Here is a 66,163-nt window from a genome sequence, read left to right on the forward strand (position 1 = left end):
AGAAGGCACAGTCAGTCAACTCAGTGTCTCTGCCTGACCTCGGGTGTGCACACAGTACCCACCTCCAGCTGTGCCACCAGCAAGCACCAGCCAAAAGCACACAGCTGCTGAAGGAAAGCAGCTTCTACTGCAGTCCTGTGCTAATTCTGCTGGGAACAGCAAATTTATCCTTCTGTCCAAATTTATCCTCCTGCCCATAAACAGAGGGAGACAACAAACTTTTCAGTTTTGGCAGCTGGAACTTGGAGGGCTGTCTGACTTCCTACCAATGATCATGAAATCTTTGGAACTGCCAGTGAAGAAATCCCTGCCCTCCCCTCTAAGCAGAGCTATTGGAACCAAGAGGCAAGACTAGAAACACTCCTTACATAGCAGGATGACAGAGTCATCTTTTTGGTTTTTGGTTCTGTGGTGTTGCATAACACTTTTACTGCCCAGTTGTGCATCAGCACAAACACCCATAGGACTTAAACAATGAAGTGGGAAGGACTATGAAACCTCGTCCTTTTGCTAGTGCCACCATCCCTCCACAGTGAACAATCAGGGCATGATGAAACTGAGTTTGAACTCTAAAATCCCTATGGACTATCCTCAAAAGACTGGGGATCCAGGCTGGCCCACCAAAGTAAAAAATATTTTTAACTAAGATACTTAGCACCAGCAATCATCTAATTCAGACCAAAAACAGTGATCACTTGCAATTTTAGAAGACTTTGCCATGAACATCACTCCTGTGAGCAACAGCTCAACCTAATTAAGAGTCTTCTATTTCCAAGTGCAGACTCATCAGCTCCCCATATCACTTTATAACAGGTTATTTCTGGGGTGCAGTTTCACTACCAATTAACACTGTGAGCCACTGATGAAGAAAGAGTCCGGCTCTCCTCCTCTCTTGTCCAGGCTATGTGTCCTCTCTCAGCTTCCTGGTACCCAGCTGCTGCATGGCCAGGCTGAGCCACCTCTGCTGGCTGCTCTGGCTGAAAGCTGGCAGTGAAGAGAAAAAGCAATTGATGGATGAAGTATCCTTCTGGGGGAGAGCCAGCATCTAGACTGGGCTCAGCATATCATGGAGCCATCTATTTGTGATGTACATGACCTGTCTGAAGACACCCAGTAGTTCACATAGTGGCTCAATTAGAAGAATTGTTAATTTTAGGTGAGATCTTCTGGCTCAATCTGCCAGTCAGACTGTATTTGTCTTTTAGCACTTTTGCCATCAAGCTTCCTTAGACACAGCTTTTGATATGGAGATCATATTGCTTATGAAAAGGAGCAGACCTGTATTGCACACTGTCTCCCTTGGTGATCCTTCCAGAAAGAATTCTCCACTAAGCAAATGGGTAGCAGGTACTGGGCAAAGGGAGACTCATCCACATAACTGCAGCCATTGGGTCTGAGCTGGATGCAGACATCTGTGAATCTCTGAGGTGCTTGTGCCAAGTAAAGCATCAGGGTATTCAATTTTTCCATACAGAGCACTCATTTTCTTTTTGTTTCTCTGATGAAATAAATCAGATTCCCAGGTTCAAGTATGCTTTCTTACATGACTCCGATTTTATTTCACATGTTTCTTTGCTTTTCCTTGTGATTGTATTTCATATTTTGCTATCTATTTTGCAGAACAGGTTTCACAAAACCTTGCATATTCTAAGGCAAAGAAAAAGGAATTGCCAAAGTTTGGATTCTTGAGCACTCTTCTACAGGAGAGGGCTAAAGTTAATGCAAGATTTTATTCTCTCATTTCCATTTTCCACAAGGGAAATATGAATGCTAGTGACTGTGTTGGGGAAAGCCCACAGCTGAACAGAAGGGAAGATATAGGTGCCAGTGAAATTTAAAAGTAGAGTAAAAAGATCACTCCAAAGCTTCTGTGTTTGGATCTGAACAAGGTCTGAACAGAGGTTCTGAAGGCCACTGATGCTTGAACTGTGACTTGCTGTAGACTGAAATATGTCTTCCAGTTTATTCAGGGGCAGGGCTATATTTCATGGCTTTGGATACAGCTCACAAGCTTCCATCACCATCACCCTCAGCTCCTGCCAGATTTACAACTGAGGCCAGCTTCCTGTTATTTCAGGTCACTGTCATTTCATCTGCCTTTAGACACTATTTTTTCATAACTTTGAGGAATGAATGCTACATTCACTATCTCAACAGCTAAGTTTTCACCCTGACTGCTCATTTTGGAAGTCATCATATGTGTCATAAAAGTGTATCAAACAAAAAGTGTATCAAAGACTGGTCTTTAAATGATCTGCAGGAGTTAAGAATACCTTGTTCTGCATCAAGTTCATCCAGGTGGTTTGTGATATTGCAGTATATAAACCAACCTTTTCTGTGCCTGTCCTCATACTATTGCATTAGAACTGCAAAAGTTCAATGACTCAAAAATGAGAAAAGTATTTTGAAGTTACATGTGCCTAGGGAACTAAACTTTGAAAGAATGAGTTGGAGATAATAATAAACCAATTTCTGGGACTTGTGTTCAGGGAAACAAGTCACAGTGAGATCAATGAGATCCAATTCTTGGCTACTTGTCCCTGTAGAGACAGCCCCTGGTAGGGCAGAGTGGTGATTTTTGTCCAAAAATTTGACTTGGTAGCTAACTGCAGCTGTGTGTTGGTTTCCTTGATGCCCACTGACACAGGGAAACCCTTGTATGAAACTATCTCATTGCTCTGTGAGTCAAACTATCCTAGGCCTTCTGCTTGTTCTCACTGTTGAGGTAAACAAAGTGAAGCTGTAGAAAGAAAACAACTTGTGACCCACAGAAAAAAGGTGACAGAACAATAAGTGGGGCACACTTGACTGCTGTTTTCACCAAATGTCTTTCCTTTACATACTTCTGCTACAAGCTCTCTCTCTGTCTTTTTTGCTAGTTCTCCATTCTCCATCTTGCAGAATTTCTGATGTTATTTTCTCTGGCAGGTTGCTAGAGCCTTGAAGTAACAAAAAAGAAATTAATACAGGGGAAAGACTAGACTGGAAAAAATAATCTGTATGGAAAAGAGCATCTGTTAGTCTCTGGAACAGTCTTCACAAGCAGACTCTGCAAAGGGTGTATTTCAAACAGAACCAGTCACTGGTCAAGAACAGAAATGGTTGGAAGGAGATAAATCATTTTAAGACATTTTGTTTTCATCTTGTCTAGCCCTGCTTATAGGTAATGCCACCTGAGACAGTTGCAATGTCAGTCACCATTACACTGCTGCCACTTGGATCTCAGAGTTAGTTTCCCGTAAGACTAGTCACTTGGAACTTGTATTATTGGCTTGCTGGCTGTCTTTTAAACAAATCAGCACTGATATGTGCTTAGAAAAATGTTTTCTGAAGCCATAAATCTAGATTTTTTTTTCATGTATAAATGGCTTAATATGACAAAATCTCCAAAAGAGTATTGGGATTATCTTCTCTGTATTATTTAAATGCCCTTCCATAAAATGCTGAAGGCATTAGTTTAAATTATCAATCATTACTAGTTAAAACATGCATAACATCCTTGTTTTAGTTTTAAATTTTGTGTGTCGTAATATTATTGAACAGTCTGATCAATGACAGATCTTTGGGTAGCGACTGCTGCAAGATGAGACCTGGCTACAGTAACAAATGCTAAAAAAATATTTGGGATTAAAAAGTTAAACAATAATTTATCATTGGTACATTTAAAGTCACAGCAGGTACGATACTGCTTTTCCAATGAGACAAGCCACACTTGCATGCTTGTTTCACTTTGCAAAGAGTGAAGCTGTTGCAGGCCAGAAGAAGTTGGGATACCATCTAACTATGTCAACATGCTGTTGGGCATGGTCTAATAAGTTCTGTTGAGAGGTAGCATCTGTTGACTCAGTCTCAGCTTGGCACTAAGAGGAATATGTCTGCTGTCTTTTATCTGGCTGGCTTGGTCCCTGAGATGAATTATTCTCAATGTCTGACTGTTTACACCTTGAAGGAGAATTTTTTCTAGCACAAAACAACATTATTAATTCTCTTCTAAGGTATGAGGTTGTCTCTCATTTTTAGGAAAATAAAAAGTAATTTAGAAAACACTTATAATGGGAAAAAGCTTTCCATTCCATCTGATGCTCTGCAGAACCTGTAGACCTCTTCATTTATCCCATGATACTCTCTATAAGGATGGAAAGTGTTCAGGCCTCAAACCTAGCAGCTTCACCCATATACATTAACAGGGACCACTCACTACCTTCTGAAGGCTAAACATTTACAAAGGATTGCTGTAAGCCAATGTCATCTACTCCAAGGCAAGATGAAAGCTTGAACAATTGCCAAAGATGAGCCAAGCCAAGGGACATGACTTGGCTCTCTCTGCCAGAGTCTTGACAGGGCCAAGGGAACTTGCTGCACACATATGGCAAAGCATATAAATTAAATGGTTTTTGACAGTGGCCACCAGAAAACAGTGTCAGCATCCTGTCACTGGGCTCTGCTCTAGCCCAGCTGCAGCGAGCAGCTCAGGGTCAAGGACACGGAGAGCCAGGTTACACCTGAATCCACCCGTGCATGCTGCTGGTCATGAGTCCCCTTTGCTATGGCAAGGAGTAGGAATGGAAAAAGCCTTCAGTTCTCAGTCCAGGCTTTTATTTTGCCAACTACTGGCATCCAACCATGGAAGAAAACACCGCAGATTTTTTCACTTGTTTTGTTTCCAGTGCAATTTTTTTGCAGTTTCCAGTGCAATGGACAGTGTGTGAGGGCAAGAAAAATGAGGTACCAGCATTGGCCTTTGTGAAAAAGTAGTCACCAACAACACTGTTTAGCATTTCACATAACAAATCTGTTTGAATCAGATACAAACATAAATCCCATGGTACAGGAGGCATGACCTTCCTGGGATTAGTGAGCACACTCTGTTAATATATATCCTAACTTTTGGAATATGTAGCTTTAATGATATTTATATGAAAAAAAAAAAAAAAAAGAGAAAAGAAAAATATAAATGGCACTGCTAATTCAAAATTAATGGCAACTGAATGTACCATAATTTATCTCTAAGTTATGGCTAAGCATAAGATTTACAGTGCCAAAAATGCAGAGAGATTTTCCAGATATTTCCCACCAATGAAAGAAATGCCTGTAATGCCTGATGGTGGAATTGGCTTACACCACTCCAGGACCCACAGCACTGCTCAGGTTGGGAGGCATGTGCTGGAGACAAGGGTTTATGATACAGCAGCTGACATATAGATCACAACACACTTTCTCTGCTGAATCACCTGGTACTTCTGCACAGGTTTTAGCTCATATTGCTTGGTGAATAGATTAGGTAAAGGATGAGCATGTGAAATAAAGCAATGCTATTTGCTTCTGTGTGTAAAAGATAATTTAGTGAAATGGCAAAACATTGCATAAACATTTTAATGCTAACAGACAATGTTGATAACCCTGTGTAATGCAAAACCAACACATACTGTAACACAGAAATATGAAGAACAGGCCTGTTATACATGCAAAGAATGAAACTGACAGTAAAAAAAGTCTGCAACTGTGAACTTCCAGGCTAACTGAAAGGATAGGATCCATGCTCGTATTGACACATGGGCAGCTGAGTCATGCACAGTTTGAGAGGGGTATCCTAAAAAGGACAGTCAGTCTGCTGCAGGCTGAGCTAAACCTTGGGGACAAGTCTGTTGGCTGAAAGGACAGAGCATTTTTCACTGAAGAAGAAAGCTATGGCAAGTGATCCAGGTTTGAAAAATGATGGCAAGAACTAGTATTCAGAAGACATCTCTGCACAATTTCATCAGCTCTCTTGTTAAAGCCTGATATCTACTTTACACCCACTTACCTTTTAAATTAACCTAATAACTTTATAGGTTGCCTTAAACTCTCACTAATTTTCAGAAGATTTTGTTTCTTTAGACAAGGAATTTGGAATTTTATTTTTTTTTAAATTGATCATCCTAGATCATGTTAGTGTTTGATCTGAAGTTGAGGGTTCAGCCATTTCACATGAAATACAACTGTCTAAATCAAGAGACACATCTCACACCGAGTGGTTGTCTAAAATAGGTTGGATGAATCACCCTCTGGAGAAAGGAGTACAGAATGCCTACAGAGGTTACATAATGAGGGCTTATCACTTTTGAAGTTAATGAGATTAATCCTGTGCTGGAGAAGTGTAATTTTGCAGTGTACAATGAAAAAGGCCATGCATTGAAGGCCATGTACAAGACTGAGTATTTTAAATGCCCCTTCATCATCCCATCAGAATCACACCCTGGGGTGGGGTTGAAGCAGCACGTGGGGATGTACTCCAAGGCTATGCCACAGTGTGTATGCCAAATAAAGCAGAGTTAATATTGTTCAGGCAATTTTGTTTTAATTGATAACACAAAGTAATTGGCTTACCTTGGATTTCCCCCAGTATTGCTTAGACTGCAGAAGAACTTAAATTATCTTTTAATGAACTCCATCTTAGCTGGTAACCCATAAAATGGTTTGCAGGGTACAAACTGGTGTTATTAACATGCTCAGCAAAGCTGCTATTTTCACCAATATTTCATGAAGGCACTGTAAAAGAAAAGATCACCTCAGAGGAACAATTCACTTACAAAACACTTCCTCAATTAATCTACAAAATACTTTTTTCTTCAAGATTTTGTTCACTGAATATATAGTCAAAAAAAACCTCTCTCTGGTTTCTCTTCTTCTACCCTTTAGTTCCAGGTAGAAACCTTTCCCTAAATTTTCCCTAAATTGCTGATGAAGTTGTTCCCAGATGTCCCATTTCCTTCACAGGTGATAATGTTCTTCTGGAAGTGACAGCTAGCCCCAGTTGTTGAAACACTGCAAGGACTGAATGTACAGATGAAGAGTTGCTTCAAGTGATGAAACTCTAACCAGTAGTCCAATTACAGGATTACTTCTTGCCCCTTTGTTTTGAGAACCGGTTCACTTATTACCTCATCACTTTATGCTTTAGTGGGATTTTCTCCTGGGGGTGTCAGTTTGGTAGATCATTTGAGGAGGGATAGTTTTGTAAGCTGAAAGCAGTGGTGAAGCCTGATAGCTGTTGCTGCATGATGAAGATCCACAAACATTAAGGCATTGCACAGAAAAAACAGTCTGTAATAAAGTCTTCATTGCCAGATAAAAGGGAAAGGAGACCCCAAAATCTGATATTTCCCTCTTGGGTTCCTTGTGTGAGCCTCTGATTTCTCTGCCTTTTCTGACTTGCAGCACAGAGAGAAAATTATTTTTGGGGAACCTGAAAATCCTTTATACAAGTAAAATGTTTAGAAACATTTACAAATACTGTATATGTCTAGTCATCCTGGGTTTTGGGTTTTTTTTTTTTTGTATGAAACACTGTGGTTATTCACCACATTTGGAATAAAATAATATTGGAGGATAGTGTGTCTAGAAAATTAGTGTAAAGGTGGACTGTGTAGCACATAAAGCAGATAATATATTTTTTCCTATATCATCCCAATCCTTAACAAGACCTTAACGCTCTATGGTTAAGGAAAATAGTGACCCGAGAGCATATAAAGATTTATTTTAACTCTTTTTTTCTTGGACAAAAATAAAAGGAAATGCATCCACTGAGGTCTCAGTCCTGGGAGCTTGTTGCTTCCCAGAACTGAGCCTTTGTAATTGCAAATAGATTTTCAATAAATTACAATTGTATAGCACCAAAGTTTTGACACAAGGAAACATTTTTTTAGGGAAAACAGTGCTTTGATAAGAATTTATGTGTGAAAGAAGAGTGTGCAAATATCACAGTTGCACAGAATAAAAAGCTGAATTATCAGGCCTTAGCCAGCATGCCCTGAGAGCAGCTACCTGCTGCTATCCCTGGGTTGTCCTCACAGGGAGCAGCGAATCCTTTGCAATCCAGAAGGTCTTGAGGGCAAATGGGAATCTCGGCGGGCTGAAGGACACAAGGATGGAAAAGGAGGCCCTGCTGCTGCACGGGGATGCTCAGTGCCAAGGGCCATGTGGGATGTTTGTTGGAGGACAAGAGGAGTGTCCTTCTGCAGGGAGGGATGGAGCGAGCAGGGCAGCTGGGAGGAGGAAGGGCTCCGAGTGGGGGGAGATGAAAGGAGGAGAAACTGAACACAAGTATGCACGCCTCCAGGTCTCCAAAGGCTAAAGCTGTTAAACTTTGGAACCACACTAGCTCCAGGAAATAGCTGAAGTTCACATCCTATCCTCACAGTCTGCATTTAGCTGCACATTTACTCTTAAGTTTATTTTTAATTTTATGGCCCATCCACATGCCACTCGTTGGCCTATGCTCCTGGCCCCACCATATTACTTGAGAGTTTCAAAGAATACTTTTCTTTTTCTTTCTGGTAGTACAATGCTAAATGACATTCATAAACTTGTACATTCTCCAACTTTCCTTAACTGTTTATGGCAATTTTTTTCACATTTCTATAGTAAATTTTATTTCAGGCATACACAAGAAGACAATATATAGAAGGTGGTTAAGAAGTTAATTAAGTTATTGAATTATAATAACTCAGAAATTTGTTGCTTTATTAACAAAATTAAGAGTTTAAAATCATAATGACTCTAGGAACAGAGGAAATAAACCCTTGACTAAGTCTCAGCACTTCCTAAAACTGGAACCTCAGCTGGCACATCTGAATCCTGCACAGAGTGGAATCTGGTCTGAGGAAGCCAACACTAAGTCTTTACCATCTCCCTCTGTAGGAGCAGATGGAGGAAATGGATGGGCAAGAATGTGTCCAAGATCTCCAGCCTCTTGGAATTGCACTTCAGCAGGAGGATGAGGAGCAAAGAGAATCCCATCAGGGGATGTTCCCTTAGGTTTTCCTGACCCATTACGGAACTAGAGGAGAAAATCCATCATCCAAAGGAAGATCTTTAGCAGATGAATTTTCCCCACAAACACCGGAAGAATCTGAAAACCCACAGTAGCTGCAATGATGGCAGCTTTGACAATAATATTCATCTTGGCTGAGGTCAGGAACACACTTCTCTGAATGTGGAACATTCACAGGGAGTTAGTCATATAAACCCAGACAGCAAAGCCAGCCACAGCACGGAAGATTTTACTGTGTATCAGGGTTGGAACTACAGTGAACTCATAACACATTGAAAAGAAAATGTGCTTAGAGCATCTCAGTACTCACATACTGCTCAAAGCCTTCACACAGTTGTCAGACACTTTTTAAAAAAAAAAAAAACAAAACACAGTGCTTTGTTTGCAGGAACACGTTTAAATTGATGTCACATTTCCATTGGGCAGAAAATTTTATGATAGTTGGATGGGGTTTCAGAGGCAATTTTCAAATAAATGTCCTAGTTCAACTCCTTAAAGAATCCCATATTAAAGCATAGGAAATGCACCTCTGCTGTTAGGGCTAACAGCTCTCACCAAATTCCTGCAAACAGTGCCCTTGTTCATGCCAAATCAGCAGTGACAATTTCTGCTGGATTTTGTTAAGTTCACAAGTACGTGGTAGAAACCTGGCAGACACTGGGAAAAAATGAAGGTTTAACTGGCACCACAATGGTGTTAAAATGGGGATTAGTATTAGCATGTGCTTTGAATTCAGAGTAATAGAAATAAAACCAGACGCGTTTTGCTTGGCATGTATTTCATGTCCCAGTGAAACTGGCATACCACCATTTGATCAGGCACAAAGCCATCCCAACAGATGGTCCCCAGCAGCAGCAGCCAAAAGACCATGTATGAACATCAAATGTGTTTGAGAAGGGCAGGACTCCAGGCTGCCAATGTCAAAATTGTTTTCCATTCCCAGCTTCCGTGCCGATGGCTAGTGGGGCTACGCAGCCCCTCCGCTGTACTGGGGGATAATCCAGCATTGTGGGAAGGATTTATGGTCAGGAGCATTGTCAGACCTTTTGTGCCCACCTTCATCTGGCCTCTTGCAGCAGGCCTTCATCATATCAGTTTAAATATGCTCCTGGACCCATAATTTGTGTTTAAATAAAAAGAAGGAGAAAGAGCAGGCTTCTGCTGCAAGATATTCTCATGGTCTTGGTGCATCACAGAATGGGTGCACCAGAGAGGCAGACACATTTCTTTTAGGGCCAAATGAAATGAGCACAGACAAACGCTTTCTATGCCAGTGCCAGCCACTACACATTGTAAGGAGAGATATTTTTCAGCCTGCAATTAGACGGCTGCTGAGCAAATGTGCCTATCATGTTCCTGGGCTGTAGCCTGCATGAGTTGTGAGTTTGGTTTGCACAGGTTTAGTTAATCCACTGTGGATCTGAATAAGCCCCAGCTCTTCCCTGTCCCAGTCATCACATCTTTATGTACAGCAGTGCCATTCAGGCCCTATTGAGCCCCCTGCTTTCCTGTGTTACACTTGTGCAGGGATGTGCCTTCATTCCCAAGGACCACTGAGATTACAGCCAAAATCTCTGCTCTTCCCTCCCATTTCTAGTCTTACTCCAAAACAGAAGATGTTTATACTGCCAGGCCAAACACTCCCCCTTATCACATGGCAGGAGAAAGGAGGAGGCAAGTGAGTCTAAAACCTCAGAACGCCTATGAACAGCAGCTGGGCATGGTGCCGCCTGTGCCCAGCAGGGACACGGGGCAAGAGTGGTGACAGGAGCTGCCTGCAGCCGGCTCCTCATGCTCACATCTCTTGCTGGTGCTCTGTGCAAAGACAGGAGCACCCTGAGGCCACTAAAGCTTGATCCCCACACCACATGACACACAGGGATCACTGGCTATCAAGAGGGGTTTTCACCTTTTCCGCTTCATCTTCTGCATGGTTTTCCAGTCTATAGGACATTGTAGCCTTTTGAACTACCAAAGTATCCTACAGTTCCTTTGGAGCTCAGAGAGCTGAGGATCAGCCTTTTTACTCAGGTTCATGACTTGATTGCCTTACACTGTATATCATGGTGTTGTCCATCAGTGAGCTTCCTGGAGCTTAGCGAGCCAGACATGTAAGCTTCACAAGCATGCAAACATAGACATATGTATTCCAAATAACTTCTCTCATTGCTGAAGCGCAGCCATCCCGCCATGAATTGTGGCAATTTTTCAACAATGTGCAGCTGCATTACCAAAACGTGCAGGATAGGAAGCAAAGGATACCTTATTTCAAGGAAACTCAGGAGGAACCCGAGGTTGACGCCATAGAATTAATCCCATGTGAATTTGTCTCCTGATCAGGTTAAATAGCTGGCAAGTGGGAGGGAAAGGAGAACATTTTTCATTAATACTGGGGCTTTAATTTGCTTATATTTCAACCCTTTTTTGTGTATGAAGCTTGAAAATAGCTTGTGATTCAACATCAAATGCTTTTGTGCAATTGTCCTGCCAAGTGAAACTTGTTTGAGCTTCACTGATGTTCCAATACCAACAGTTGATACAATCTGGCTAAACCTTAAATTTCCATTTGTTACGTTCCTTGAATGTTTCCAATACTTAATAAAGTGTCAAAAATTGTATGGATCCATGACTATGTTGGATTGCAGAAAGAGGGGTTACATGCACTGATTTGTATATTCAGTGAATACCAGAAGGTCTTGAATCTGGCAAGGGTGGAAGAGATATTGCCAAACTAACTCCAAACCTCTTTTTCAATAGCATCTCCCCTCGTAAGGCCTCAGGTAGAGCAGCTCTAGAAAATGCTGACACAGTCAACATGATGGCACTTCCAGCAAAGACTTTCAGCACCACCTAATGAATTACAAATCTTTTTCCTGGCAACACCTGCAGGTCTGTGGGAATTCCTCAATCACAGATTGAGCAAGCCTAGAATCTGGGGCAAGAGAGAGGCAGAATAATGGTTTGATATTATTACCTCTGCCTGCACCTTCTGAATGAAAGCTTATCTAGGAATAAGTCAGAAACAGTTCACTTGCAGTGATTTTAGTTTTGCTCATGCTTATTTGATTTTACAGCTACTCCATGTTTTCTACAGGTTTGGTTCTGAGTTTGCATCAAGTAGCAGATTCTTTGTGGGTCTGACATAAAGCCCTGCTTATCATGCTAACAAATTTTTAAACCATCTTTTTTACCCATTTAAGGCTTTATGCTGGAAAACAGGACAGAGGCATTTCAGACGTGTGGTGTTGGTGACACGTGGACACTTCCATACAAACTATTAAAAGAGCTGAAACAATTAAGTCTCCAGTGGTATCTTTGCCACTTCATCTCGAGGGATGGTTTGTTGCTTTTTTTTTCTCTTATGAAAGATTGCAACATTTTGGAGTGAGATGTGTGCCTCATCATGCTCAAGTACTCTGATGCACATCATCAGCCTAGGTTTAGATCTTTAACTGGGTTCTGAGCATTTCAGTTCAAATACTTAATGAACTTATACATGGGGTTCTCTTTTAAATTCTTCTTCCAGGGAGCAGAAGGGTTCTTCGCTTCCCTGAGTCCTGAGGTTTTGCTAGCAGGAAGAGTTGGTGGGGAAGCTTTCGAGCTTTCAAGAGCTGTGCTGCCATCTCTCGATCAAACGTGAGACTTCCCCTAATGAAAGCCTACTGGGACAAAGACTAGCAACATTTTCCCTTCTCTTTCCGGAAAGGACAGTAGAATAAGAGAATCATTTAGGTTGGAAAAACTTCTGAGATCATTGAGTCCAACTCTGAACACAGCACCACCGGATTCACCTCTAAACCACTAAACTTGTGCTATTTCTTGTTACTTGGGAGAAGACACCCACACCTACCTCACTGCAACCTCATTTTAGGAAGTTGTAAAGAGACATAAGGTCGCCTCAAGCCTTCTTTTCTCCAGGATAAATAACTCCAGCTCCCTCGGCCACTCTGTGTAGGGCTTGTGCTCTGCAAGGACCCTCATCCCCTTCCTCACAGCTGCTCTGTTTGCCGTGAGCGCTTGTGCAGAGGACACCCCCGGGCAGTGGCACTGAGGCTGGGTTCAAGAGGAGGACCAGAGCTGCCGGGAGCTGCTCTTGAGAAGGGTTCTCCCCAGTCTGCCGAGCAGGCAGGCGAGTGGCTGCACCGGCCTCCTTCCTTCCTACCACTCGTGCCCCTCTTTTCCTCCTGTGGGGTGGCTGCCTTGCTGTGTCCCCTCTAACCATGAGACCAAGGGAACTTTTGGGGTTTCCCTTGCCGCACAAACGCTGGGTGGTCCCCTCGGGCAGACGATAGCCGGCATCCGGGGGCAGCTGACGCTTCCCGGCAAGCGGGGCACGCTTCTCACCTGGGTTTAGAAACAGTGCCCCCGGCCTTGAACCGCGCTCCGACCCTCCTCAAGAATTACGGCCTTGCGAGCTCCGCGCTCCTCCCGCACCGCTGCCACTCTCACTGCACACCGCATCCCCCATCCCAACCATCTCTCACTGCACACCGCATCCCGCATCTTCCATCCCGCCCACTCTCACTGCACACCGCATCCCGTACCTTGTCCACTTTCACTGCACACCGCATCCCGCATCCCACCCATCTCTCACTGCACACCTCATCCCGCATCCTGCAACCCACCCATCTCTCACTGCACACCGCACACCGCATCCCGCATCCCGCCCATCTCTCACTGCACACCGCATCCCGCATCCCGCCCACCTCTCACTGCACACCGCATCCCGCATCCCGCCCATCTCTCACTGCACACCGCATCCCGCATCCCGCCCATCTCTCACTCCTCACGACGTCCAGCACCACACCCCACACTCTGCTCCGCACCACATCCCGCCCCAAGCAGGCACGATGCCTGCTCCGCACTCAGGACCCCGCTCCACACCGTGCGCTCACTGCACTCGCTCCGCACTCTGCTCAGCGCCCGCACTGCCCCCAGGCCGGCTCGGCAGCGCTCCGCACATCCCCCTGCCCATCCCACACTCCGCACATCCCCCTGCCCATCCCACGCTCCGCACATCCCCCTGCCCATCCCACNGCACATCCCCCTGCTCATCCCACGCTCCGCACATCCCCCTGCCCATCCCACGCTCCGCACATCCCCCTGCCCATCCCACGCTCCGCACATCCCCCTGCCCATCCCACGCTCCGCACATCACCCCTCCCGCCCCACCCTCCGCGCCCTGCGGGGGCCGGCAGCGCCGCCTGTGCCCGCCAGGGGGCACCACAAGGCTGAGGCAGGGTTGTCTGCGATGTCAGTGCTCATTTACCTTCTCTTTATTTCATTCATTTCACTTTATCGTAATTTTATTTTATTATTTGGGCTTTTTATTTTCTTTCTTTTTTTTTTTTTTTGAGTGTGTTTCTTTGGGTTTTTTAAATAGTGTCCTTTTTTTGTTCTACCCGAAGGCAAGAAGCCGTACATGTGGTGGGTCCAAGAGCACCCTTAGCAGTGATGCTCTAAGGGTCACACTTGCTGGCTTGAAAGGAACAAGTAAATTAATTGCCCCGCTGAACATTTGTAATGGTAAAGAGTTTCTCTCTCAGATATTCAGAGACTCTTTTGCATCCAAACTCGAAGTGGTATTTATTCTTTAGTCCCTGCTCTACTCATTATTTGGGTTTATTTATAAATAAAAGTATATGGCTCAATAAGTGAACTGTTATTGAAAATGCTTTTTAGCGATAAGGTATGAATTTGCTGCTATGTTCCTTCTGACACAAGAGTAAAGATTTAATGGTAGCACACCTCCTCTCTTACAGTATGATTTCTGTAACTAAAGTAATGGCAAGTGGAATAAGAGACAGGTGGTGGTATCTATAAACTCTGTTAATGGCCCCATCAACATATGTTTAATGTATTTTAAACTATACTTCACATCCTACTGTTGCCAGTACATTTCCTCTGGCACCTCTTCTCAACAAAGAAATTTGGAGAGGAAAGGAAACATTAATAAATCCAAAGTGTTTAATTTGAAAGCAGATATAAAGCTTAACACTCCCATAAGAAGGCTTATTTGACAAGTGATCAGCTCATTACAGACCTCAATAATTTTGTTGCTAGCATTAGTGAAAGGCTTTGACAAAGCAAAGGCTTTTTAGATATAGTTATGGCCTTTCTGCTGTGTTTGGTGTTTGATCATGTCACACAACAGCATCACCTTCTAATGGATTACAAAAGTTGACCAGTCATGAGACAACCCTGGGTAAATGTTTGTTGGGAGGAAAAAAGGTCAGTCTACAACAACAGGATTCCTCCTGCTCAGTTTTTTAAAGCGTGTCTTCCTCTATGTACTGCACAGATGATTTCAGGCTTCAGGCACTGCCATTTCACCTCCAGACTTTCAGAGGGCAAGCTTTGGGTGGTGACAACTTGTCTTTCTCCTCCTCCTCCTCCTCCTGGTCCCTGTGCCCCAGGCACTGCCAGAACAGCAGGGCTGTAACCTGCAGCATCGCCAAGCGCTTTGAGAGCATCGATAGCAGTGATGACAGCACTGATAGCTCTTGTGCCAGCACTTTGTATCCAAAGTCTTGCCAACAAATCTGGAGTAAAATCAGCTGTCTTTGGAGTGCAGAGATCCCATAAACAATGGAAATCTGCAGGTTTAGTCTCCTGTGAATGTGTGGAGTCAAGACTCTGGACATTAGGACTGAATTCTACCATATTTACTCATGAAATTCCTACTGAAACCAACATTTAATGTGACATATCCTGCATGTGCATTGTGTGAAACAGCTACCATTGGACAGCCTGGTTTAGTAGCACTGTTATAATCTATCACCAGACACACTTTCTCCCAAAGAGTTGTGTTTCTTGAAACACATCATAACTGTGATGATGTTGGCATGCTTTTCCTGGGGCTGTGCTTGTCTAGCAATGATGACAGCCAAAATTCCCAGCAGAACTGCAGAATTCACAGCATTGCCTCTGATTAACAGAACCTATGCTGAAATCACTCAAAATTACCTATTTTCTTATGCCCTCCTCAGGATACAAAGCCCTTTCCAAAAAGTGGATATTTGGTGTGATACTGGGCCAAAGAAACAGTGCCAGTTGTAAAATGTCACTGCAGGAGAGATGAGGAGCCCTTAGGTACCAAACCCCAGCTGGACTTTTGGTATCCCAGCTCCTATGTATTTTTATCTGTGGAGTCTACATAATGTACACCTGTAGGAATCAGCTCCTCACAGAAGACAGCCTCCATCCCTTGCTCCTGTTGGGGTTCAGGAGGAGACAGAGGAGATGCTTTCACTTCACAGCTTTTCCCTCAAGGAATCTTGAGGGAATCTTGTTCAGGAAAGGGTGTCCAAGATGTACTTTATCTCCTTACAGAGAAGAGTCCTGTTCCCAGAACTGGGCACTGAGCATCAGTCCCTGTGGTTCTGGGTGAGAGCAATCATGAAAGAGCTACTGGCTTAAACACAGAATTATCTTGAGAGCAGTCATAGCAACTGCATCAAGACTCACTATGGGGAGAGGCTGAGATCAGATACAAACTCATGGGTTCTGCTCCAAGCTAAGATTTTTTTAAAAATCTCTAAAATAAGGCTGTGACCATGCCTCAATTATTTGGATTGATTTCCTCATTGCAAGTACCTCCTTAGGGTAAAAAAAGGAGGCAAGCCTGAGAATTAAAGAAATTACTAGACTTTCTCAAGTCCTCTACAATATACTTTAAAGTACTATTTGCTTTTATAGCAAATTACAAAACCATTTGTTATCCTATTCTAGCAAAAAATACAAGTATTTTCTATTCACATATAAAAATAATTCAAGCTGTCTTTGTGTTGACAGTGCTATGCCATTCATGCTGTGATTTCCTCCAGAACATTAGTTTATGGGGCTTTTTTCTGTTATTAAAGAGGATTGTTTCCACTCTAATGAAATGAAGCACTTCAACATGCACTTAGTCTTAATTGAAAGTCAATGAATCTACTCATATATGTAAAGTTAACTTACTAAAAGCTGGACTGGAATATACAGCAACCTGAAGGATCAGGTCCTAGGAATGTTTCCTCTTTCCTCTTAATCATTAAAGAGGATCTTCCATTGGATACAGCAGTGTGTCCTTTCCCCTCACTGTAGCCAGTGCAGCTCTCTAACCCAAATGCTGTTACTTATGAAGAACCCCAGAGAAACAAATCAGCCACTAGAAACTCCTACTTGGCTTTGCAGTTATGACCCCAAACACCCAAAGCTAGACATTATCTCTCAAACCCTGCAATAAAAATTATAAAGGGGGATCACAGTTATGAAATCTTGTGTTGTAGCGTCACTTTTGGAGTCCATTTTCCCTCTTGCTTTACTTTTTGATTTTGCTCAGGGGCCAGTGGTAAGAAAAAGTGTTGAAGATGATTTCCCACTTGTCTGTTTTGGCTTTTTCTTTCAGGGCTGTGTATCTCTTGTCACCAGCTTGCCCAGTCCCTGATTTACCCACCCCGACAGGAGGGTGAGTGGTGCCTCACAGCACTTCATGCCCAGCGGGGGTGGTGGACACCTCGTGCTGTGTCATGACAGAGGCAGATGGGACTGGATTTAAGCATATTGGTGGCAAAGTAGAGCCAGACTTCCTCTGACTCTCCCAGCTCTGTGTTTGACTGGGTGTTTATAAGGGACACAGGCCAGTGGAGGGAGGGTTTGTCACTGTTAAAGAATATGCAGCATATGCACACACGGGGCTAGGACCAGCACCAAGGCTCTCAGCTGCAGGAGCACAGCTTAGTGAGATTTCCCTACAGCTTGCTCTATAGAACTGCTGCTTTCCCTGCATGTGAAAGATAAAGTCTGCGCTATTTGAGATCATCCCCAGCTTTTTCTTTCCCTGTGTCTTCCCATGCCTTGTTATTTATTTTTTTTCTATAAAATCCAGCGCATAAAATACTTATTTCACTGAATTTTATTTTCATTTTATGTATAAACACCTCTACCTGCTCATCTTTTTTACTTCTGTATTCATTCCTGACAAGGTGCTAATAATTCTCTCAGGTACCCTTGAAACACTGGGCTTTACATACAACCCCGCTGTGCCTGTGTGTGCAGTATAGTATTGCAGTTTATTTCCTTCGGGTTGTTTGTGGCTCTCTCAGAGCTGCCCATTGATACTGAGGCAGAGATGGTTAACAAATACAGGCTGGGAAAATCAGTTGATCTTCCGTTTGCTGAAGGCCTGATGGAGAGCTGTACTGCAGTAGCTAATGCAAAGTTCTGGTTAAATATTGTCCTACCGTTTGCACTATACCGTCTGTTGTTTTTACACTAGGGGCTTAGCAGAGGTTGGAGGCAGTATTGACTTTGTAATTAAACTATTTTAACTTCAGGATTTTGTAATCACCGCACTTAAACCATCTGTTATGGTACATGGGCAATTTCCCCACCCCCCAGTCCACCCTCCTCTCTGGGTACAAAACGCCATCATGCTTTTAATTGCAAAGCCCCCCTTAGGATGGGGATAGAAATGAGGATGATTCCCTTTTTCTAAGACAACTTGCAAAAGGGCATGGAATTTACTCTCCTTGAAAGAGGAGGTGCATGTAGGACTTCCACTCCTGGCTCCTCCTGTCCCAGGAGCAAAGCAGAGGACTTTGGAGTGGGCACCTCCCTTTTCTGACTGCTCAGCCCCCACCAGGAGTTTCCACTGGGAGAAGTAAGAAAAGAGGATGGAGCCCCAGGTCAGCCAGGGCAGAGCCTAGTAAGAGAGGTTGCTCCTGTGGAGAACAACTGAGCTCTTTGTGCTTAGGGAAAGAAAAAAGAAGAAAAGGTTAATGCAAAAGAGGGAGAAGCAGGTTTAGAGAAGCCATTTGTGTCTGTTGGCCTACCTGAGCATGTCCCTTGCTGATGAGGAAATCCAACTTGTAGCTGAAGTTCTCAATGCTGCTCAAACAGTAACACAGTATAATTTTTTAACAAATCCCCCAAGATTTTCCCACTCCTGCAAGTTGCATTAGTCAGCATGAAGTAAGCTATAGCAAATTGCTCCAGGGGTAAAATTATCTGGTAGTCCCATCAAAATGGGTATCAGCACTTGGCAACCTTGAATGCCGGGCCTTCACCAGTCTAATGAAGTCATTGAAAAGAAGATGATCTTAGTTGAAATAGTTATAACAGTAATAATGACAGATATTAAAACCTGGGCTGTCTTTCTCTGCCTTGATAAAACAATTTCCTTTCTCCCAGCTGTGTGGGATTCTTTTGTTTCCATGAGTTATTTTGGTCTGCAGTTTCAGCAGATCTAAATGCATGCTGAATATGTACTGAGATTCTGCAGGATTCTTGCTTCTTGTTTTGTTGCTCTCAATTTAAAAATCACTAGGTCAGTCATTTCTGTGCACCCCTTGGTTAAATATGTCTTTTAATTTTGTTTAATCTTGCCCTAGTTTTGTGTATTCAGTCACATTCTGTTACTGGCAGTCAGCATGGCAGAGATCTTTCGACCAACATGTGAGAGAGACAAACTCACTCTCACATCTTGTTGCATAAACCTGAGTTATTGAAAAGAGGAAAAGAGAGGGAATTGGAAAGGAATCTTCCCAGTTGCATTCATCAAAATTCACTGCTTTTTTTCTATTGTACTAGTTTGCCGAAGAATCATTTTCTTTTAGGGCAGATCAAAGTGCTAAATCAGACATCAAATGTTCAATATACCTAATATACCAAATCTCTGATCCAAATGTTCTCCCATGTATCATGTCCATCACACAAGTTGCATAGACCTTTGTGCTTTGATCTCAGCCTAATTTTGTTTGGCACTATAGCTTTTGAAGCTCTTCCTGAGGGACAGTAGATAAAACAGAGCTTGAGAGAGGTAGATTGTTGCTGTTTAAGGAGTGTCAGCACTCCAGGACTCCTGAAGCTGATAGAGGGCTGGCCATCCTTTGGTGTGTCTCAAACTGCCTGTCCCACTGACTCACTTCATGAACCTCTCACAGGGAAATTACTAATTCACCAAAATTCCTGAAGGCTGATAGAAAACTGGTCAATGCAGTGTGATTGTAGGTAGCTGACAAATTCCATATAATTCAACCCCAACTGACAGCAGTAACAATTGTTATCAATTACACTGGATTTCACTAATTGCAACTCCACTGTGACAATTTGTTTTCCTAAACCAGGACCCATGTGCCATGCTGTAGCTGAGGAAAAGTGTAGCTTTTGATCCCCTGTTGTCATAGGCCAGTGACACGAAGTGAGAGCAGTGCCCACCCCCACCCATCCCCACTCGGTGAGTTATGTTTTTACCTCTGTGGCTCTCCAGCATGCACTTTCCTGGTAAAGCCATGTCATTAAAGCCAGGAACTGCTGAGTGTGCAATGCTTTAGAAGAACTGTTTGCTTATTTGAGAAACTGAATGCAGGCATGGAAGCCTCGCCTTACCTTTAGAACTGTCGAGAAGATGAAAGAACAGAGGATAGCATTTTCAAATGTGAGACCAGCAGTCTCAGGGGGCCTTTACATATTTTCAAATTTTACTTATTTTCATGTGTTTTTCTGCTTAGTACTGTAAGATCAGTATCTTTAAAGATAGATAAGTTTTGCTATAAAAGCAAATCTATAAATTAAATAAATTTATATAAATATATATAAATTATATATATTATATACATTATATATAAATTAGATATAAAATACATTAAAATTATATATTTATAATATTATAATATAATCTTATAATATATCTATTTATAATTTTATATATATTATATATAAAATTATATTTATATATTAAATGTCTGGATATTTTTAAAGCTATTTTCTATTACAAACAGGATTAAGGACTGGATTCCTCATATGTATCAAAAGCTATCTGTACCCATCAGTGTTAACAAAGCTGAACTCCAAATTCTACTCAAAAATGCCCAAACACTTGTTAGCTTTTCTCTCTGCTCGCCTCTCAGCTTACCCACATGGACATACAGCACATAGCCAGATATTGATTAAACACATATTTTCCACTGCACACTCTCTGAAACATCTGGTTTCATCCTACAGGCTGTGTGATGTCCAGTTCAGTCTTCTCTGCCATGTGACCAGCATTTCTTGGAGGTCAGAGTTAGCTCTTACATTTGCAGGGCTGCAGCCAGCCTGGGCTGGGGCTCACCAAGCAGATGGACAAACATCTCAGCCTGAGATTGCAGACTCCAGCGAGACTTTCCAGGGTCACAGAAAGCCAGCCAAGAAGGGGATTAAAACTTGTTGTGTACTGACTGCATAACAATTACATGACCTGTTGCCAACCAGACATCTCAGCCTCAGCTGAAGCACCCAAGGTTCCCACAGGATACAAATAGAGGCTCATGGAAATCACCTGAGCCACATTTCTAAGAATCTCTAAGTGCAGCAAGAGCTAAAGAAAGGGATATGCTGAGCTGAAACATTCCTTAGGGACAGCCACTTGCTAAACACTATTTTGCCTGGAGATAGATGAGAAAGGGACAAAGTTCTACGCCTAAATAGTACAGTTTTGTTTGCATCTCAGGGACATATCAGATCATGTCTTGACTGCTGGCAGTAGTAGTAGTCAAATAGTGTGAACCTCATTCCCAGCATTTTGGATGGAGCAGGAGGGCTGAGAGGCTCCTCTTGAAAGACTGCAAAGGGATGGAGATAACACTGTTGATCTAAGGTAGATGTAGACCCTGCAGTGGACAAAATATTGCTTTTTTCACTATTTTTATTGCAAAGGGAACAGCTTGGCTAAAGGCTGGAGCCTGAACATACTGTAGAGGATTGACTGTACAGTCAGGAGATAAAGACCACTCTGCAAATGGAGGAGAAAACCAAGCTGGCTATATAGATATGTTTTTACTTTCTTCTGATAGCACCATTCCACTACATGCAAACTTTGGAGCAGGATCAGACATCTGATTTTCTTCCAATGAGCAAACACCATGATCAGCTGGAAAAGCTCAATATTAAACTTAATCTATGGCTTAGTTAGTATTTATTTATATAGGTGAAGTCTTATCTCCCGGGTAAAATGGGCTGAATCCATTTCAATTTCATCCTCAATATTTCGCTCTCTTAAAAATTAATTTCCCAGGAATTATCCACATACCTTTTACTTACTTTTCAATTCTAGAAGGAACTTAGTAGTAGGAAAATTTTTATATTCTCTTCAAGAATTCCTTAGACATTGCCCATACTATCAATCATACAATGACAAGGATTTTGGTAGTTTCAGAAGTGGAACTGAAAGAGAACTGTTGCATCCAGGGCACTGAAAGTGTTTCATCAGATCTTTCTCAGGAGCCAGAAGTTGGGTAACTGCTATCTGAAGCATGCCTGGAGGTTGGCCACGTGAGCTCTAAAATGCAAGTGCTCACCAAGAATGGAAGGTTGGGGACAGTCAGAAAATCACATCTGCTGTGGATTGGGTGTGGAGGAGCACAGATCCAGCAGGTCAGTCATTGGATGGCACACCTACATGGGAAAAGACGTTTAGAGACAAGGGACTGATGCTTTTAGAAGATTACATACACCTGGCCAAGTGTTTGAAGGTGATCATACTTTGAAGATGAAGCTTGGTAAAAAACATAACAGAAAGAGAGGAAGGCCCATTACTGTATTGCACACAGTTGGTATTTTTACTGTAATGGAGATTTTCAAAAACATGAGATTTTTGTTGAACTTAGAGGGATCTTTATGTATTTTGATGCAAAATGTGTGACTAATCAATAAAATCTGAACAAAACTGAATTATATGGGAAAATTAAACTTGACAGAAATCAAAAAAGCATATAGTACTCTAAATGTACAATTTCACTGTGTGTCTCTTTTTTACTGTAGCAACCAGGGCACAAGGGCAGTACGAACATGTGGTCCTTTATTTGATGAGGGATAATAATCAACTAAGCCAAAAGGAAGGGAAGTAAATTTTCCTAGTTCAGCTGCTAATATAATCTTTTATGTGTTCCCAGTTGTGTAACCATTGCTCCATGCAACCATTGTAACATGCAACCATTGTTAAATGGTAAAAAAACTGTGCAAATATCAGAGAAACCAAATGTAGAGAAATGGCATTTGATGTCACTCTCATTATGCAATGGGCACAATATTTCAGATCCCAGCCCTGCTTTCCTCCTTTGCTGCCTGCTTATGCCTTCATTGGCATAAGGCCTCATGTCCTTGTAAGAAGGGATTCTGCTGAGACTTGTAGTTGCTGCAAATGTCTGGTGACCATGGAAGCAACATAGCTTGTGGTAGGATCTCCTGCATTGCTGATCTTTCACCATCCCAGTAGTGTTGGACACTTGAGGTCTAACCATTAGGAATGTTGCAGCATCTCTCTTGAGACTACAGGTGCTACAGTCCTTCCACTGAGGAGATCATTCTCATTTTAGGCTGTGAAAGGTGAATCTCCTTTCCATCAAAGAAGTTTCAGCTAATGACTACTTAGACATGAATTGATCCTGCATTACACAATTACTGACCTACTTCAACTCTTATTTAGAATTAATGACTCTTATTAATGTCAATAATAACCATAAATCCATGAAGGTCTTAAATCCATAATTAGTTCAGATTCATTGCTTCATGTTGGCCTGAGCCCCAACCATAACTTTAGATTTCACAAAGCCAGCCTCAGAAATATGACTGATAATATGGTCTCCATCACCTAAAACTCCAAATTAGTCCCACTTATTTCTTCTAGATCTGGCTTTATCCTAAATGGCTTATCTTTTTTCGTTTCCAAATGTAAATCTCAAATAAATTCGAAATCTAGTCTTAAGGCTAGACTTTGAAGGAATTATAACTAGATCATCTGGTCTGACAGTAAGCTTTGTGTAAGATCAACAGCCCTCTCTAAATATGCATAAACATGCACAAACACCTCACTTTTAACTGTTCTGAATAAATCATAATTATAGTTCTGAGTACAGTAGCAATCTATATTGTTCTCTCTACATTCTGTTTTTTTCTTGAACTAAGCATAATTTGTGGGTCCCTCTGAGCAGCAGGATTAAGTCAAGCTTGATGGCCATTTCTAAATCCAATATTATCTTGTGGTCTCAGCTTCATGTTGACCCAACCTCTGAAGTTAACCCTCATGCCAAAGATAAATCAGATTTAAGCTCCACCCTGAGTACATCACTAGGAAGAAAACATCAGGTGTTCATTAATTAACTATAGTTAAGTAAGTTAAACACATCATGCAAACCTTTATGGCAAAAGCCACAAGCCAAGTTCAGGCATTATGCAGGCTCATCCAACATCATAGCCTGAATCCAAGCCCATAAACCCAGCCAGAGCTATTCCCAAATCCTACAGCGTTCATCATAAAAACTAAACCTACAATTTGCTTCAGACAGGCAATTTAGCATAGCTTTACCAGCTCTTATTTGCAACAGTCCTAAGGCCCATACCAATGAGCCCATCCTTGCCCTGACTACATCTCTTGGCTAATATCAAATTTAATCCAAACTTTAAAGTTAGGTTAGTGATTCCAGTTAAACCATAGCCCAAAACTATTCATACAAAAGCCTGTTACTTGCAACCTGGAGCATATTAAACCTAAAACTAATTCTAATCTGTCCTCAGTTTTCAAAAGCATGTTCGGCCTCCTGAATTACACTGATCTAATCACTAGCAGGCAGCCTCAACCCTTTTATGTTTAGCTTGATGGCCAGTTTTACTTTTAGCACAGTCATGTTGGTTGCTGTGGGATGCCCAGCCTGTAGCAGTACACCTCTGTCCAGAGGTATGACATTAATGACTTGTATTGTTTCTTTAGTGTCAAATACCTGCTTTTCTAAGACTGATAACATCTCTACAGGTTTTCTCCAAGTGTTCTAAGAGTGGGGATTTTTTTTTTTTGTACCACTGTTTCTTGCTCCATAAGTCTAAAGTCCACTCAGACCTGAGCCCACACTGGGAAAAAGTTCTGTGCTGCATCACACAAAACATCTGTTCCTACTCCTGTGTATCTGTGACCTTCTAATAGTCTGCACTAGGCATGAGATTCTGTTTAATGGCTCTGCATTGAAGACTCCTTTTGTCTCAGGGACCAGCAATCACTTATGTACAAGATGAAGACAGGATGATGATCTGACCAGTGATTTGGCATGTGGTGTGACAGAACAATACACAGGTTTATTTTTGACATGTTATTTCACTGTGATTTCACTACACAGTTACACTTTCTCACTAATTTTGTGTTTTGAGCAATATTCCCATGGTCCTAAATTACCTTCAGAGTCAAAAAACTGCACCCCTCTTCCAGAACAAATTCTGCACAGCTAGGCATGGGCTCATGGCGCACAAGACAAATGGTTCTTCTCCAATATTGCTTCATTTTGGTTAATATAATTTGCATTAGAATCACTTTTACTTTAGAAGCGGGAGAAAATTTGATTCACTCACCCACCCACCTCTTTTGCCTTTCCTAGCACTAGTTCAGAGTTATGGATACTGACAAATCAAAAGGATGAAAAGGATTTAATTTTTCATGTTTCTTTCTCAGAAAAAAAAGGCTTTTTTTTCCCTTTAGACAAGGAAAAAACTTGACACTGATTGTACTCAATAAGTACAATTTTTAGCACAGATTTCCAGGCATGTATATATTAAAATGTATTAATGAATCCACAGAAATGCAACTGAAATGACTAATACAAAACCACCAAAGAACAACTCCATTAATTCTTCATATAATTTACTGTAATGTTGTTACAACACAAAAGATAAAAATCTTCTCAAAGGCAATTCACAAAAGCTATGAGTTATTTCATTTTATACAGACAAAATGTACTGAATTCATCAAACCATTTATCTGGTTGAACTAATGGGTCATAAAGAGGAAATTTCTCATTTGGTTTTGCTAGTCACAATTATGATGGGTTTGTTTTGTTCTGCAACACTATGACAGAATTCTCTCAACTGCCTATTTGAATATTAGAATATTTTTATTGCTCTTTGCTCTTGACAATGAGCTGAAATTTCCAAGTGTGATACTTCAGGACTCTTTGTGTTCTGCAGCCTTCTGGAGAATCTGCACATTTAATGACATACAATCATATCTTAGCCCAGATAATGTGCAGATACAGTAATTTATGGGGGGGAAAAACCCAAGAAAACCCAAACAAACCCCGGTGCAAAATGGTTCACATAACAATAATAAAACTACTGGAAATGGTGCATATAGGTCCCATATCCTTTAAAAGAAATTATGTACACAGTTCTTTTTATGTAGAGCCTAATAGATTAAGACTCTGTCTGCTATAGATTGCCACCTTTCTCTAAATTCTACATATTTCCCTCACATACATTCAACAATATGGAAGTTTTGACCTAAATTAACTATTTGTACCATGTCCTTTGTTAGCTGATGGAGCCAAGGATTTCAGGATAGTGGCATATCCCCTGCTATAGTGGCATATCCTTTACCTTTGTACTCCCCATCTTTACTCCTTGGAACAGGAGGTATCTCCTGTCACTGACTATAGAAGTGACCTGCATACATAGGGAGGGAATCTGACTTTTATAGGACTAATTTAAGGATAAAATATATCCTAAACTGTCATGAAGAAAGAACTCATTTTCAGTACTTCATTTACTACAAAGCTTTGTCCAATAAACACTGAACAATCTGTGTTATATCTCATTGTGAATTTGTATAGAAATCAAAACTTTCTTGCACCATTATGGTACTTTTGGTCACAACTCAAGTCTTCATCCTGAATTACAGAGCAATTGAGCTGAAGTCTTCCACTTCTCAATTACTGAACTATGGTGGGTTTTTTCCTACATCAAGTGTTTCATATCCAGAATTCTTGATGACCTAGTCCTAGTCAATGTTTTTGATTGCATTTCTGCAGCCAGACATCTCATGATAGAGAGACACTAAAGGAAATTATACAGCATCAGAAAGAAAAGTTTCATTCAGGTAGCATCCATTTCCTCCACCAAAAAATGTACTTTTCTTCAATTCCACAATATTCAGCATATATTTAATGGGTTGAATTGGAGTGGATTTAAATCCAAACCTGCATCTGGTGTTGGGACAGTCTGATTATAAAATAACACCTGCTATTTCGTGAATGCTTAGCAAGAAGCTTGTTTTGTGTGTTCTCTTCACCTCTGTAACACCACCAGTGAATATTCTTGGCTTATCCAGAAACACAAATAAATGTGTATTTGTGAAAAGATTATCATGGCACTTGTAAAACACTCTTTAAAATTAAAATAGCTATCCAAAGGCTTGCAATATTTTTAAATAATCTTTATTACTTTTGGTCTCAGTTTACACAATGAGATGTGCACTAAACAAATGAAAGTTGATTAATGTATTTTAATGGATTTCCATTAAAGAAACTTTGGGCTCATACCACAGGTAATTCTGAAATCCCATGAGATTTAGTGGCATAGTTTCATTTCCTTCAGTTATCCAGCTACAGCAGCAGGCTACTGCAGTTAGTTAGCTTATGATATTTGCATGTTTTGTTGGTTTTATTTTAAAAGGAAGAGAAATAAAATTCCATAATATGTTTTATTTATTTCCTGAGGACTTTCACTTACACAAGTAGGCACTAAACATTTGAAATTTACTTTCCAGAGCACAACAGTAAAAAACTTAAGAGTTTGGCTTAGTTTCATTTAAAACAGTAAAAACTGACCCTGTAAACATTTCCATAGGAGGTAGGATACATACATTTGACAATTTGTCAAATATGAGAAAGTAAACAGTTACTCTGTGGTCCTAATAAATAATGAGCAACACAGACATTAAATAAACATTTTTATATATATATATATATAAAAAAAGATAAAAGTGAAAGATTAAAATAGCATTTTTAATAAATTAGGAATAGATGTAATAATTTCTTTACAACTTATTCTTGCATGCAAGAATCACTGGTTCTTTCTGCTTACCCTGAATTTCTGACTGAAAAGCTGTAATGGTAAGAACAATCCTGAGAGATTCACAAGCAAGACCAAATCTAAATATAGCTATTTTTTGTATGTGAAGGGCTGATAACATTGCTAAAATGGGTCCTTTAATATGTAATACTTTTATCTTCCACCAACTTGGAAGGGGATTATCATCATAGCCTTAATGTCAGGGGTTGGAAAGTAAGCTTAGGGCACAGACAGGCCTCTCCCAGTTAGGTTCCTCCAGCAGCTGCTCCCATGAAGACAGTGTTGATTGGTGGTAAAGATGGCACCATATCTCTGCTTGCTGAGGCATGGACCTCCAGATTTTCCTGGGAAGGGAACTGACCAGATGTTCCATACATACACTGTGAAGAAGATGTGGTTTGCAAATTTGAAGCTGTGGGAAAAAAAAAGTTACCATCATAGCAAGTTTTCAATTTATTGAATTTAACAGAAATCACAATCCAGTTTCATGTGATGGAAACTCCTGCCTACCAGGCACATCATCTGAAGAACAGAAACGTCTGACCTTCTGTGCAAGATTACTGTGCAAGCAGTAGAAAGATGTAATCTTGTGTAGAAATAAAGTGTCCTAGTTTATATCTTCCACGTAACCCCTTTTGAAATGTGAGACCAAACTGAGATGCTATTTGTTTAAAGCATATACCAAAACAAGCCCTTCAGGATTGGGTATTTCTGCCTGAAATTCACTGTCAGTGGGAGCTTTGCCTAATACACACAGCTGTTGAAGCATAGGATGGGGGACAAGAGCACAGGAAGTATATACTGAGACACCCCTGACCCAGGACTCATTTGATCTGTTTGACAGTGAGGATGTCTAAGAGACCCCAGAAAAGCCCAGTCTGCTATTAGTTTACTTAATAATTAGAAAGTGCTTCCTAATACATATTTTTATGCAACTCAGGCCAGTCATTCCAGTCCTTGTGGACAATGGCTCATAGACCTCCTTATGGAAGAAAATTTATTAAACTCAGTTTTAAGGAAAACATATCTTATGATACATCCTAAGTACCAAGCTGTTTCATCCCTATGTTGCATTTCATATATTGTGTGTGTGTGTGAGCTACAATTTAATACTCAGCATTTGTTAGGATGCCAAAAATTCATAGCTGCTCCTCAGTTATTGGCTATACTTACCCATGGGGGTCCGGCAGACAATTGAAGGTGAGGACTCTGTGTAGTATGTGCCTGTTTGTTTTCTTCTGCTGTCATCCAAGATATTCAGTGGATCATGTATATCACTGTAGGATGGCAGTGGCCGAATGCTGCTGACACTGCTGATTACAGAAACATGTTGGTCCACCATTGTTCCAAGTCTGTGAGATTCTGAATAATTTATGCTGTTTCCATAATATCCTAATTGAAGATTGAAAAAAAGAAAAGATGAATGAAACTACTGGTTAGCGTATGAGCCTGTGATAACCTTGGAAAAGCAGTACTTTTTACTGGATGAAGCCCTTCACAATAAGATTACTTATGTACACCTACAGCCTTGGAAAATAAGCAGCATATGTAAGGACTGACCCAAAAGAGAGGTGGTAACAAGGAAACCAAAAGATGGTAAAGGTTCAGTCATGCCTTCGTTACAGAAAATTGCTCTTTCCTTCCAAGTTCAGAATCAAACATAGCCTGCAATCAGTGGCCTTAAGAGACACCTTTGGGGAGTCCTATCCACAAAGTTTAGTGCTTCCTTCTGAAGCTTACAACGAAGGAAAGCATACATGGGAAGAAAATCTGCAGGGCAGTATGTACTCACTGCATAGAAAAATCCAGATAAAAATAACATTTCCACTGTGTCTTTCCTCCAGAAGAGGGAGGTGTTTTGCTGGCTGTACTTCTGAAGCAGTGATTTTACATTTGTATTATGAGAAATGAAAGGGACAAAGTCCCAAATTATTGCTAATGCATATTTTTATACTTCTTTTCACCTCGTCACTAGAATAGTCCATTATGCTGGTTGCAGGGGTAAGCTATCTTGTGTCTGCTCTGTTTCACAGCAAATGTTTTGGGGGCTTTTCAAGAGACTGTTAAACCACAAGGTCATTCTGGTTTTGCTTCCTTTGTGCAAGATATGGTGATGATACCAAAGGAAGATTAGCATAGGGCAGCAGGTACATTTGAGGTCACCAGAGGAAAATAAGTCTTTAAGTAGCTTATTAAGTTGCTTTACAATCTCTATGTGTTATCAGAGAAGTGGAAAACAGGAATGTATAAATAAAAGCTGAAATACATCTTCCAGAGAAAAAAAGGCAGAGAAAACATGTTTTCCTCCAGCAATGAAAGAGAAACAAAAGGAAAAAGAAAATATGTAATAATACCGTTGGAAGCATTAGCAGGATAAGCTGTTCCTGGACATGTAGATACTGAGTTGTTCAAGAAATTGAAACTCCCGGTATTCAGAAACTGCATATTGTGTGTGTCCTGAGACATGCCAGATGGACCATAGCTGGAAGGGGATCTGGCATTGTAGGGAGACACAGCACAACTGTTGCTGAAGTAGTCTCTGGAGAACTGCTGTTCACTCAAGGCATTGAATCGGCTGGGCTCTGCTCTGTGGTCGTAGACTCCTGAAGTGGAATGGGCCTGTGTCCTGAACATAGCCTGGTAATTAGAATTGTTTCCATAATAATTCTGATTAGTCTGTGACAAAGTCTGGTAAAGGGGTTCTGAGTAGGAAGAGCACTGTGAATGTGTTGATAACATGGGACCTATGCTGGGAGGTCTCACAGCCATTGGCCCCTGGTTGATAACACTTCCTCGGCTGGCCATGGCTGGTGAAATGGGTGGAGTCATGAGATGACCAGTGCTTTGAGACAGCTCCATTTGATCTGGAATAAATAAACATTAGCCGTGATTAGTGTCCATACCTCAGTAATGCTGTTAAGACACAAACCTTCTAATGAAGTGCAGATTAACATTTGAAACTTTTACAAAAGATATGCACTGGCCTCCACCTATATAATTCACAGCTTCTATTTCATGGCTTCAGTCTATAAATCTTCCTCCTTTCATTCTCCAGCTTTGATGTGCCACATTCAGTGGGAATTTCCAACTGTTACAATCCTTATGTGCTCCAGGTTTGCTGTTCATTCTCTTCTCACGAGAACCTCACCAAGCCCAGAGTTCTAAGATGGTTTTACTATTTTTCCAAGGGGAACTATTACTGGCAGGGTAATTACAATTGCTGACTTCTGTAAATCACCACAGAAGGTGAGCTCATGAAATGTTTACTAGATGTCTTCATAAATGTGTGTGGTCATTGCTCCTCCTACAGCAACATGTTACCTCAAACTCAAAGGTCAACAGGCAGATTAGGGAAGGAGAAGAGTTGATACACACCTGTCAGCTGCATACTCTCCCCATCTCCTGTGGTGAAGGGGTTCAGCCCAGAAGATGCACTGCTGGGCTGGCCAGCTGACAAGGACACGTAGGTTTGCTCTCCAAGGCACTCGTTTTTGACTGAAGCGTCACTGGGCAGAGGAGCAGCTTTGTTGCGATTTGCTAGGAAGCAAGAGCTTGGTGATGCAGTGAAGGTGGCTTTGCTTGCATCTGGAAGGGCAAATGAAAACCCTTGTTAGCTGTTATGTATCCTCACCACACATAAATTCTGTATGTATCATTTTTCCTGACCACAGATCCACATCACGCAGTATCAGCTCCTTACTGAAGCTATCATAGTGAAGGTATGAATCAGATTTATTCCTTTGAAGTAAATGTCAACAATGAAGTCAAGTAAAGAGCATTAAGAGTGAATCAGGATCGACATTTCATCCTAAAGAATTAACAACGCTAACTTTAGAATGCTTGAACTCTCTTTTCATATTGATTTCTAAAGAAAAGCATTTGCAATACTCCAGAGCTCTTCAGCTTTTTGCAGACTATTGATAAAGTCAGTTTTGCTGTTCTTCAGAGGAAAACATGATTTTACAATTTTCAAGTTTCAAGTACTTCACATCAACACATAAGGATAAGGCAACTGTCACACAGGCCAAGTTTTTCTCCTTTTCGAGCCTCTCTCCCCTGGAGGCTGAATTGAAAGTGCAGCATCTACTGTCAGAGAAATTCTATGCACATTTCTTGCAGCAAAGTGCAGATTTAGAGTAACAACAACCAAAAAGTTAAGGATTGACTGCCAGTGGTAATGCTAATGCAAAACAATTCTGCAAGTTTCTGAAGTTTCAATGGATTTTTAAGGATTTGCTGGGACCATAACTTGATCTGAATCAAACTTCATTCTTTTTATAGCAAAGGACCTGGAATATATAATTTCAAACTGTCTAACTTTGAAGAAGCCTGGTAGATGCAAAATGTTAAGGATATTGTTTTCAAATAATTTTATTTCTCTTCCATAATACTAATATTCATTAAATCATTATATATCACACTATCATTATATATATCACACTATATATTATATATCACATTATCATAATACTAATATTTAATAATACTTCAGACACATGGTAAATAGGGTTCCAAACTTGTGTTCCAACATTGAATGGATATTTGCACTTTGGTAACATTTAATAGATTCCTACTTCAAGCTGTTATTACATATTTAAGATGTGGGGAGAAACTGAATTAGGAATTCCTGCCCTTTCTGCTGCTTGTACCGCTTTTCACACCTCAGTTCATAGCATTTCAGATGTACCTACAAGTCTTTGCTGCATCCAAGATAATTTCAGTGACCCTTAGTATTGACATTCCAATGAAATGTTATGAAGTGAACTGTGGTATGAAGGTGGGAATGAATTGCTGAGTGACTGGTCACAAACTTTACAGATGAATTTGTTTCAGACAATGCTGCACATAACCACACCTTCAGGAGAACGCAGTAAACTTGCTTCAGCTTAAACAAATACATAAATTTTGAAACATACCAGTACATGCAAAAGAACCAAGATCTAGTTACCTAAATTCTTCATGTATTTGTCCAGTAGATTCTGGAGTTCTTGTTCTTTGTCGTTGTTGAACTGTGTCTCCATTGCAAGCAGGATGTACTCATCTAGTAACATACGGATCAAATGAAAAGAACCTTTTGGAGGAGAAAGAGAGAGAGAGTAGCTGAGTTATCTCTGTGACCATCTCTCACCACTCCACAAGAAGTCAGTGAAACAAACAAATAATTGTGGACTTTAAATGACCTGGTAAGACCAACAAGGAATAGTGCCTAACTTCTAGCTCTAATCTCTCTTTGCACTGGCCCACCTAGCTCAATTGTTTACTGTCCTGTAGGCTATTTGACCACTAATTACATCAAAGAAAAATACTGATGAAAGTGAGACATGCTTTATACTTGAAGAGAGCACACAGTGGAACTAGATAAGGCTGAAATTTGCTAGAATGCCTCTGCTCTATTTCTGTTTGCCTTGTGCTAAATAACCAGACAATAACTGGTAAAGTCTTTGACCTTATTTCAAGGATATATCACATTAAAAAATGTGTCCCTACAGCCATTTCAAATATCCTTTGAATTTCAGATAACAAAGTACCTATCACTAAACATATGAAATTACATACTAGAGTTTTTCACTCGTTCTGCTATCTTCTTATATAAGGTTCTGAGTGTTCCCAAAAATGTAAACATTCCTAAAGATGCACGTGTGAGCTTTAATTTTTAAAAGCCACAAACACTTTTAAATTGATCATCTTCTGATTCCAGAATTGTGTGGTGACTGCCAAATTCCTTTTGTTTTTATTAAAATATACCATGAACAAGAACTTATATACAACAGTATTTTTTTACCAAACTGATCCACAGGTAAAAACAGTAATTTAAATATTTTGTTTCTTATACTGAGATGTGCAGTCATTGCCATATTAGAACAAAGTTTCTAGCATTTAAATGTCAAAGCAGTATCAAAACAGCAATTCAAAAGAAAAATACCTTTAAAAAATAAACCTGGGACACAGATGACCAGCAAAATATTACTAACATTTACTGTGAAATATTAGTTTGAAAAATACATCACACAGTATTTGTGGCTTTAACCAAAGAATTTTTAGATTAGGATGAGTTCCTCAGCACAGGAAATGGTGGAAAGCTGGTAAGTGCTTAACTTATATGTACAAAATATGAGTGGTTTTATAAAGCTCAGCTACCAAAACTTGATGCGTTGTTTAGAGTTAGGTTATGCATCACTCGAGCACCGAAAAAGCTCCATTTCAGAAGGAAGTCTTGAGCTCTCTTCTTTAACGACCTCCCATTTTGCTTGCTTGCCTGAAAGAGAACAGTAAAGTACTGTTAATATGCTCACTTGCTTTCTGCCAACAGGAGAGATGAACTGAATATCCTTGAGAGTTCAAGGTGTCTGACTCAGGCTGATGTGGCAGAGTGAATCAAGCTGCCTGATTCAACCTATCTCCTTGCTGTGTGACCTAACTTGGTAAATGAGAGCAGCCTTCACATTTTCCAGTGTAGTCCTAGATTCTGTCTGCCAATGTTGGTTGAAGCAAACAGCTTACTGCTTGGGCCCTGATGATAAATGACTCCATATTCTAGTATTAAAGGTGCCAAGGAAGGAAGGAAGGAAAGAAGGAAGATCCCACCCTCTTGCACTGCTATTCATAAAAACAGGGAATATAAATTAGTCTTTGTACTTAAATTTAATCTGTGTAATAGTCGTCAGAATTTCCCTTATAGGTATGTTACTATCATGATGATCAAAGTGATGCTTTTAATACTGCATATTTCATACAGTCACTTTGCTCTGGCAATGATTTGTTTGTGTGGTAACATATGCCCTGTTAGTTTCTCAAACAGCAAGCAGAAAGAAGCTGTTGTGTGGGTTTGACAGTAGCCACACTTTAGCATGAACTGAAGGCAGACAGCAGTGGAAGGATTACATGTTCTGTAAATGATTAGCTTCTGCTCAAGTTGACCTAGCTTCATATCAAAACTTGTTGGTACTTCTTCCCTTAAGTATAGGAAAACAATGCTAGGAACATCTTGTTCTAATAGTTTACAGTAAATAGAGTCACAAATTGGGTAAATATCTTTTACTTACCTATAAGTAAAAATCCTTTCTTTTGTTCTGAGCTGTAGTTTATTAATCCCTACACAACTACATGCATATAAAATACTTGTGATGAAAGTACATCTTGGTAATTGGAGATGGGCAATTTGATGGTGGGATCTCATCAAAACCATCAATTACTGTGTTAAGCACCTTACAAAGCTACAAAACTGTATCTTCCACCCTGAAATGTAGGAATCCTTCAGGAGGCTAGCTACTTATGAATGCACCTGCTGCAGGAACTTGTACCACACACAGCACCACCCAAATGCCACAGAAGAGAGAACTGCTTCTCTAAGAAACAGCTTTTGCTCATCACCTTACTCAGAGCAATCCCCTGCAATTCTGCAGGCACACATAAGATGGGAGGGTTTCTGTCACATACAATTTGTGAAAGTGCTGACTTTAGTGTTTTAGCTACAATACCTCTTAGTTTGTCACACACATAAGACTGCTCAGCATGATTAATCTGAGTTAATATCACTGGAATCTTTGGCACCAAATGACAAACTTCTCTGTCACAGTAAGGCAATAGGAGCAAAGGTGAAAATTCCTTGGGGAAAATCAGTGTGACTGCATAAGGAGTAAGGGGAGTAGGATTTGGTCTGGAGTCAGGCAGAACATTTGAAAGGTACCTTGATAACCCTTTGCTCAACCACAGTATCCAACCATTCAATAAAAGATTCCACAGTGGCATTCTTCTTTAGAAGGTCCTTCAGTTCTTGGAACACTGTAATAGAGTCATCTACCATGTAAAAAGGAGAACATATCATGGCACTCTACTCTGAACATGAGAAAAAGCCACTCACCAGCCATATGACAATATTGTAGCATGGAAAGGAAAATAAAGAATTAGAGCAGGGAAGAAATAAGTAATTTCCCAGCAAAGCAAGCACACACACATCCATCACACACATGTATTTTAATTACTTAAGCATTACAATGATACAGGTTGCAAGACAATGAAGTTTTATAAGAAAATAAAAGCAAAAGAAGATTAGTGTATTTTCTATTCCTTTGTAGAGTCAGTCATGAAAACCTTTCTAATACTACATTTACTAGTAAAGCTTTCTCTGTAATATGGCAGATTTGCAGTGTCTTATGTTTCCTTCATACCTTAGAAGTTTCTCACAACAGGATATAATTTCCTCAATTCTCATTTTCAAAAAACTGCATGAATAACCAGTTATTTCTCTTGTTCTTTTCTTTTTTAAGCAGTGTGAAAGAAGACAAGGAATAAAATAAAAATTGACTACACAAAAAAAGTAGGAAAGGGGCAACTCAAATGAAAATGTGAATGAAATTGTGAATCATTAAAGAGAACAAACTTTCATAATCAAAGTAATAATATTTACAGGACAACACATTCCTATTCCTTTCAAGAATCTCTGAACAACATGACTCCTATGACAAAGTTCTCTTTTTAATAGAGAAAATGGCTATATCTATTTTTCAACAATTTATATGAAAATTAACTAACTCAAAAATGATAGTTCACTCTATTCTGTGTATGAAAATAGCTGCTACACTAAATAGAAAATTACATCTACTTTTAAAGCACAACTTTCAGAAGAAAATACGATTAATTAAAAAAAGTAAACTAGTTCAAATATTCATTTTTTTAAGCCATAATGAAATGGTATTTTGGATAAATCTTTCAAGAACTGATCTGTGCAATATCCCCATATAATTAGGACCAAGTTCCAAAAGAGGTTTTCAAGTGATGTAAATGAATTTTTTAACAACCATTTAAAGTTATCTAGCTGGGGTGACTTTCCAGCACAAGCTTCTGTTCTTGTAGGACATGCTAGGGCAACCAATTTGTTTTCTTAACCTCCTGAAATTTATGTTGAACTAGATTAGAGAATGCAGAGTCTTCAAGTGCCCTGTCTCAGTCAGTCCAAGTAGATTGGTGTGGCACAGAATGAAAGAATTAATTACTTTTAATGGTCCAAATATATCACCATGGACTTACATTCACTGTAGGCTTCCCCATCAGAGTCTGTGCTGCCTGAAACTGCAAGGAGGGCCTGAGAACCAATACTATTCAAATCAACTTTTTCAATATCCGACACCATGGAATTCACCACATGCTGATCAAAAAGAGCTGGTCGAGCAATCTGCAAGAGAAAGCAAGGTAAAATACTGAGATCCTGTTGTGGTTTTGCCCCAGCTGGCAGCTAAGCACCACACAGCCACTCAACCACTCTCTACCCTGACAAGGGATGTGGGAGAGAATTAAAGGAGTACAAGTAAGAAAACATGTTGGTTAGGCTAAAAACAGTTTAATGATTTTTTTTTAAAAAAGAATAAAAATAATAACAACTACAACAACAATAATAACTTAAAAGTTTAAAAGAAACACCAAAAAACAACAGAGAAAACTACAGTCCAACAAAGAACAGTGATGCAAATGAAAACACTTGCTCACCACCAACTGACCAATGCTGAGCCAGGTCCCTGAGAAGTGGTCCCCTGCTAACATTTCCACAGTTTTATTATTGATCTGTGGTATGGAATATCCCTGTGATCAGCTGGGGCCAGCTGACCCAGCTATGTCCCCTGCCAAACTTCTGTGCCACTCCAACTTACTTGCTGGCAGTGTGATGTAAGAAGCAGAAAAGACCTTGGGTGTGTGTAAACACTGCACAGTAGTTACTAGAATAGCCCTGAATTGTCAATAGTTCCCAGTACAAATACAAAATTTAGACCCATACTGTGATGAATAGCATTAACTCTATCACAGCCAAAACCAGTACAGGCCCACACCTAGGGATCACACAAAAAACGGCTCAGAGAAGAATCTTATTATGTTTAATTTAATTTTATTGTCACGGCTGGGTTTACCACAGCTCTGATGAGATAATGTTTCCCTTTCACTAGACTCCTGGTGCTCTTCTAATGTGCCTTCCTATCAGATTATCTTCACAAGATCACCCATATGCTGCTTTTGTATTTATGAAAGAGAAAATCAGGTCAAGATGAATCTGTGGTGTGTCTACAGTTACTCATGAGGACTACCACCTCAAAGCCCTAGCATGGAAGGAAGTTTCTCAAAAGGCATTCAATCCTTTTGGTTAATCTATAAAACCATCACACAGAGGTGACTCCTAACTGCAGATACCTATATCCTGACAACATAGCTTTGGAGTCTTCAACTACCTGTCATTCCTTCATTCTTTCTTCTCACTCAAAACTCAAGCAGAAATAGAACAACACGGGCAAAGACAGTGAATCTTTGCTAGGCAAGAAGAATCATCTGGCATTTTCCAATTTGGTACTAAACAAAACACACATATATTCCACTTGATCATTTCATTGGAAAAAGTTCCTGTGATGACAGCTTATTATAACCATGGTCTTTGCTCTCTTTCCTGGTACATAAGATTGAAGTTCTGGTCAAATCTATTTATGTTCACTTTCTAATTTCTTGGCTAAAACTACAAGATTTAGGGCTTTCAAGGCTGAAGGTCAACCCTGAAAAAATAATGCATTGTATCTCATAGCCAGAAGGGTACACTGAATACAACTGACACATTTTTGAATGTATAATCTTATTCTGTTTACCTGTGCCAGGTGTAGGAATGACGTCTGTCGTTTCAGGGAGGAAACAAATCTTCGTGCAATAGGCAATTTCTTATCTATCAGGCTTTCTGGTAGATTTTCCAAAGAGGAAGCAACCCACTGTTCCCAGTTTTTTGCAAAACTTCTTATATCTGCCAGTAAACTATAAGGGAAACAAAAAGTGATTTAGAGAATCACCAATAAAGATTTGCATTAGTTAAAATAATTTGGTTTCAATCTATGGCTAACAGACTTCTGAACATATCTAGAAATTCCTCCTCAGGTGTTACCAGAAGAAACAGGAAATGACCAATCATTGATCTATATATTGACTGCATATTGATACATACCTTCTCTGGAAAAAAACTGTGGGCCAATTGGGACACTAAAATGCTATCTAAAATTTTAAGGCTGTTCTATAGCTGTCCTCAGAGCTGGAGCTATTTTGCCATACATATTCTACTGTTCTAAAAGTGAGCATAAATACTGTGAGGAAATTTCTCTAGAATACAGAATTACTGGTATTTATCTGGAATATAACTACAAATCAGAATGTATCATGATTATTTTCAAATACCTACCTTTCTGGCATTTCTTGCATTGTTGCAGGGATGAGTACATCTGTAAGAACCTTCAAAAAGTTAACAGAAAATGACATCATGATTCCACTGGTCATTTATTCATTCATCATGTCTGTCTTGTCTACTTAGATTGCAAAGTGATAAGTACAGAAAATTTACATAGAATATAGCCATTCAACCTATTGTCCAGAAAATTATATGCCTAGATTTTTCCAATCACTATTAGACAGGAACATATGAGATATTTATATACTTACACTGCACCAATTCTATATTTTCTTGTATATCTTCACAGCAGTAAAATGAAAAAAAACAAGATATGCTATTCCCCATGTCTTAGAGTAGGGAAATCCATAGAAGTGAGATGCATAAACACTCTGTCTTTTCTAGCATCACCAAGTCTCTGTAAAGCAGATACTCAAGCATCCTCCAAATCCTTGAAAGCTGCTGACTCTTTCTACAAAACTGGACATGACACTGTAGTCATTCAGAGTTTAGCCATAGAGTTCCCTGTTGCTAATTGTGGTGTGAAACTGTTTTGGCAAAAACCTGTGCCATCTGGCATGACATCTAAGGAATGTTACTGTGAAGGACAAAGTTGTTAGACAATATTCCAGAAATCTCCTTTCTCTGTTAATGGAAAAATTTTGATAACAACCCAATGTAATTCCTTATTTCTTCTGTCAGTTGTGATGTAAAGAATATCTAACATGATTATAGATAAGAAATAGTGAGAGACAAAAAAGAGACACAATAGCAAATTTATGATCTTTTGAGAAATTTGGTCTTACTCAATCTATAATTTAATGCTTCTCTAGTATTTCTTCTTCTGTCACAATAAATCTATCATAAATAAAGTTAATATTTAATCTATTGAGATAACACATTTAGAGCAGGAAAAACCTCATAAACTCAGGGTACATTATAACCTCTACAAGTAAATGAGGCTTAATGACCCATCTCCCGGGTAGTAATTATGATTCTTGATGCTAATTACCTTTGCTTTACTATTCTACCTAAAACATTTCTTACTTTACAGCTTTATATGCCTCTAAATAATACATATTTTCTTTTCTGGATTTCTCCCCATATTTTTATACAGTAAAGAAAGACAGATTACCATCAGGCATCAGAGCTAAAAAGTTTCAAGTCTTTTGCTTTGACTGGTTGGATTTTTTCTATTAAGCCAATAGTTACTTCTTCTCATCATCAATATGTGATGTGAAATCTGTTAGACATTTATATGAGAATCCTTTTCTATTTCTATGGCACATCCTATCAGAGCAACTTAAAGTACTTTGCATCTACTAAATAATCATCTAATCTGACTTTTCAGATGAAAAACTCAGGAAATTTTGGTGGCATTACTTTGTTGTTTCCCCAGCTCTCTCTAAGTTATTCCTGACCATGCAACACTCCCAAGGGTCACTTAGTTTCAACTATTTATGTGGTCATGCCGTGAGTTAGATCAAAGATCTCATATGGTATAAAATCTCTGTAGAGCAAGTATTCCTTACTTTTTTTTAAACCCTGACCAATTTAGAGCGTATCAGTTTTGCTGGTACATCTAGCAGCACGGGAACAGAAATGAAAGGCAGCCAACAGGAGGGGCAACTTAACCCAGTATTGTTCCAGTTTGGTAACATGAAACCATGGCCATGAAACCATGAGCAGACTGGCATGTGGAATCAGCAATGTGCCATGGACTCTCTTTCTGGGTAGAAATCTTTTCAGTGAAAACAAGGCTTCAGTTTTCATCCAGGATTACCTCAGCCTTGTCAGTGAGCACATGAGCATTTCTTTTTCCTACATTCAAGCAAGTAGGTCGGGGTTTCACTGTTACTGTGCTGCCCAGTCACACATCAGGTTTTCAGCTGAGCTGAGACTGGAGTTCAGCTCTTATAGGTGCCCGTTTTATTTCTTTATTTCAATGATCTCCTTGCTGATTTACAGCAGAAAGCAGTCATGGCACCCTGTCATTCTATCTTCTTACAGATGCAGAAGCTCTACGGTGGGTGAGATTATTCATCTAGCTTAATGCTTAACTTACCTTATATAGTATTGAGTCACAGACACAGAAAATGTCAATGATGATGGGATTTTCAAGCAGAGGAAGAAGATGGTCAGGCATTCCTTGCCAAAAGTGTAATAGGAAATGCTGAATCTAAAGAAATAGGAATCAGATTCATAGACATAAATTAAGCTTTCTTGGCTACCCATGCATATGTACCAAGTGTGCGTGTTCAAACAACCTTACCTCTTCAAAGTTCCCATTAATTGCATTGTCAAGGACACACTGACAGTGTGTTTTGTACATCATGATAAGAGTATCTACCTGTTTTGGAAGAAAGAAATATTAAACAGAGTTTCTTTACTCTTTTCTTTACTGCTACAGTGGTCTAAATTTCTGCCTTGTGTAGCTAGTATTTAAATAAACTGTATTGCAATGGATATTTACAAACAAGCAGCCTGTATATCTAGAAGTGATGAGGACATCACTCATCACAAGTTTTATCAACAGCTTTATGTCATTATTATTCAAGCATTATTTAAGTCATTGTTTAAGTCAAGCACTGATGCTGTGGTCAGACAGTAGCATCTGAACCCCTATACACTGTGAAAATTTGGATAGTAAAGTAAGGCAATATCTAGATCAGCCAGTCAGATGGTAAAGTAAAAATTCACCTTTCTGAAGCTAAGATTAATCCCAAAGAGGAGTGCAAGTTAATCATTAGGCTACTATAGGCGTCTATGAGTGTTCTGAAACATCATCTAGTTGGACAAATGAGAAAATAGCTGCCAGTCATTTGGTCAAAGTTTAATCACTGCCTCACATGAACTGAACTTTTAAAAGCAGAACTCCCTTTCATCTCATCAGGTTACTTTATCTGAATGGAGTGTTCTCTTATTTAAAAAAAACAAACAAACGAACAAAAAAGAAAGTAGCAATTTTTAAAAATTGTAGCAAATTATAAGACAATAAATATACAAACTATTTTAAGGAAGGAAAAGTGCTAGCAAAACCATTCTTATGGTCCTGAATCACAGAAGGTTTGTCACAGCTTATGAATTTCTATCAGATTTTGAATGAACCTGGTGCCATCTTATTACAGTAGGTTTAGGATGCAGATTTATTTGAAAATAAACCTTTCTGACTTTCAGAGCTGCTTCTCTAACTAAGTACCTTTGAAAAGCAATAGCAGGGTGTGAAACTGAAGAACATTTTAAAGAATTGTCTTTGAAAGGAGTTGATGAAATATAAAGGTCAGGTAAGTTCTCTACAGAAATATTAAATCCAGGAATTACCCATCTATTTTAGTAATTATGGACTCTCCAGACATCTGAGTTGCAAGCATCTCCTTAAGAGTTTAATGCAGGAGTCAAACTTCATGTACAGGCTGTCTTCAACAGTACCTAAATATCTTAGTTTCAATAACCTTTGGTCAGATAAGCTGAAGGAGAGAAAAGGGAGTATGAAAAGAAAATAGGAATTAAGAGAACAAGAGACAAGGAAAGAACAGCAAGGAAAGAGAATGCAGGAGACACAGAAATTCATTTTTCCCACAGTCTCCTCATAACTTGGTAAGCCTGTCCCCAGACAGTCATGCACAATGCTGCTGAGCCAAAAATGAAGAGAGAATGAATTGCAAGTTTTTCTCCATTGTTGGAGCAGTAAAAATCAGTTTGTTTATACCGCTGTGTTGGGTCTTCAAGGAACCTCAAACATTTGTCAGATTTAAATTTAACAAGAATGCTTTCTATATGAGAGATATCACTTCACTGATGGAGACTATAGCAGCAGGTGGTACACTGCTGAGTATACCAGTTCTGGGGCTTTCTTTTGGAAAGGCAAGATTTCCAGCTAAGATGGCTCCTTTCCTTTAGTTTCTCCCTACAGGAATCCTAGGCTTCACTACTTTCTCAGAACTAGCTTAGGAGGAGGGGCTTGCAAAAAAAAAAAAGTTTTAAAGCACTGTGTCTCAAACCAGTCACTATTATCACCTGCACTGAAGACTAAATTGAAAAGTTCAAAGGATTTCTAGCACAGTGTAGCAGCTTGTAACAACACAGATGTAACACACTGGTAAAGAGTCAAAGACATAAAACATAAGAGATACTTCCAACTGAAGAGTTACCCTTAGGATAAGTAATACCAAGTATTTATTTGAAGAATGATTTAAGTAATTTAAAAAAACCACAAACACATTCAGATTTTCAGTCACTTTTCAAACAATTAATGAAAGAGAGTAAAATTCATCTGTTTGTTGTGAATTATTTGTTCTGTTCTAATCAGAATAAAATTTACCTTAAATCCAAAGGCATTTGTAAAGAATACAACTCTCAGTTATTTGTTTATTTTGCTCTCCCCGTCTTACATACCATCAGTTTGTAAAATACTGGGTCAGTTAATAGGTAAATAATTCAACCACCTTTCCATTGGAAAGCCGGTTAATCGGTGTTAGTAAAGGTTTGCCCCCTCTATAAATCAGTCACCTCTGTTTGATTATGGACATTTCTGTCTCTTTCATGTCAATACCTCAAAGGCTAAGATATGAAGAAACATTCTGTGGCAAATTTTTGATCTCTAAGACAGAAGAGAAGGAGCTCACTTTTTACCTTGTCTTTAGAAAGGCACCCTTGAAGCAAAAGGTGTTGAGCACTTGGAAACTCTGGGAGGAGTGTTCCAGTTTTGGAACTCAGAGAATATTTACGAGTAAAACCACCCTGAAATGGAAGGGAAAAAACAGGAACATTGAAATAGCTAATACTGTTACATATGAAATCAAAAATTCATGCTAAACTTGTATATTATTTCATGAGTCTACTATCTGAATACAATACTTGCATTCAGATAATCCTTTAAAATATTTATGCTTATCCAGATCTGGACCCCAGCTGAGGAAGGTTATTAAATATGTGTCTATAGCTAAACTCCACTGAATACTCTTAAAGTCTCAAATGTTATGATTAAGATGAAACCCTCATCCTCAAGAAAAGAAATGCAATCTGTGTTATGGTTCTGCCCTTAATGGCTGAACTGTAGTTATTCTCATAGGATTGCATTCAAATCTAAAGAAGATCATTTGGATGAAACCCTTCATTCTATTTTAGCCTGACCAGTCCTTATGTCAATTCAGTGTGCAGAGCCACAAGCTGGCCTTCTGCATGTTCCTGGGGAAAATCTTATTACTTCTGTGCAGATTCCCTCTGAAGTAATGACTGAAATTTATGATCTTGCATAAGGCATTTGAATGGAACTTGAAATGACCTTTTCGTACCCTTTTGCCTACAGGTGGATTTCACTGAAGTGGGAATGGTAGGTATATAGTTCAGCATATAGTGTAAAAGTGTGCAAATTAAACTATTTTTCTGTAAATGTTGGCTCATTAATTGGAGAGCAGTTTCAAGTGAAATTTTCTCAAATACTGAATTCATAAAACCACAGCTGTAACCAACTTATTCAACATAAATATAGCCCTATTTTTATAGGGTGATATGTCTGAAAAAACAGGCAGCAAAAATCCAAAAGCATGTATCATGTAAAGCAATTTTGCCTGTACTATCTCCTGTTCAAACACATATAAAGCTCTTAGTAAAAGAAATTGTAGACATTTAGAAACATTACTACTTCTTCATGTCAATACTTTTGTAGTGTTATAATTGCCTATCAGTATAAGGAGAGTATTTTTTTTAACAGGAGTAATCTTAATGATTTTATTATGCAATTACCCATGAAATATATTAAAAGCTCTGATTAAAAGGGATTTGTTCATTTTAAAAAAGGGAATGATGGTGGTGGGAGGTTTAAGAGAAGATAATCTGCAATTTTTTTTTACCTTGCTAATGGACTTATATGACTGTGCCTGAGTTCTAGGCTTAATATTTTAACCTGCTGCCACTTGCCCTTTCAATTTAATGCCATCTGTTTCTAATGGCCATTTAACATTAAGATAATGACAGTAATATTATCTGCCTAATTAACCATGCAGACTCTAATGGTGCACTAACTGGTTTAGATAAAAGAATTTGCTGATATCTCCCCCTACAGAGAGAATACTAGAAAATGTGATAAAACATACCAGAAGTAAACAGTGTCCCTGGCACTCAATAAGTGTTCATTCAAATGCCATTTACTCAGTATATTTAGACAATCAGTGCTTTAACCTCTTTTCAATGTCTTTATGTTCCTGCTGAGAATTACACCTTATGCAATTGTTGTAAATCTTTTTGGAATTCCTAATTGCATGTACTTTCAAGCAAATGAGAAAGGATGTATCTATCACCTGTTCCCACTAATGAAAATATAATGCTTAAATTTCAGTACAATGAGATTATTATAATTCAGTTTGAAAGACATTTTTTCTCTTACTACCTGCTTGAATAATTTCAGACAATACTAAGCTACACAATTAAGGACTCAAAATGATGTGCCCTTTCTCATTTGTTTCCACTGACTTATCTGTGAACATTTTTTCTGAGAGGGTAAAAAAGCTTTGGGTCAGAAATAAGACAGATTTGTGGGATTGTTTCCAAGACAGACTGGGAATGCCACATCTGAGATGGAAGAAAATATACACCCATTTATGCCAAAGGAATCAGATATATTTCATCCCAAAACTCTGAACAAATGAATGCTTCAGTAGTGCTCATGAATATGTTTGGGATATCCCCCGGCATAGCACTATCTTATTTTGATAAGATAGCAAATTATCTGAACAGGGAAAATGCAACAGATCTAAGCTATCTGAACCTCACTAAAATACGTGACATGGTGTCACTATGGGAAATGATTAGTTATGCTGGTGAGAGTGGGGATTAGTAAAAGAATGTAAAAATATTTAAGAAACTGACTAGGTGAAATGCTAACAAGTTGTGTTGACAAGGAAACTACTGGATTGAAAAGGGATTGAAGTGCAAATTCCCATAGATCAGACTTGGGGCTGATTTGACTGAACATTTCATAGATTAAATTGGTTGGCATGAGCTAATGAAATCATCAACAGAGGAAGACCAAGAGGTCATGTAGAAAGACATGGATGGCTTTGAGATAATGGTAATAAGGGGGATGAAAATCAATAGAGCAAAACTACACTCTCAGGGGCCAATAAAAATGGCTGCTATCAGCTAGGAGTTGCTTATCTGGAAATGAAAAAGGTGAAAGGCTTGCTGTGTATCAGTTGATCACAGAAGGTATATTTAGTCTAGTAAATTAAATGGTGTCAGGGAACATTCCCAGGCAATACTGGAACAGTATTACTCAGAATGGCCTCTGGCATTATTTTGGTCCATGCCAATTAGCAGTATCCCAAACAGCTCCAGTCATATTTAAACATGTACTGCACATTAAAGACATTTCTTCATGGCAGTGTGGCAGAGATGTCCCTATGTCCTTTTGCAGGTTTAGGAGTTTAATAATATGGATGCAGGATATTCCATGCCAGTTGAACTCAGTATCAAATAAAAATACTTTAAGCAACCCTTAACCTTTAATGAACAGTAATCCATAATTTTCTACTACAAATATGACAAGAATGACAGTGACTATACCATAGTATACAGTAGTAAAAATATAGACTACTTATGGGGGGCTGGAGAACAAAAACCAACAAACCATATCCAGTTCTTCAGAACTTCAAGGTTCATCAGAAGGGATATTTCCAATAGGAATTGGAAACATACCATTTACAAGACTTTATGATTTACTTTACTCTAAAGATATTCAAGAACAAGTATGATGGAAGGTTATAAGGCTGATAAGAAGTTACTCAAAGCTGCTGTTTGTCTCATCCAGCAAGCAAAAGCAGCAAAAAGACATAACAAAATGTCATGAAGAGCAAAAAATAAAGGCAATATGACTAGGAGGCACAAATTTCAGCTTATTAAAAAAAAAAATAAATAAATCTTTTCAGCTTCCAGTCAGACATACAGGATTCTGAAAAAGTCCTCTTGCAAAAGCAACATGTAAAAAAAATAAAGCTAGAGTTTGATCCTTTGCTTAAATACGGTTATGGGTAACTGGATTGCAATGGGAACCCTAAAAGATGTTTTCCAATCTTATTTTTCCTTGTAGATTTAGAGGAGCAAATACTCAGCTTTGTTAAAAAAGGTTATGCATTCAAGTATTTAATGAAAAATAACATTGAAATTTTCAAAGAAATAAATGTGAAGGAAGCCACAGGTCACATAATATTTGTATTATAACAGAAGTAAAAGGAAACAGGTTACAGCACTTACCTCATTCTTTAGCTTGCTTCCAGAGAACCTTTGAAAGTAAACACTTTTGATTATTTTTTTCTTAGGCAGAACATTTGTAGAGATTATATATATGTATGATCTATTAGGAAAATTATCATGTTTTTCCAAATGCTATTACAGGTTTTAAAGGTTTTTTTAATTTTTTTTTCCTTAACTTCTTCCACTGATTTTCAAATACCTGGGGATAACAGGAAACCTACTGATGTCTTATAAAACACGAAGATTAAGACCACTGACTAAACACTAAAGCATAAAATCCAGTTTCACATTTTTGTTTGGATTTTTGCCACTTCACAAACAGCAAAAGGGTAGCATATGTGCAAGTCCATAATGTCTTTATAAGGAAATACAATCAGTTTTTGACAGAGCTGAGTAAATTGAGAGTAGAAAAAGTATATATATATATATATATATGTAAAAGTTACATTTCTTGGAAAAATTAGGATATCATAGTGATTTCCCATTCTTTTTTACTACAGTACTATTTTGATGCAGTGAAATACATTTCTGAGATAAAATATTCCTTAACTAGCCAAAATGTGTTGCAGTATAGTGAATGTCCTATTAAGAGTCCAATTGAGAGATTCCAAATGAAGTCACTGGACTATCAGACAACCCCTCGGTACAGAAACCAGAAAGAGCATTTTAAATTATAACTACTAAAGTAGAGACTGTGTAATAATAGCAATTTTAATGGATCAGTATAATGATAAATGTTGTTTGATTATTGTTATTTCCTGTACCACTAGCTGCCAGCTGATAAGATACTGTGGGCAATATGAAGTCTCATAATTATTAGTGGCAATATCATTGTTTCCTGCTGTTGAGATGCTCTCTGGCTGTTTCCTGCTCTCTAAGATGCTCTCAGAAATCCAGAGGCTGAGCAGTTGTGGAATTCCATCTGCCCAGGCCTGGCACAGGTGTCTGACAGTTCCCACCACATGAAAATCCAGCATATGTTACCTAGACAGTTCCCTTGTGTGCTGATAGTTAAGTATAAATGAAGGGATCACTCAACTGATTACAATGTGGATCTAATTAACTTCAAAGCTAGATGTATTTGTTTTGGACTACGGGTTTCCACATGTTCAGCAAAATGTACACTGCATGTACAGCAAAAATGTGAGGCAGCATCTGCTAGCACTGCTCTTCCAGAGCCTCAACAACTAGAAGAGACATAAAGGACAGATTTATGGATCACTATCTGCTGCAGCCAGGAACTGGGAGTTTTGAATCCCTACACTGCCTGATTCTTTCATTATCCAGAAGCTTTTCCTTAACCCTAGGCTACTGCATCATTCTCTTCACACAGAAAAATCCAGCTACTGTGATCGGCCAGACTGTGCAAAATGAGCATCTGAACTTCTGCTTTATTTCAGTTAAATTGCTGGACCCTGAAAATTCAATATCTCATACAGGACAGCACAGGTTTTAACACAAAAAAAAAGGTTTCTAATTAGTAAATCAAGTGAGTAGTCCTGAAAATCTTAGAGATATCTATGCCATCTTTATGAGAGTGTATACTTTCAGAAATCCAGCCCTGGGGAATTTTGCAGAACCTCCACTTTCTTTGCACTCATTGCTACTAGATTGTTCCTGCCTTACATAAAGCCAAGGAGTAAGAATTATTATATTCCTTTAAATTAAAATAACTGTCTTTTAGTCAACAAAATGAACAATTTGTTCAAGATAATTCTGTATTGTGAAAGCAAAATACACTGTGTACCATCAACACCTCTACAGTTCTGGATACACACCAGACGAAGAAACAGAATATTCTAATCTATGACACCCTAAGTATTGCTGTGGAGAGAATTCTTCCTTTTTAAGCATCATTGGCAGTGTTACGCTTAAATTTTACACTTGTCTTATTGTTTGCAAATGGTCTCTTTGGATATAACCTAAATCTGCCACCAGTCAAACTTTCTATATGTGATTATAAACTCATTTATTCCTTTCCTTTCTCAGAGTCCCACTTATCCAGGTATACTGCCACAGACAATGAAAGCCGTCATTCAAGCCATATGTGAACAGAGACATTTGTTTTACGAACTATTAATCTTTGGCAAACCAACAGGCAGCTATCGTAACGTATTGATCCTGCTAGCTGTCCCTTAAATAAATATAATTAGAGCTTCCTGGGTTAGGTTTAAACTGATATTAGCTAGTCAAAGGACCTGTAAATATTAATCTACACTGATCCCTCCCTCCTACCCCACAGGTGCCAGCTTCACACCATTCTCCAGACGTTTCATAATGGAAAGCTGTCCTGGGGAAAGAACTCACAGAATGACACACAGGCAAACAAAATTAGACAAGTGTTCTGGAAATGGGATTTTGTTCCCTCATACAAACTTGAACAAATGTTCTGCTGCTAAAAGCTGACAGCTCTACACTGACTGTGGTGGGGTCAAACTGGAAGACATTAGCAAAATATAAAACATCAGCCTTTTAAACACTGAGATAACCAGCAACTCTAGTTCTGGTAGAAACAAAAATTAGAGTCCTATATATACCTTTTTAAGGGAAGGTTATAGTTAAGCCTTTGCTGATTAAGTCTCAGAAGTTATTTTACCTGGTTAAGCCCTTTCCAGAATACACAGAATGGTAATATGCGCTGCTTTCTTTAATGCCAATTCCATAATAGTGATACCTGCAGAAAAAGAAAAAAAAGAAAAAAAAAGAAGCATTTATGAGTGACATTATAATCACACAGTATACCAAGCTGTCAAATTAAAAGTAAAGAAAGATGTCAGACTGATTTTAAATGCTTTCCGAAAACTTTTCTAAACAGGCTCTAAGAATTCCTTCCACTGACACGGAACAGAATCTAGTCTCATAGAAAAGAGTACTGTCATGATTTGATCCAAAATTCAAGGGTTAAAATTAATATACTTTCTCTCTTACTAGAAGAATGTAGCTAGAACAGAAAATCCAGAAACATGTAACATCTCTTTTCCCTAATATGCCTTCTATTTCAGTTCATTTGTTTGAAGGAGTGCTGGGTTTGATCTATCAGGTTCATTTTATCTCACCTGCCACCATTACATTTAGACAGTCCCTCAGAGCCTTTCTCAGTTGCAAATAGCTTGCCAGTGCACTTTATAACTCAGTGTTCAGTCTCCTATGATTAAAAATGGTATGTCATTCATTCATTCTTCTGCCAGGTCATAGGCTGACTAACTCTAAATTACAAAGTCATTTAGGCACTTCTAATCCACATTTGTCTCCCCTGTTGCTCTCCTGGAGATTACTGCTCCCAAATAGAGACTGAAAAAGGAAACATGCCTATTGCTCAGGCTTTGCAGTGCTCACACCCAGCACCTTAACCAAAGACACCAAAGATGCAAAAAATATTAGGTTGGTGCTAAGAAAACTGGCTGTGCAGTAGCTACTTACTGCTTTCCACTGATTTTGCTACAAAATAAGTGACCTCTGAGCGAAGGGCAAGAGAGCAAGCTGGGGGCAGCTCTTTCCTTACCAGTCTTAGCAAAGTTTGCTTGACTTCATCTATCAAAGTTGATAGGCCCTGTCTTATAAATTCCACTCAACAGACTTAAAAACTGATTGTGTTAAACCAAATTTGTCTAAGAATGTTATGGATAGAATAGAATAGAATGTTATGGATAGAATAGAAAGGCTAATTTGCTTTTTACTAAAATTAGCTTGAAAGTACCATGGCAGCTGGTTTAACTGAGCTGCTTCGAAGCAGCACTTTCCAACACACTGCACTGATTTCACTGAAACTCCCCAAAAGCTTCAAGAAATGCATTCTTAAGACACAAAGCCCCAGCAAATAGTTCATAGAACAAATTAACAAAAGTGTTAGTCTCATCTCATCTCATCTCATCTCTGCTGTTCCTGGTGATGACCGTTAAAAGAAAAAAAAAAATCACTGTTTTTGTTTGTTCTTGTATGGAACTGTCACAGGTAAGAACAAAACCCTCACGTGCCTTATATTTACAAAGCTGGTTGAAGTCATTAGATACAAATTATGACTAAGAAAATGTTCATTAGGATGATCTATTTGCTTAGCCTAGGTAGCTTTGACAATCTCAGCTGAAATTGTTTTTTCTGTTTCTGTTACTGGACAGTCTGTTGTGTGCATTCAGGATTTTACAGGCAAGAAACATGACAGAAAGTGGCACCATCACTTTTACTGCTTTCCTGAAACTGGTGAGTCTACACAACACTTCTAGATCACTGTAGCATCTGTCAATCCCTAAGAAAGCCAAAAGCATCTCCCCCCTCTTTCCTTACTGTGACACGAGATAATGAAAATATACATTATGGATTCTTTGAAATAACAGCATTTACTTAGTCTTTACATTGCAAAGGGTGTCCACTGAACAGGATGAGACAGAATAAAGTTGTGACTGCTTCTTTAACAATGCTATCTGCCTGTTTGTCATTGGCCACGCAAGCAAGCAGCTGCCCACATCTCTTTCCAACAGTTTAAATCTCACAGCTTTGATCACATGCCATTTTTTAGATTCTAAAATAAAAATTTTTACACTTTCACCATAAATTTGGCATTTCCTACAGTTAAGGTTGGTGTGGGACAGAGGCAAGGGAGAGCATTACTTGTTTACAAAGTTATGATTCAATATCTAGATTATTCCACATCTAATTCAATATCAATACATTTGGGCTAGGAACAGGAATTTCCATATGATTTAGATTCTCAAGTATCCAGTGGGAGGCAATATACTTGTTGCTGCTGGAATGTCCCAGGATATCAGAATTTATCACTGAGACATCTTGTTATGTAGAGAACAGATATTTTCAGCACATATTCTGTGTGTATTAAAGGCACAGCAGGTATCATTCTGTTTTTCTTCACAAATGTGTAGTTGAATTTTTACTACTAAGTAATACAGCTATCTATTCACAACACAGAAACTATAGAAAATAATATAATTTTACTTTTCAAGCTCTGTCTGGCGCACTCCATAGAGTAATAAGATATGAAGATTATTATTCTCTTACAAGCCATTATTTGAATAGCTTATTTTCAGCTCCCTGTAGAGAGTAATAGACACAATGACAACATCTTTAACCTACATCTTCAAATGCCTTCCTTCTCTCTCTCTATGTGCATATTTATATGTGTATGTACAGTATATTTGCATTTTATTATTTATTATTTCTTATGTGTAATTAACAAAATGTATTTGGTTACTATGAGGAATTTACTCTCAATTTTTGAAACAAACATTTTATAAAACAAGCTGAACTACTTTTCTCTTTTAATTTCAGTGGTTTGTTGCAACATATGTTCCTACACTACTTGTAGCTCTGATTTTAGCATACACTGACACAAATGATAACTGATAAGGAAATGATAGGCTTAAGCTGTTCAGGGACTTGCAATAACTTCTTATCACAAGGCCAGCTGCCATATCAGTTTTATTAACCCACTAAATCACTCCTAATAAATAAGATAATAGTTTTCAGACATGATGGATAAAAGCTAAGATTCATCATTGATCAAAGTCTACAAAGAAATTAAATTGTAACTTGACCTCAAACAGTCTTCCATGTGTATGGGCTGAGCAGTCTGTACGTTTTCCCAAATAGCTGCTTCAGGTGATTCATGTACTGTGAAAGTAACAGCTGACTTCTAGCATTGACCACGGTATGTTCAAAATGACCAATGCAAAAAAGGTGGATTCAGAACAGAGAACTGTTGCTCATGAAATACTAATCTAAGAGAGCAGTTTGCAGGACTTATGGTGATGCATCTTCTTTCACTCAGCAGAGTGAAAATAGAAAATTTTCCTTACTTTCAGCTATGTAGAATGATTAGCATGAGCATAAGAGATTAATGTATTTTATTAACAAAATTGTGACCAATGTGTTGGACCTTCTTGGCCAAATGCTTAAATGAGTTGTAGTATTGAGACTTTTGCACAAATGGGTTGTTAGATGTAAACACAGAGAAAGAAGGATTCTGACTTGAATTCTAGGAATCATCAGACTCAGTTTTAAGTTTGTCCTTTGCCCTGAACTAGGGATGACAAATGTTGTTTGGGAACATAGGAGGAACTAGCATTTGTGTATCTCACACCTTACAACAGCAACTGTACTCCATATGTTAGTGCAGGAGCTTTTCCTCAAATCCAATTCATGCTCATGAGGATGTCAGAAAGAGCTTGTTTCAGAGTGGGAGAAAAACAATTTCCACCACCGTGAAGATGATGGAAAAAGGAAATTCTTTTCTTTCTTCTGATCACAGCCAGACTCTACCAATAGACTATCATGCATTCTTGTAGCATCCACGAAGGCACTTTTTCCCCGGGACATTAACTTTTCTCTAAATTTAAGAACAATTATTCCACTGGAGAAGAATTGTCTTCTTCCTTTTTATGCTTTTGCAACATCTGACTCTAAGAGTCCTGGACAATGATCAGAGCTCTGGGGCAATACTGCTATATAAAACATCACTGCCAGGAATAGCAAGTACTAATACTGCTCCTGCTAGCATTATATGGTAATAAAGATAGCAGCGGTAGAAATAACACAATGTCACTACATTAGTGCACTTTAAAATATATGACTTAATTGCTAGTAAGAAATCTCCTACTAGTCCCAGTAACTCAGACACAGCTTATAACATTTAGAGTCCATACTAATATTAAAAGAGAGTAACTAGTAATTTATTGAAACTGATGAACAGTCCTTTATTATTAACTTAATGGAAATACTTTTGTAAATATCATTTGTGTGACTAACTGCTACCTGGTGAAATCAGAAATTCATTTACTCCTCAGTGAGTCTGTAGTTCTGAGTGGGACACAACCCACATCAGAGATAGAAAAATTGATTATCAGAGATTATTAAAATGAAAAAGGGTAGATTTGGATTAGATATTTGGAAAGAATTTTTGAAGTGGGGGTGTTGAGGCACTGGCACAGGTTTCTCAGAGCAGCTGTGGATCTCTCATCTCTGGAAGTGTTCAAGGCTGGATTGGATGGGGCTTTGAGAAACCTGGCCTAGTTGAAATCTCTCTGCCTGTGGCATGGGGGCTGAAACTAGATGATCTTTAAGGTCCCTTCCAACCCCAACCATTCTGTCATTCTATGCCTCTATGATTCTATGATTTATACTGACACTTCTCTATGACTACTTGTCATAGACATGTATATGTCTATGACATATTTGACAAATATGACCATATTTGGTCTCTAAACTGGAAATATTATCATTTTTGTCTTTTGCGGGGTTGCTTTTAGCATGGCAAGATTGAGGTAAATGCATCTTAGCAGAAAAAAGAATTGCAGTGGAAAAGCCTCTGAGGAAAATTGAAGAAAAAAATATAGAGAAACAAGTGCCAGATGTTCAAACAAAACCTGATGGTGCCTCATTCTTTTGAGGAAATTGTTCAGGAACAGTTAATCCATATGAAAATATGGCACATAATACCAACAAGGTCAATAGGGATATGGAATCTGCCAAAGAAATGTTGGTCATGTGTTATTTCTATATTAATATTGTTTAATGACTTTGAGAAAAAGGGAATATAGTGACACTTGTTCCAACACAATTAATTTTGTAGCTGTATGCATATTTGAAATATATTCATTTACTTAATAAAGGTTGACTTACTGTACTTAAATCATGCAGACACAGGATGTGTTTTGGAAGTTTGGATCCTCCTTGGATCCTGTTTATCAATCTGTTAGTTATGTCAGAACAAATACATAATGAGCATGTGGGACACTTCTCCCTTGCATTATCTTGTTCATTGTAACTAAGTGGTTCACCAAATATGTTGGATTATGCACCTGACTAAGAATTCACCACAGCATTGATGAATTAATATGTTGTCAAATATTTCTGCACAGATTGTGAATGTCAGATCTCTTAAAATCTTAAACACAACACCAGAAGCAAAGCTATGTCTACATCATCTTATGCCTCCAATCACAGGTTAAGTTCACCACAGCAGACAGTGTACAAAATCTCTCTTTACCCTAACAAATAACCTTTTTATTAGTTGCTCTCCTCAAAACACCTCTACTCAGCATCTATAGGTCACCCACAAAAAGAGAAATGAATTTTAGTTCGTTTTACTCTATACATTGCAGACTGTGTACTATATTCTAGAAGAGATGAATGGATTATAAATTTGTAAGACTGAAAGAATCTATGCAAGAACTATCCTCTCTTAAAACTAACAATTATAAAACAAAAAAGGAATAACATTCTATGAAGACTTTGGATTTTATTTAAATTAATGGTAATTCAAAATAAATGCTTGAGACATGCTCAAGAAATAGAATATCTTTGCAAAAATTTGGAATTTAAATTCTTCCGCACATTCATTTTTTTCTGCAACAAAAACTAAAATTCACAAATGACATCTCATTCATTCTTCAAGAAAACTAAGGTGGAATTAACTAGCTATTTATTGTACTTGTAAGGCAGGAAGAAAACCAAGTATAAAAACATTTAATAACCCCCCAAAACCATGAAAATAAAAAATTATCTTTCAGACATTTCTACTGTATTGCAAAGCACTTAGGAAAACGAGTCTTGTATGTTGTTTTTTTTCCTTTTCAGTCTCCTTTTGTTTTGACTTTTGCTTATAAACTACTGAAAGACAAGAGTAACTTTGTCTTTCAAGGCTAAGTAGCTCAAAATAAAGAGCTTTTTCAAACAAACTGAGTGTTTTGAGTTTCTTCTATTTCTATCATTATTCTGTTTTTCTATCTTATTCATTAGCAAAATGGCTATAAGGGAATACATGAATTACCACTCTTCACAACAGTTTTGCACTGAATTATTTATGGTCAAAAGCATAATGCCAGAACCAGAACTAATAAAAATTTTACCACTAGGTGATATAGAATTCTCTATGATCTGTTCCTACAACCTAATATTTCACAGATCAAACATATAAATTAATAGGATACATTACTTATGAAATGACTGCACTATAGATTGTGTACTTTTCAGTTTCATAAGATACCTACAACAAAGAGCAGAAGTATACCTTCAATTTGAAACAATGCTCTTTCTGGTGGTGTTAAGAGAACCAATATTGGTACATAGAGAACATACTGAAAGTTGTTAGGCTTGCAAAAGAGAAATAAAAACAATATTTATAAAAAGATAAACAGCTATATGTTATAAAAGACATACAGAAGGCATATGTATTATAAATGCTTTTTAGAGCTAATATTTTGACATATATTTACAACATATGCATGGGACTATAAATGCAATGACAAGATTTAGAAGCTTAATCGGTTTAATTTTAAAAATTATGCAGCAAGGTTTTCAAACTTAAATGCTTGAGTTTAAGTTTCACCATGTACACGAAAGTTATCACTTGCAGTGTACCATCTGAACAAAATCCCCTGCCAATTAGTACATATTAAGGAAACACGGAAATACACATGATCCCTAAAATGTGTTCTGTAAGCAGATACACACGTAATTGTGCCTTACTTTGAATGGCCCCTTGTTCCAAGCCGCCTTGTGGTGAGGAGAGGGAATTTCTGGCGAATGGTCTAAAGAGAAAATAACTGCATTAATTTCTAACACCGGTGAACTTTCCTAGCAATCTGTTCAGAGAAAAACAATAGTGTAAATATATGGTCTAAGGTAGCTCATGAATAAACATTTTTGATAGTTATGGCACGAGATAAACGATTAGGCCATGTTTCACACTGTAGGTTTTCTTCCATCCTTGTCCACATCCTTGCTGTGTATCTCAGTCGTCCCTGTTCAATCTGTTTTCACTTTTACATTTTAAAATCTAGTCTTCTTCACCAGAATCCTATTATGCTCAAGTTCCTAAAGTACAACTGTATCTTTTGCTTCAGAGGTCTAATCAAAATCAGGGGAAACTCTGCCCTCTAGTTATTCTGTTTTCAAAGACAAACAATTAGAAAAAAATTTATTTTTTTATTTGAAAGCGTGATATGAAAAATTAATTCAGTAATAGAGGTAGATGTAATAGATATCTGTATAATAGACAGATCACTGTCAAAACAATGTTTAAATGGAACCTATTGTCTTTCTCATTTATAGTGAAATTGTGTATGAAAATTACATATCCACTTTTTATGACGAAGAATAAAATAGGAAATGAACATTTTATGAACCAGATTTTAAGCCCATTATTATTATTATTTGATTTAATTAATGCATTTTGCTATGTATAAACCATTACTAGATCAGTAGTGTTTACAAAAAAGATGATCCTTGAAGCATTTTTGGTTTCCTGTTTCACTGAATGCTCAGGATTTAATCACATCGCTCTTTCATCAAATTACTTCAGGATTAATTGTAGGGAAGGGTAGAAAAGAGAATGAATCAACAATTTTTCATTTGGGAGCTCTTAGTGTTATTAATTTCTTTTCCCCTTCTATTATTGCTTGTCACATCTCACTTTACACTGCCTTTAGTATAAGTGTCCTCCATGTCAGATTTGGTTTTGTGGAAAGAACCTATTAATGTCATGAGCAGAAAGGAAACAAGCACTCAGAGAGAATGTAGGGGTTTTTTTTAAAAAAAAAAACAAACACAAGAAAACACCAATAAATCAAAGGGAGTTTCAGCTTCATTCTCTTAAAGGTGATGTTAAGAAGTGCCTTCATAGGATACAGTGTAGTTCGTTAGTCTGACTCCATGTACATTAGAAGTAGAAAACATGTGAATTTCAGAAGAATTTTTACACAAGTGTACTAAACTGTGATTCTTCCAAAAAACATACCTAACAAATTATGAAGGCATTTACTTATTACCTTGCCAAAAGTTGCAGCACAGGCAGGTTCCAGTTTCTCTTTTCTGCAGAAGTCTAAATAATGGGCATAAAGGATGCATCTTGGTAAACAAACTCCTTCACATACAATGTAGTTTTCTTCCAGCCTGTGTAGAGAAAGAAACTGCCAGAGTAAGAGGCAACATGGCATTTCTCCTGATTGCACTTTCCAGTTTTTGGTACTGATCTCTTTTTTTTTTGTTGTTCTTCTTCTTCTTTTTTCAATTTTACTGAAGAATTCCATCAGAGTACACAGCTGAGTTTCTCCTGAACATGACAGGCACTACAGAGAGACTCCACACATAGTTGCAGAATATGGAAAACCTGTAGCCAGCTCCTTGTTCTTAATGAAATTTTTTCAATGTCTGGACTTTTTGTCATATTTTAAATAACTAAATTATCATCACCTAAGAGCCAGCCTTAGTCTGAAAATAAAAGCCCTAACTAGACTATGAAAGACCTGGGTTGAAGCCAGTCATTTGAAAGTTTTTAAGAGCAGAGACCTGGACTTGCATCTTCTGCCCCATTGTATCCACAACACCTGAGCTAATGGCTCTTTTCTTCCTCCTTTTCCTTTTTAATTTCCACTCTGGACCTGGAAATGCTTCAAACCACAGTGAAAAAAACAAAGAACAGTGTGTTTTGAAGAAGGTGAATATCTGTGTAGCTTCCCAATCAGTTTACAGAACACAAGTGCTGAGTGATGGTCATAAAAGTAAAATTTTTAAAACTGAAGCAAAAACCTGTTTTCACTTGAAGAGAATCCTTGGTAACAGCTGGGCATTTCTCTGTCCTGTTGTTTTTTTCTTTATAATTTTACATTGTTCACTACTGCTGGGATGATGTGCAGTAAATTTGTTTCTCAAATTGCACAAATTTGTAAGAAAATACTGTGCAGTAAGCACTGCCAATTGAATAATTTTGCACGGACTCACCAAACTTAAATCCCTAACTATTTACACTCAGAAGTCAGATGTAAACTAGAATAAGAAATTGAATAATTTGGATTACTCTGATTTTTCAGTTAGAAGGGAAAAAAAAATCTCTGTTGACAGTCTGCACTTCATAATTAAGTTCCCATTTAATTCAACAGCATCCCTCCCTAATTTCAAGTATACTTTAATATAAACATTTGCCAATTAATGTCTGCAGAATCTGACCTCTTATTTGGATAATTTTTTTTTCCAGATAAAATAAGCTGAAGTTAGGGCCTCAATGGGTGGGAGAACCATAATGTAAACGAAATGCATTATAAGACAGTGAAAATCTAACTGTCACAGCCTTAAAGGATAATTAAAGCAGCCATTCACAAATGCAATTCTTAAATAATGTTTCTTGTCTACATTTTGATGTAATGAAATGGCAATCATTTCATTGATAGCCACATAGCGTGAGAGTCTGACTGAGACTTCTGGCAAGGAACAAACCTTTGAAAATTTCAAAGCTCAGAAGTTTGGGGATGGGTGTCCTTATTTGTAGATGAGGCTCATCCAAAAGAAACCCTCAAAACAAAAACAGAAAACAAAAGCCAACTAAGGAAACACCCCAAAATGACAAATTCTTTCTAAAAGAACTGTGAGATGTCGCCCTCCTTGCCGGCTCAGCTGTTAGAGAAAAGTCCCTTTGAGCGTGACGAGAACGCCGGCTCGGTCCTGGAGCCCCAAGGCGGGCAGCGGGGGCTCTCTGGAGCCCTACCATTGCAGGGTGAGCTGCGTCTGCTTCTTCTTGTCCTTCATGATCTGCGTGATGCTCTTCTTCGAAGACGGGCTTTGGTCGGCGGCTGTCAGCGCGCCGTAGCGAGAATCCGCATCCTCTTCTTCCGAGGAGAGGGCTTCGCTGCCGAAGCGTGTTTCTTCTGCCGCGGGGGACAAGAAGAGAGACCCAAGGGCATCGTTACGGTCCCGCAACACGCCGCCCCCTCCCGCCCTGCCCGCCGCGGGCTGAGGGACGGGCCCGGCAGCCGCGTCCCCTCCGGAGCCCGAGCGGCGGCTGCCGCTGCCCGTCCCGGCTGCGCGCCCCGGCCCCGCCGCGGGCTGAGCAGGGCCCGCTGCCGGCTCCCCGCCTTTACCTGCCTTGATGCCGGCGGACAGCGGCGGCTCGGGCAGCGCCTCCCGGGAGCAGGGCAGCAACCCTCGCCCCAGCAGCCCCGCGTAGCGCTCCTCCTGCGCCTCGGCGGGCACCACCTGCGCGGCCGGGAGGTGCAGGAAGGCGTCCCCCTGCTCGGGTCCCTTGGCCATGCTCCTCAGCGGCGCCGGCTCTGCCCCGGCGAGGCGCGGGCGGCGCCCATGGGCGGCGGGAGGCGACGGGAGGCGACGGGAGGCGACGGGAGCGGGCGGACGGGGCGGGCGCGGCGGCGGCCTGAGGGCTCGGGGCACCGGCCGAGGCGTGGGCCAGGGTCTGCACCGCGGCCGGGGATGGTGTCGGCCGAGAGCCGCCGTGCAGGGTAGGAGAGGAGATGCGGCAGCGGGGACAGGTGTGCCCTAGGGAGCCGTCCAGGGAGGCTGCATGGCTCCCCTGCGGGCAGGGACGGCCCGCCCGCCGGGGGACTCCGCCTCGCACGGCGGCCCTCAGGCGGCTGTCGGGCTGCGGCGGGGAGGTGTCTCCGTCCCTGCCTCCGCTTCCCCTCCCGCCGCCCTGCGCCGTCGGGACAGAAGGGGACAGGGCACGGCTGAAGCCGAGGAGGTTCGGGGGAGCCGGCCAGGAGCGGATCTGCTGGGGATTTAATGATTAACTCCCGCCGGCGGTGTCTCCGGGTGGTGTCAGGGAGCAGCTCCTGTCCTGGCCCGCCGCGGCAAGGGGCGGCCGCAGGGTCCCCTCGTCCCTACGGGCAGAAGGCGGCCGCGGGGGCCCTCCTCGTTCTCACCAAGAGATTGGTGATGGGTGACTGACAGGCCCTCTGAGCTTCGCCGCTGCCTCCTGACAGCCGCAGGGCCAGTGATGGGACCCTCCTGGACACTATATGTCACTGTCCGTATTTCCTTAATCCCCAGTGTAATTTTGTGGGTGATGGAACAAAACATCTTCATTTTGTACACTTATCTGGCAGACGTGTCTTTGTTTTGCTCTGTTTCAGCATGCTGACTGTGAGATGGCAGGAGAGAATTGCAAAAAGTGGGCCTTTCTTTTTCCAGAGAACAAAATTGTCAGTAGGATGGAAGTTCAGTCTGATCACTACAACATCTACTGTTTTAATAAATTCTCATTAAAGCAAAATGGTAGGTGTTCCAGATAAAGACTGGCAAATTGTAGTATGACTTGTGGTAGCAAACAGCCCTGAAATGTTATGCTGGATGAATTGTGAAGCATTCTTCAAGCCATCAAATTGTGCTGGGCTGTCACAAACACAAAGCTCATGAACAGCTGTTTTCTTTCTACTCTCTTCCAGTCTTCTCTTGCACTTGCAATTCAAGATTGCACCAGTGCTACAAAGCAGCGAAATATGACCACTTCCACTCCTGCACAGATGCATTGTCAGACCAGCTGCCATCTATCAAATCCATATTTAACAAAATTCCAGGTGTGCCCATTTCTGAAAGGCCCAAAACCTCATCCTAAGAACAAATGATGGACCTGAAGCAGACCTGTGAGAGGGTCTCAGAGTCAAAAATGGCATTTAGCCTAAGCTTTCTGTTGTTCTGCTTACACCCCTTCCCTCCACTGTGTAAAATATATTTCTTTCCTTACTGGTTACTCCATTCAACATTTCTTCGCTGTTTCCATGTTCCCTTCTTACTTCATTAAGTGATGCTATACATGGCTTTGACCACACGTGCCTGTGTCAGTTCTTACTGTAACTCACTGGGACAGTTCAGCATCTGGTTCCAATGGCTTTGTTTGAGGTTGTAGTAAAATCTTATTTGACCCTCTGACTCTGGCTGGCCTGAGAACTTCACAGTTTGGTCCACCATAACTGGTATTTCCATGGTAGAATTAAACCTCTCAGCTGCTTATTGTTGTGTTGAATCTTTTGTGATCAAAATCCAGTGTGACATTGAACACGGATATTTTGGTATTATGGAGCTAAATGTAGATATTTGTTCTTAAAGGGAAAGATTCTAATGGTGCCAGAATATCCTCAGTGACTCTAATGAACTCTCTCCAGCATCATCAACATAGGGATTAACTGAGTAAGAGGTCCAGCCTAGGGACCAGGTAGTTTCCACCCTGTGCAACCATTTGTAATCCTGCAGAAGCAAAGGAGAGATACCAAAAGCTATGGCAGGTGGACAATCCTTCCCCACATTTAAGCTCCCTCTTTCTGGAGTCAACAGTCCACTCAAATGTATTTCAGCTTTTGGGAGACAGAAGAGATGGGGCAGGTATTGAAAAGGGCTAGATGAAACCACGAGGACATTACAGCATTGCTTGTGCCTAGAAATCTTTACTATCATTCTGGGGTGTGTCTGTTGAGAATCATGGTCCTAACCATATTGCTTATTACTGAATAAAATCTAATTATGAAGTAGAACTGTAATAACATATATCCATGTATATTTGTTTTTTTTAGAATTTCCCCAATCAAAAATTGTGTGCACACACAGACCTATACACATATATGCACAAAGATGAATGTCCAGGTGGGTGCATTTTTCCTCCTTGGAAACACTCAGAGTAAGGCTGGATGTGATGGGGCTCTGAGCAACCTGATGTAGTTGGAGATGTCCCTGCACTTTGCAAGAGGATTGAACTACATAAGCTTCAAAAGTCCCTTCCAAAGCAAACTAATCTATGATTCTATAATTTGCACATGAAGCATGCAACACCTCTTGCCTAACTTTGTCTCAGAGTTAGTTTACTTAGTTGGATCTGTTGACTGACTCACTTTCCCTTTAGAATCAGTGGAGAAGAAAAGGTGTCTTCAAGAGGTAATTCATACCAGGCACATTACCCAGTGAACCAGAGGTAGTTCTCATAAATCTGTTTCCTTCTAAGCCTGTACTGAGAGCTAGGAAGCTTTGCTTGGTTTTAGGTGAATTTTGTAATGATGTAATCCCACCAAAATTCAACAGTCTGTTGTATAGCTTGAAGTAAATGATCATGTGGTCAGCAGGACAATATAATTATTAGTTTCTATAAGTTACATGTGAAATATCTCTTATATCAACATTCAATTATTGCACCATTTTCATCTTTCTGCAGTGTTCCTTTTCTTTGTTCAACACAGCACATTAAAACATTTTTCAACTTTATTCATATCAGCATGACTTGCCATTAACAACAATCTGCCTGAGGGGTTCTCTGTTTTGAACTGCAAAATGTTTGGAAGATAAATGCAGCAATAGAAATACAATTTGTTATTGATCTGTTCCTGTGTAATCCTGCATGATGTTTACTTAAGTGTTGGAAACTGTTTCACCTCGTATCCTCCCTAGACAAATGAACTACACAGAAGCCCTGATAGGGTTGATGCCAGGACTATTTGGTAGGCTCTAACACCTATTTCTTTCCAAATATGCTGAGAGTACAATAAAAGTAATATGGTACATACCAGTATTCTACAGGATATAAGTTAATTTGTCATTACTGTCAGTGTTTGTCATTCTCTCTGCTTTGACATAGCATCAATCTATTTAGCTGTTTCTGAAACTCCGTTTCTGGTTTTCTATAACTCATTGCAAGGAAGAGTTTTAATTACCACCAGTTCAAACAAGATAGCTTTTCCATTTATTTTGGTCCTTTCCACATCTTGCTGTTTACTTCCGGAGAGTATTTTGATCTTGAAAATAAAAAAAATAAAAAAAAATAAAAAATCAGTGCACTAAGCTAAGAGCTCCTGCATTGGACATTGTCACTGGCAACACCTTTTAAAAACATATATCCAAGAGTAGATTTTTTATCACAAAAATTTCTTTAGATAAGCATCTCTATTAATTAAAGGGTCAAAGCATTGAAACATCCTCCAAAATATTTGCTTTCTTGTTTCCAATAATTTTTGAATCATTCCTTTTGATGATTCCTAACTGTAATGATGGCTTGAGAACATCACTCACTGATAAGGGAAAATTATTTGTTTTTGCAGTTTTTTCCTGAGCCCTTCTCAAGGTTCTTATTTGTCAGCAATTTTTCTGAATTCTAATTTCTCTAAAGAATTTGTTTCTTTTTGGTGTCTTGAGTCACCAGTTTTGTGCATGTAACCATGTGAAACCTTAGAGAAAGCAAAGGGAAAGAAAAAGGAAGGCCTTTTAATTTTAAAATTTTAGCACTTTTCCATTGGATCTCTCTTCTGCTAGAGAGGAGGATACTTTTATCACCCACTGCTGCTGCTTTGTGCTGCAGCGTCTCTGTTGCTTGTACAAGAAGAAGGTGGAGAAAGATATGAAAGTGAAGGGAGTACACCAGGCAAGGGAAGTGGCATCCTCCAGTGTGGGGCTGGGGACTTCTGCTCTCAGTGGGGAAGGGAAGGAGGATCTTGCATTGCCCAGCTAGTCCAAGTCAGCAACTGTAGCAGGGGAGTACAACCTACATTGGTGTATTTTGACCTCAGCAAGCTCTGTGAACTGCCAGTCCTGATGCTGTAAAATCACGCTAATATGGTTGAACTATATTTGTGCAGCCAACTGGGTGAAAAGCTAATATTTAAACTATGGAACTGCAATCAGCACAAACTACCTAGGGGGAGAACCATTCAGCTCCATCAGGTACGTGTGTGTGTGTGTTATTATATCACCCTGAACTTTCTGAGTGTTCATAATGCTAAAAATCTCTTCCCAGCTTGGAATGGAAAAGATCCAAAAACTTTGCCCTGCCAATAGCTTTACAAGCAGGGCCAGATCTGTGAAAAGCATGGGTTTATCTGACAAGTTAATTCAGCATAGAAGTTTATGGTTTCCTTTTTAAGGAACAATTGCTGGCATCCAGTAGATGGTGATGTTTAATAACGTATTTCCTGCTCTGTCTCCAGCTGCTAAAGCCAGACCTGTCTCTCTCTCTTTATGTTTGGGTATTTTACTTACTGCCTGTTCCTATGATCTTTAAATAAAAACCCGTTCTGTTTTGTATAGAAGTGGGTCCTTCTATTTTTCTTCCCAAAGAACAAACTTGAAAATAAATAAACCATATATTACATTAACCCCTTCACAGTTCACATGTCTCTATCCTCTACAAACCCAGGGAGACTCTACACTCTGTAGATAGTCGAGGTAAACTGTATAGTTCTGACCTTATGTAGCTGCATGTAAGCAAAAAATCTCAGTGCTTACCATGTCTCTTCAGTAAATGTTAAACTGTTGTCTCAGGTTATTTACCCTGATTTTGAAATACCATTTTTCAGTATGTATTCTTTTTTCCCGTGCCAAACTGGGAGAAAATGTTTGTGTTCATGTAAGTACATGCTCCTACAAGCTTACAGAGTGAACAGCCACTTCACCATTCATGTATTTGCACTGTGCTTTGGTGGGCACATTCAGGAAAAGAAAAAATATTAAGGAGGCCATCAGAGTTTTTCATTCAGCAGCTATTCAAACATCTTGTGCTCCTCTATGAATGATCCAAGAATAGAGCTGAGCTTAGAGGGTATGTTCACCCTTAAAGAAGTGATTTTGAGAGTTTCTTCAGATACTCCAAACAACTCTATTAGCAGCACTTCTTGTATAACTAACCTATCTGCAAACAACTTCTAAATAGGTGTTAACAGAAGCAAACCACTAAAGTCAAGGGACTATTCTCTCTATGCAAAGCTGAGTCCCCAGGGTTCTACCACCAGCTGGGTGCAGCTCTGTAAACTGCTACGTTCACATTCAGCTCACCACTTCTCAAAACAAGTTTCTTCCCCCTGTGTCTCTGTCCACCCTGTTCCTAGCAGCACACTCCCTCTGCTAGCATTCAGCACTTGTAGACACTTCTGTGTCAGTTTAATTTACTAAAGTAAGAGAAAACAAGGCCAAGAGGAAGTAATGAAGTGCTTTCTGATATTTCAAATAATTTAATCAGCCCAGAAGTGTGATCATAGCCAGAATGTAGGTGGATGGTACCACTGGGAATGAGGGAAAGGTAAGGAGGATGGTGAGGATAGAGGAAAGAGAGGATATATAGGAATGGAGGGGAGAAAGATTTCTTCACTTTTTGCGGCAATAAAATCTGCTGAACTACAAGTGGAATGACAGACATGTTCACGGATGATGGGAAAAATGTGCTTTTTAGATTAATGCAACTACCTTTGAACAAATAATCTCACACATTTACTGCACAACTTTACAGTTCTGTCATATAGAACAAACCTCTCCTCTCCTCTCCTCTCCTCTCCTCTCCTCTCCTCTCCTCTCCTCTCCTCTCCTCT

At 39.3% G+C, this 66,163-nt stretch overlaps 1 protein-coding gene across 1 annotated transcript; it reads right to left on the minus strand.

The window, feature by feature from the left end:
* Positions 1-27,043: 27,043 nt before the first annotated feature.
* Positions 27,044-60,125, minus strand: RFX6 (regulatory factor X6). The gene is made up of 18 exons (XM_033512928.1): positions 59,584-60,125; positions 57,872-57,995; positions 56,571-56,632; positions 49,690-49,767; positions 47,094-47,121; positions 43,476-43,583; positions 41,116-41,193; positions 40,909-41,022; positions 38,859-38,908; positions 38,281-38,440; positions 36,689-36,833; positions 35,349-35,458; positions 33,800-33,917; positions 32,610-32,732; positions 31,037-31,246; positions 30,016-30,525; positions 28,835-29,053; positions 27,044-28,073 (listed from the first exon to the last, which is right to left on the minus strand). Exons 1-18 carry the CDS (start codon positions 60,123-60,125, stop codon positions 27,907-27,909), a joined length of 2,946 nt encoding a protein of 981 aa, XP_033368819.1. The 3' UTR covers positions 27,044-27,906.
* Between the last annotated feature and the right edge of the window lie 6,038 nt (positions 60,126-66,163).

Source organism: Parus major, chromosome 3 (genome assembly GCF_001522545.3).
Source record: "Parus major isolate Abel chromosome 3, Parus_major1.1, whole genome shotgun sequence".
Lineage (NCBI taxonomy): Eukaryota > Metazoa > Chordata > Aves > Passeriformes > Paridae > Parus > Parus major.

Excerpts from the sequence above, each read along its gene's own strand:
- RFX6 (XM_033512928.1), bottom strand. The coding sequence starts at position 60,125 with ATGGCCAAGGGACCCGAGCAGGGGGACGCCTTCCTGCACCTCCCGGCC. Across the intron at positions 38,441-38,858 it reads ATGCAAGAAATGCCAGAAAG|TTTACTGGCAGATATAAGAA; the intron begins GTAGGTATTTGA and ends TTTCCCTTATAG. Across the intron at positions 28,074-28,834 it reads TGTCTGCCGGACCCCCATGG|CTTCAAATTTGCAAACCACA; the intron begins GTAAGTATAGCC and ends TTTTTCCCACAG.